Source organism: Pinus tabuliformis, chromosome 6, assembly GCF_031772625.1.
Source record: "Pinus tabuliformis cultivar Carrire ecotype Pingquan chromosome 6, CPIR1, whole genome shotgun sequence".
Classification (NCBI taxonomy): Eukaryota; Viridiplantae; Streptophyta; class Pinopsida; order Pinales; family Pinaceae; genus Pinus; species Pinus tabuliformis.
The window spans coordinates 791,036,731-791,108,819 of record NC_142292.1 but is presented as its reverse complement, the minus strand read 5'-3'; the positions used below and the strand labels follow the sequence as shown (position 1 = coordinate 791,108,819).

General features: G+C 39.7%; 1 pseudogene across 1 annotated transcript; it reads right to left on the bottom strand.

Moving 5' to 3' along the window:
* Positions 1 to 42,427: 42,427 nt before the first annotated feature.
* Positions 42,428 to 66,199, bottom strand: LOC149261144 (putative nucleoredoxin 1; annotated as a pseudogene). The gene is made up of 4 exons (XR_016258371.1): positions 65,940 to 66,199; positions 65,375 to 65,854; positions 64,691 to 65,169; positions 42,428 to 43,513 (listed from the first exon to the last, which is right to left on the bottom strand). The product of XR_016258371.1 is annotated as a putative nucleoredoxin 1 (transcript).
* Between the last annotated feature and the right edge of the window lie 5,890 nt (positions 66,200 to 72,089).

Sequence of the window (72,089 nt, the reverse complement as noted above, 5' to 3'; positions counted from 1 at the left end):
CCCTCGAGTCATACATTTCCTTCATTGGGTCTACATGTTTGACTAAGGCATAGTTCTCCAGTGTACATGTAACATCAAAACCATTCTCCTTTCTTACATCAATTGAATCTTGCTTGGGTTCCTGAGGCTCTCCCTTACTCTCCAAATCCCTGTGATTTTCTTCATTCTCCAGCACTAGATCTTTCTTTATGTCACCTTCTGCCCCTTGTGGTTCCATTTCTTCTGCCTTCTCATCCATTTTATTAATTTCTTCAGTTTTGGACCCATGCATTTTTTCTTTGATTTCTATTTCCCTTTTGTCATCACTCTCTTCTTTTGCTTCCTTATTCTTATCAAGATCATCTTTTCCCTTTCCTTCTTCTTCCTTTTTGTGATCAACATCTTCCCCTGTTTCAGCCATATCTTCCCCATGATGGGTATCATGCATTTCCTCTTCCTTACTATCTTCTACTTATGATTCTTGTTTCTCTGCATCTTCTAAATCTCCTTTTGATTTTCTAGATCTCTTTGGTTTTTCTCTTCGATTCACTTTCTAGTGTTTTCACTGGTAATTAATTTACTTTTTCACTTATCCTTGAAGATCTCCTTGTTGGTGTTACCTCACCTATGGTAGAAATAAAATGTCAAATTATATTTTCTAAAAGATACATGCCAGCATCCTCACAAAAAGGGTATGGATTTCAAAAGACAAAAAAAACAAAGACATGTAAGAACACAAGTTCAGATGAGGAAAAACCAATAAAATAACAAGCTTTACCTGTGCTCCGAACATAGTTTAGATCAAGAAAAACCAATTAAATAACAAAATTTACCTGTGCTCCAATCAAATTCAGAGATAGAAGGCCCTCCTGGATTTGCCTTCAAGTACTGCTCTATTGCCTTTTTTGTCTTTAATTGTTCACCTGTTGGGGCATTAAAAAAAGCTTTATATTTTTTTGGGTGTCCCACCCTTCTTTGGAATAAGTTGGAAAAAGTGTTTCCATAATTTTAGCATAGTACAAGATATACCGTTTAATCTCTACAATCAATTTAGAAATTCAGAAGAGCATCCCATATATGAATCCAAAACCTGTACTGTGCATGCTGCATCTACATTATAAAAATTCTTAAGCAACTAAGCAATAAATAATCTTTAGGACACGGATTTATTTGACAACTAGTTAGGGCTTAATCTTTTAAATTTTCCACTCAAAATTTTGATTTGCATTGTGACAGGAAGGCAATAGCTTCCTTTGGGAATGACACAAAAGAAAATTTAAGTATTTGAGTTGGCAAAGCTTAGGGCTGAAAGCTTAACACCATGTTCAAGCACCTGCGTTCTCATTGTAAATTGAGAGGCCCACACTAACACCTTATCTATTCACTGTTTGCTCTGGAACTCCTAAAGTCTGAAATTGATTTGGTGAAACATGGGGCTCAAAATCTCACTTCATGCTTATTAAGCACCTAGTCCCTATTTATTAGGCACCCACATTCTCCTCTATGTTTGCACCTACATTTCCAACTTATCCCATTTATGTGAACACTCTTGACAATGCCACCAATCATTGTACAAGAGAAATGTGTAGGGTTAGCATGAATATTCATCATGGATGGATATGACTGACACGTAAGGAAAGGAGATAGGTGGAAGAATATACACCACTGAGAAAAAAAATCAATTTATATGGTGGAATAAACTATTAACAATTGCATTCTATAGTTTTCTTAGGAGAAAGAGCCACAGGTATGTGGCTCCATGCGTGGAGGATAGGAGGTCTGTCTGGGCAGCTTATCACTTAATTTTGGGTACAAATTTCCTGTTGAATATAGCTACTATCAGAGAAATACATGTTGGATGTTTTTTTGTGCTATTTGGTGAGGTTTATCTTTGTTACAAGCTGCAGGAATAGAGCTGCTACAATAGATTGTTGCTAAGACTATTCGGTGGGTATGAAGGCATGTATAAGTCCTCTCTAGGATGCATATGCCCAGGCTTGAGTGCAGACAGGTCAGAATTCTTCCATGTAGTTTGGGATTGTTTCAAGATTCATTGAGGAGGAGCTACCAAGCTCTAAATTAGTGGTTGGGTGTCTTCTATGGATAATCATAGTAATTAAGGGAGAGGAGAATGAGGACTGAAGTTGACAGCCCTAACCAATGACCAGGATTACCATCAACACTTGAAGCTAACTGTTTTTGTGCCCTAACCAGTATTCAGAATTGTAGTATAGAAATCTCCAACATATAGGAGGATATACTTAAAGATCGAAATGTTCTATGATCCTTGGAGATAGGGCCGAACCTCTGTAGATGCTTGATTGAAGTATTAGAACCCTCATATTAAAGGACTGTATCATTCTTAAAAGAATAATTTCTCTTTGAGATTCTCATATCCCTGGAACGTTTCTGATGACATCTATGGTTTCACATCCATCTCATCCCTTTTTTGTTCATTGCATATCACTGAGCATTTAAAGTCGAGTTGTTAAAGGGTTTATTGAAGACAACCCAATTTGAGCACGAGTAATGGATCTTTGCTGAGAGTTTTTTGACAATTCTAAATATAAGGATCAACCTTGATTATTGTATGCGGCATACTTTCTGGGAAATTTTTCAGATCAAGGAGCAATATTAGATAAGCAATGATTGTATTTCTCTAACTTTTGCAGCAATTTTTTTGGGGATATATGTATATATATGTTATCGACATAATCCCTCAGGTCTGTCAAGTCATTATGGGAGATGTATTGATCACTTGATATCTCAAGGAAATACGTCCTTTCTTCTTAATACCAACTCTAAGGTTCTGATTGACCTTTCTCTGAACTTGATTTAAGAATCTTGATGTCTAATGATGATGTAATCCTAGCAACGTTTGATTGATGCTCTTCATGAAGGTATCTCGGCTCATTGAAATCAACAATTAACTTCCCCACAAGAATTATGGGCTATGCTTAAAAGAATGACCTATTAAGTTTTCTTGTTGGTAAGTAAGGAAACCATATTTTGTGCTAAGAGGTTCAGATTTGAAGATTGAAGTCGAAGCAAACAGAAACATAAGGAATTCTATTACATATCATATTCGATGCCTTGACAACCTTATCCTATCTCTCACCTTGATATCAAATTATAGTATCATTTTCTTCAAATTCAAATGCCTTATCATATTTTGAAATGTGGCTCTTGGTTGTCAAATCTACTTGACCTTCTCTCTATTGAATTATTGAAATCATTCAAAGCTAAGAATGGAACATCTCCAAGAGCAAAGGTATTATCTTGGTGGAAAGTCATTTTGAAATCATATACGTGACAATTGAATTAGGACATTTTTGTGAAGATATTCTAAGATTTAGGTTGAAAATTGACTGCGTGTAGAAGTTGTCATGGAAAAATTAATAAGTAGAAAAGGGTTCTGCTCTTGTTGTTAAGTTGTATCACTAATACACATCATCAATTGAATGTTGCGGTGAACCTATCAGAGGCTGAAACATTCAGATCAAGGACATATCTTGTTTTCGTTGATGAATATGTATAAGGAAATGTTGAGATTAGTATCTATTGGACATGTGTTACTATTATATCAGGAATAAAACTAAGAAGACTTGTTAGCAAAATAATGCATGTATAGACCATATTGGTATATTGAGTAATGATGGGGTCATCCTGGAAGTATGAAGATCTATAGCTATCAAGGATAGTATGTTGTGCAGTAAAGATACAATATCAGTGGCACTGTCTATGAATGACATCCCTGTACATGTAGCACAACATCATTTATGCTCTATTTTTATCCCACCATTTTGTATGATATCGCTACAAGTCTAGTAGCGGTGTGATATGTTGTAGGCCCTATATGTTGATGCCTGTGTTACAGGATTGTTCACAATCAAGCCCTAAACCACTAAAATGCATCTTTTGAAGCTTTTATTCTTGAATATCGGCTAGGAAAAGAATAGCATTTGTTGAAATTATCTCAAGAAAGATGTCCTCTCCTGATTAAAGAAGCACCTTGTCGATTTCATAAAGTTCCTCTTTGTTCTGGAGCTTCCTTGAATCCCATACGAGAAGCTCAAGAAATTAAACATAGCAAGGCTCTACTATAAAATATTTGGATTAATAGGAGGTTGAAGACAGACCTATGAATACAATTTGAGTATGAGGGAGCTATGATTCAGCTATTGATGAAATTTTTCCTACAAATGATAATCCTCTCATTTATCAAAGTAAGAGGGAGATTTTTCTTGAGGGGTGAAGATGAAGGGCTCTAAGATTAAAAGGTTTTATAAGATGGAGATGTTGTTAATTTGGAAATAGTCATCTTATGAGGTTTGATTACATTTTTTAAATGAAGTGTATTATTCCAAGTGAAAATTTTCCGTGGTGAAAGTGAAAACTGGGACAAAACAGTGAAAAACTAGACAATTTGTCAATGCACAGTGACCTTGGCCAAATGCACAACCTCCTCTTCAAGCTGACTTTTGACTGCCTTCCCAATGTCCAAATCTAGCCCAAGATAGCTCATTGGAAAGCTTATCCTGTCTATTTTCCATAAATCCCCTTGGTTTTAAAAATGGGCTTTATATACCCCTCCAAAATTGCAATCTCACAAGACTGCTCAAATGCACATAGACCAGGCCAGGAAAGAGGTAGAAAGGTGATTTTTAGTAGTTTGTGACCATTTTGGCTGACCAGTTTTGCTCCAGACACTTAGAAAAAGTACAGAGTGCATGTCCTCATCATTCTGAATCCAAAAATTCTGACCATTTTCTCATTGGATGCCCCAAAAAAAGCACAACGTCCTAGGTGCTGCGTGTTTGACCATGTTGGTTGTGCCAAAATTTCTTCAAAAAAACACATCAAAATCTTGCTAAAATTGTTCAAAAATGGCCAAAATTGGTGCGTTGATAGATGGCTATATGTTTGAGGCATGAAGTGATGCCTCGGCAAGGATATATGTTGGGCATATGACCAAAGTCCCACATTGACGAGAAGTGGGGAGGATCGTGGGTATATAAGGATGGAAAAATATCTCCATTGGTATGAGGCCTTTTGGGGTAAAGCCCAAAACCAAATCCATGAGGGCTTAGGCCCAAAGTGGACAATATAATACCATTGTGGAGATATGTGGTGTCCAGAGAATCCTTACAAGTGGTATTAGAGCCAAGTTCTAAGTTAGCCAAGTGGATGAATCCTTGGAATGCCGAACGAAGGTGGTGAGCCCCGGTAATACAGGCGGTGTGCTCCGGATTCTTCATGGACGTGTCCTGGTCCCAACACGGTGAAGAGGAGTTGACCTGGGATAAAGCAAGCTCTCGAGGCAGGTGGTGCTTACATGTAAGGCGTGTGCTTCCAACTCATTGGAGCGGAGAATCCTAGTTGGTAGAGAGTGGACAGATGGATAATCGTTCGAAGGGAGGCTCAATGGTCCTTTGTTCGAGGGGAGGATTGTTGGGCATACGACCAAAGTCCCACATTGACGAGAAGTGGGGAGGATCATGGGTATATAAGGATGGACAAATATCTCCATTGGTATGAGGCCTTTTGGGGTAAGTCCAAAAACAAATCCATGACGGCTTAGGCCCAAAGTGGACAATATCATACCATTGTGGAGATATGTGGTGTCCAAAGTCCTTACAATATCCAACTTCTTTTTCTCCTCTTGTTTGGTCAATGCCTCAATCTTTGCATGAGCTCTTTTGAGCTTGGCTCTTGCAATTTTGTCTCTCAGATCATAGTGCTTTGCCATCCTTCTTTGAATATCATTGTCCTTCTTGACCTTGCCTAGGAGGTTCTCCAGATGATCATTTACCTTCTCAAGCTAATATTCTCGGTTTTCATTTACCATCTTGGCAAATTGCTCATTCAAGGTGAGCTGATTGGCCATTTCTTCCTCTCTTTTCCTTTCCTGCTCCAAGGCTCTTTTTAGGCCTTTAGTCCTTGGCCTTCTTTTTGGCACTTGTTCATCAAGTGGCTCACCATATTTTCCATATGCCTCATCAAGTAAGGCCTTTGCCTTTTCAGCCTATTTCTTTGCCTTTCTAAGCTGAATCTCCATGAGCTCATTTTTGACCTCAAATTGCCTATTTTCTTGCTCATAGTAGGAAATGATCTATTTGGCCCTTTGCAAGTTGACCTCGAGCTCTCCTATGAGTGCATTCTTCTCCTTGATGACAATAGCTATGCTTTTACTATCATCATGTTCATCGGATTCAATTAATTGAAAATCGTGCTCTATCTCATGGAGGTATTCTTCCTACTGTTGGACCTTTGCCTCTAAAACTTTTTCCTTACCCTTCTGTACCTACTTTGTCGATGAAGAAGGCAAGGCCCCTCCCACAATCAGTGGGGAAAACACTTGCCTATGCCCTCTTTGATAGGTATGTGCCAAGGTAACTAAAACAACCCTTTTGGGCTTGTTACTCTCACCATGCTCAATATGCTCCTGCTTAGTTCCTTTATCTCTGCCATGTGAATGAATAGGCTAATGAAAAGGTGATGATGGAGGTGATGGTGTGGATGACTCATGAGATGAATATGAATGATGTATAGGCTGAGGTGGAGGAATGGAGGTGTGTGGATGAGAGGATGAAAGGGCTTCTTGTCCATGCTGAATAGGTGGGACTGTGAAAATCTCATTGGATATGAAAGTGTCCCATGCAATGTTAAGATGATCAAGGTAGTGTAGGACTATCATCTTGATGAGAGAATGGTGAAATATGCTATGCATTTGATGATCACGATCTTTCCTTCGGGCAATGTATGAAATCTTATCAATATCCCGGTAAAGATAGTAGGGAAGATTGATCATTTTGACTCTTTTGAAATGCATGAGTAACCGAATATGATAGGAATAGAGCCTAGAAAACCTGCCCTCACATTTGAAGTACTTCATGATGATTTTCATCATAGGAACATATCTGTCTAGGAGGTAAGAGAAAAGAAAAATCCTCCTCCTTTCATTCTTGTGGCTAGGTTTAAGATATGGCTCATAGTAGCAGTAATCCAAATCTACATGTTTAAACCATTTTCCCCCAACATCTGGGATCCCAGTAGCAGCTGATATGATAGGAGAAGATATGGTAAAGGTGACACCAGAAAGGGTTTCTTGGTTGTCATGTAGGTTGATGATGAACTATCTGGTCAATTCAGAATGATGTTGTGTCCTTTCCACCTTCTTAAAAAACCCAAAACAACCCATATTTTTGAAGCTTGTGACAGTGATAGGAGATGCCATGAGTTCTCTGGTGTTTGTTGGCTCATATATAATAATTTTTCCTCCTTTGTTATATTTCCTCCTCTGTTGTGTTTCTTCCTCACTCTGACCTTGGTGTTCTTCTTCTGCGATGATTTGTTGCTATCAAAACCCTAAGGAAATGGTAGAATGGACTATGGGTATGGAAAATGTGGAATGGTGTGAGGAGAGATGATGAGAAGGAGATGGGGATGTGTGGAATAAGGGAGGTGATATGGGATAGTTGCTAAGTGAAGGGGGAATAGTGATGAAACCTAGGAGATGTGTTTTGAGATGGTGGGAATGTATGACTAGGGTTTGATCTTAGGAATAACAACAAACAACTTAAACCCTATGTAGGTGAATAATGGAGGGAAGGAGTGAGTAAATTTTCCACCAACCTGATTTGCTGAAGTATATGATGACCAACTTGGAAACTTGGTGGCGATGGGGGGTTTCTAGCACGTTTTAGCTCCTTCTAGGTGAATGCGTAACAACCTGGTCAAACACGTAGCGCCCTCTACAGGAGCACAACGCCGTTGTAAAATGTGCAACGACCTTTACAGGAGCACAACGACTAGGCTAAACGTGCAGCGACCCTGCTGAACGCGTCCTCTCATTCTGTTTTGCCCAACTTCCCCTTAAAATCACCAATTTTCTTTTGCTAATGAGTTGTGAGAGTGCTATAGTTCAAATGAGGCTTTCATGAGTGTCTTGAGAGGATTTATACTTGAATTGCCTTTAATTCATGAGTTTCCATACCCACTTTCTAAAGTTCTTCGTCATTTTTCAAATTCTCATTTTAATGCCCTTTTGACTTTCTGACCCTTTTTTGCTCTTGACAAGTGGATGATGCTTTGATTGAACTGATTTCTTCAATGGTTTCATTTCTTGCAGCAAGGAGACATGCTTGGGCAGCATTGGGAACATTTATTACATATAATGACTTAAATTACATCGAAAAATATAAGCAATCTAACATACTCTGTTTTGATCTCAAAAACATTTTTTTGAGATGAAAATTACATCAGTGACAAAAGGTCTTTATTTAATCATTATTAATTATTGACAATTACTCTTTGTTTATTGGCCATCCTCATACCTTTGCTGCACTTTATTTACATTTGAAATCATGCTTTTGACCTTGGAAATGAACCCTAAAACCTAATGGAAAGACAACTACCTCAGTTGAACAGAAAATGATGTAGGAGGTCAATTAAACAACAATTGAACATCAAATGAACAACAATTGAACAATTGAACAAAAAATGACGTAGGAGGTCAATTGAACAACAATTGAACAAAAAATGATGCAGGAGGTCAATTAAACAAAAATTGAACAACAAATGACGCAAGAGGTCAATGGATAACCATCATTGGACCATTTTAACATGACCTAATGGAATGATTAAAAATTCAGTATGAGACACCTAAAATGAAAATGCAAAGAGAAGATTTGATCCCTGATGGAAGTATGCATATATTGACACTAACAGGGACTAAGGAGAGTTGAGACTGTGTGCTTTGGTTTATTTCTGTTAAAGACCATGCCTCTGATTTGTGGTCCTTAGACCATTTTATCCTCTCCAAATGATGGTTTATTTTTCAAGAATAATGATGCAATAAGAGAAGGAAGATCTAGCTAACATTACTTTCTTTTATCTCAACACATTGCAGATCATAGGGACCCTGTGGATGCATATGTAAGTACAAAGAAGGTTGTGAGAACCACGATGGGTAAGGGCTATCCTTTCCTGGCTTCCTTTCATTGTACATGGCTCTATTATGCTATAGAGAATCCTGAACCTAAAATGTCACATTGATTGTATGCCTCTCTTTTGAGCTGTCACATAGCTTTCTATATTCCTTCTCTCACACGCATTTCCTCACCACTTCTACACTAATTTGGCCTCAAAACTGGATATTGAAAGTGAATTTACTTAAAAATACTCCCTAAATACCAACATGATACCTAGGTTCTCCAAAAATGGAGGGAAAGATTCCAACAAAAAATATTTTGGGCATCTGATAGTTATGCTACGCCATGGAATAATTGATGAATGCACAACCAAGCTCTTGGGGTGAAGTCTAGATATAAAATTTATTGTAGATCTCTCACTGGGCATGATGGAAAAGGGTCGAACCACGTGGCACAAGGAAATCCTTAGAAAATACCTTTTTTAGGCTACATAAATCTGGTTTTCGAATGCGAGTAGTTAATTCGAGAGTGAAATATCAAGAAAAGGGATGTCAATTTCTATCAAAGCCACACCCTGCTGCACTACATCTCATCCAACAATCCATTTTGACTGAAAGAATACCCTAAACCATGTAGTCCTCAACAACACGTGGAATTTCTAAGGACACACAAACTACTATAAACTAGTGTTGATGCTTCTTTGCCAGTCTATCATCTAGGCACTAATCTATGTTCATGTTTGTGACTAGTCATTATTTTCATATTTTTAAAGTCTCCTTTTCTTAAAGGATTTTAGATGGGTCCCCAACATTTCCATGAAATTTTCTAAAATTTCTGGTTGGGGCAAGTCTCGACACATACCCTGGACATGGTTCCCTATTTCTGCATCCCCACTGTCTAGAAACTTGGTGGAACATTGTGTGTTGTTAGTGAAAAAAATGGTCAAAATTAATCATCCACAAGTCTATGTCCAAATTTCGATCTTCTTTTCCCGAGTTTAAGTTTTCATATTCAACACACATGCATAATTCTTTCATAAAAGTTGATTAAGGAATAGGGTGATGATTTTTAATAGTGGCACAATTCCTTGCCATTCATATTTTCCAACATAAGAATTTAGGGAGGTATTCCAAATACCATTTAAATCTAGACTTACCTATGAATGATCCACTATAAAATTTAGGTCAGGAGGAGAGGAGCACATGGAGATCAGAGGGCTAGCGAATTCTATTGTACAATGAGGAGAAGGCGTTTTTCCATACCAACTTGGTGAATGGGTAGAATAAAAAGAGGTGGAAAATAATTTGTTTGTGTTGCTTGCATAGGAGCATCTTGAAGGCCCTTGTATTCCTCTTTTCCATAGGTTCTCAATAGTAAGGGGTTTTTATGGGAAAGCATCCAACTAAAAGCATTGTTTTTTGGATTTAAATTATTGCACACATATTTTTCCATAGAGAGGATTTTGGGGGCAAGCGACCAACATATAACAATGCTTCATAGCCTCCCTTAACATAGTAAGAATATTTCTAGGGAGCGCAACCAAACAAGAATTCTTGCAGAATAGCCACACGTGGAATTAGACGACTAAGGATCCCACTAAAGTCCCATCTAACCCAATGTCCACTTACATCCTACAAGGAGATGTCTACCAATAGGGATCTCCCTTGTGCATGAAGGGCTTCCTTAATAGGAAGTAGATCTTGAGATTCCTCCAGAGGTGGTTTTCCCATGATTGAGGCCTACCATATACTGATATGAGCAACAATCATTGGAACCCAATAGAGGTTTTTATGTATTATTGATACCACTGAAGAGATGAGTTTCCATATTGTTAATCCAATTCAGGTGGTTTTAATTGTATGAGGCTCTGATTGCTTCTAGGTTGCATGTATTTGGCTTGCAACACTCTTGACCACCAATTTGCAGGTTGTGTAATTAAGTGCTAGGTCAAACTTGCTCACATCGCTTGATTCGTGAGGATGGGATCATGAATTCCTAGACCCCATGAGTTTTAGGATTATGAACCATGGCCAAATTTATTAAGTGGAACTTTTTTGTGCTTCTCTTTCCCCCTTCCCAGAGGAACTTCTGAATTTCTTTAGCTAGTTGATGTAGAACAGTCCAGAGCACCAGGAGAATAGAGTATTGGTAGAAGGGAAGGGCATATAAAATTTCTTTTATTAGCACAATATGGCCAGCCAAATTGAGCCATAGTGCTCCCTAAGACTCAAATTTCCATTTGAATTTGGAAAGAAATAACGCCCAAGCCTATGACATGTGTGATTTAAAGCATATATGGATTCCAAAATATTTAAATCCTTTCCAATTCTCCATAGATTGAAAGTCAAATATTTCTCCAACTTGATGTTTTTGAACCACAGAGATGTTCCAAGAGTAGACTTGAGATTTTTTTGAATTGATTTTTCCACTATAGGCTAGGAGAAAGTGGTCCAAAACCTACTTGAATCTTTTGGAAACAATTACATATGCACCTCCTAGGAGGAGAGCATCGTCTGCAAATTGTGAGTGATTGAGACTTCTTATTCCTCTTACATATCTAATTCTCAGAAGGTATTTCGTCCTTTGCACATGATTCAACCTGAAGCTAAGAGTATCAACCATAATTATATATACAAATGGAGATAGGGGGAAACCTTGCCAGAGTCCTTTAGTTGCTTTGGAAAAACTTGCTAGTCTTCTATTCACAAGTGAAGTGGTCCAAGGAGAACTAATGCAAAGCCTAATACACTATAAAATTGCTCATCAAAGCAGTATATAATTTCCAAGTCCTTATCATGAATGGAGGGACCATGAAATGTGAAGAACACTATGCAAATGTTAAGCTTCAAATGGGGGATTATCACCTAAAAACCCACATGTTTTCCATTGAAATGGGTGGTTGTGACATTGTCTTTAGTGCTGAATGGATCTGCACACTAGCCCTATCACAATGGACTTCTAGGAGTTTTATATGAGCTTTAAGCAGAATGGCCACACTCATACATTGAGGGGACTCCAGGAAAGTGCTCCTACTATCATCATCTCACATCGAATGGAGAAGCCTTTAAAAAGGGTCATCATGGGATAATATCACAATTTAATGCCATCCATGTCGTTGAATTCACTCCTCCTCACATTCATCCCAATATGCAATAGGTCTTAGATCACCACCAACGACTCTTCAACAAACCTAAGAAGCTTCCACCCTCTAGGGGTGAACATGATCATAGCATCCCTCTACTCCTGGGTGCACAGCCGCCAAATGTTCGCCCCTATCGATAGAAATTGAAAATTATCAAGGAATTCCTCATAGCCGGTGTTATTCGTCCTAGCACCATCCCTTATTCATCCCTAGTGGTCATAGTTCTAAAGAAATACAGTGAATGTCTCATGTGTCCAGACTTTATGGCCCTTAAAAAGCTAACTATCAAGGGAAAATTTCTTATCCCAGTAGTTGATGATTTGCTTGATGAACTGCATGGTGCCAATTTTTTTACCAAGCTCCACCTCCGCTTGGGTTATCACCAAATACAGATGAAGGAAGTGGACATTCCCAAGACAACCTTCTAAACTCATGAAGTCCATTAAGAATTCATGGTCATGCCATTTGGTCTCTGTAATGCCCCATCCAATTTTCAGAGCCTCATGAACCACCTTCTAAAACCATATCTTAGAAAATTTGTCTCGATATTTTTTGATGGCGTTCTCATCTACAACATAACATGGGACACTCGCCTTCAACATGTTGACCAGGTATTGCAACTGCTCCAAGATCATAAACTATTTGTCAAATTATCCAAGTGTTCATTTGGCATGGAGGAAGTAGAGTGTTAGGGACACATTGTGGGTCGTGAAGGAGTGAGGGTTGATCCAAAAAAGACTCAAGCAATGCAAGATTGGCCCCAACCAAAAACTTTGAAGAGGTTGAGGGGATTCTTGGGTCTCACAGGCTATTATCACAATTTTTTCTACAATTATGGACACATTTCTTTGCCCCTCACTAATCTTCTCAATAAAAAATCATTTCTATGGAATGACACAACTCAACAGGCCTTCTTGGCTCTCGAACAAGCCATGTGCTCCACTCCAATATTGGCCCTACCAGACTTTACAAAACCTTTTGTGATTGAATGTGATGATTTAGGTATAGGAATTGGTGCAATATTAATGAAGGAAGGCCAACAATTGGATTTCACGAGTCAACAACTCAGTGGCAAGCATTTGGGTCAATCTACATATGAGAAAGAAATTATGGCCATCTTACATGCAATAGACACATGGCCACCATACTTATTGGGGCATCATTTCCAAATCCGCATTGACCATCATAGCTTAAAATATTTCTTTGAGCAACGTCTATTGTCGCCACAACAAAATAAATGGCTTGCAAAAATGCTAGGATATGATTATGAGATAATTGGCAAGAAGGGGTGTGACAGTGGTCAATGACTTATCGCGCCAATTCGAGGATGAGGGCACCCTTTTATCCCTCTCTCTACCCATACCAGATTGGATTGAAGAAGCCTGTCATGAATGGTTCTCCCACCCCTCTTTGTCCCAGCTCATTAATATATTATGAGAAAATCCTAATTCTTCAGAGGACTACTCTTGGAAGTATGAAGTTCTTCGCTATAATAATTGGGTAGTACTATCCCCAACCTCCACCCTCAAAACCCACATATTGGAAGAGTTGCACTCCTCTCCACTTGTAGTACATCCAGGCTTTCAAAAGACTTATGCACAAGCACACCGCTCTTTCTTTTGGACCGGCATGAAGAACAAAATTATTACGTTTGTAGTTGAATTCGATGTATTCCAGAATAAAAAAAGGGGAAATGATCAAGATACCAGGGAACTTACAACCCATGCTACTCCCTACGCCTATCTAGACAAATGTTTCCATGGATTTAATTACAGGTCTCCCAAAGTCAAGCAAAAAATTAGTCATCATGGTGGTTGTCGACAAACTTTCCAAATATGCTCCTTTTTTTGCTCTACCACACCCATTTACTAGGCCAACATTGGTGGCTCAAGTTTTCATGGACCAAATCTTCAAACTGCATGTCACAGTGACTTCCATTATGTCTGATCGAGACCCCACTTTCACCAATAAATTTTGGTAGGAAATTTTCAAGCTACAGGGCATGTAACTCCAACTGAGTACGACTTATCATCCCCAAACTGACGGTCAAACAGGATCAGTCAACAAATGTTTGGAGACCTATCTATTGTGCTTCACTTCAGACATGAAAAATCAATGGATACAATGGTTTCCTTCAGTTGAATGGTGGTATAATACCAACTATCATGAAACCAAAAATATGAAACCTTATGAGGAAGTGTATGGCCAACTCCTACCTTAAATAGCTTCTTATATTCTTCGATCTTTCAAAGCGCAGGTAGTTGTTCAACTCCTGTAGAATCGTCCCGCCATGATTGCTCATCTCAAAGATAATATACATCAAGCTCAGAATAAAATGAAGCATCAAGACGATCAACATTTTTCAGAGAGGTCATTTCAAGTAGGTGACTAGGTATTCATGTGACTCCAACCTTATAAGAAGACCTCTCTCAAAGTAAAGGGCTTGCAAAAACTAGCACCAAAATTCTATGGGCCTTATTAGTTACTTCAACGTATTGGAGAAGTCACTTACAAACTGGCTTTTTCGACTATTTCAAAAATCCACCCAGTCTTCCATGTATCCTGCCTCAAAAAGGTTACGGGGAACAATTGTAGGGTTCAAACAAGTTTGCTGGAATTGGATGAGGAAGGTTCACATTGACTCTCCCTGAACAAGTCCTCACTACTCGCGAAAGACATATTTGCAGCCGCACAATCAAGGAAGTGATCATCAAGTGGAAAGACACCTTCCAGAAGATGTGACATGGGAACCAACCACTATTCTTCAGCAATTTCTACAACTTCAGCCTTGAGAACAAGGTACTTTTGATGGGGGAGAACATGTTAGGGTCCAACTCTAACTTCTTTATTTATGTATTAGCCCGAGGGGCTTAGTCAAAGTCATAGTTAGTTAGTTGACTCAATAAATCCCATAAGTGGTTATCCACATTACTAATAATTATAAGTGGTTGACCCATATTATAGAAAAGGGACCATAATTAGTTATAAATGGGTCATAGTTAATAAATAAAGTGGTTAACACGTAGTATGCAAGGGACCACTAGTAGTTAGGGTTTTGGATGTCATAAAGCTATAAATAGTCTTAGATAGCAAGGGAAGAATCATCCAATTTATTTGTAATCGAGCTCTACTCTATTAGAGGTTTCCCCCTCGAAGAGGCAAGTGAACATTATATTCAGCTTCTAAATAATAAATTATCTTTCTAGCTTGTCTCAATTCATGTGATATTTTTATGTTCGACTATATTATTTCGTATTCCTGGAATTTTGGTTTTCTCGTAGGTCAAGTGCATAACAACATACAAGTCCTCATAGGTGGAAACATGAAATGTAGCCTTCATTATTATATCCTCACATCATTCCAGATAAATAGAACTAAACCATAGATCCCTTTTAGTAGTAACAAGTGAAGGCCTAGCCAATATTATACTCCAATTTGAATTGAGATACCAAAATGCCAACAAACTAAGGTGCCTTTAATTAAGAACCTGTTGGTGCCTCGAAAATCGCTGCAACAACATAGGGGAAACCACCCGGTCCGTACCTTAGTACAGCTCCTTTTCCGTTTGGAATAGTGGCTCCGACTGGGGATAATGGGACCAGTTTCCCAAAAATGGATAAAAATGGGATGGATGAGCGACTTATAGATTATGCTAGTGATAAGCGAATAACTACAACTATCGGCAGGAATATAATAACAATAATCTACCCCGGGGTTTTATCGATCTCTAAAGTGTAGCGTTTGATGATCTAGGCTTTTAGACAGGCATATAGATGACTCTGTCTTCAAACATGGATATTAAATTGCTCAAGATTGCTGTGCATAAATAGTTACACAAAGCGATAACAGCGAAATTACTACACTATCATTTATATCATTGTTACATACATGATTAAAAGAAATGCAAATCACAAAACATCCAATAGTGGGCTGAGATAGAGATTTGCTATTATAGCGCATGCATGTATTCAATAATAGCAAGAAGTAATAACACAACAATTTATATAAGAGGAATGAATACAGATGCAGATAAAAGTACCATGTAAGCTGCTTAACACTCCCAAATATTAATCGCTACGTCGCAGTACTTCCTTCAATTCAGAAAGCATTCCAAACAACAGACGATAGTGCACAATTGCATAAAACAGCTTTCCCATTAAATTAAGGACCATTGGTCGAGTTTCACAAAAGAATATAGGCTGAAGCACAGTAGTGCAAACTTCAGCCTTTAAGTCTGATACAAAATTTTACGACCCTTTCCAAAACAATGAAAGGGTCTATAAATACATAATCTAATTTAAATATCTACTTAAACAGAAATCCTACTAAGCTGGTATCAATAACTTTTGATCCTGTTTTGGCTGGCGATCTGGCAAGCGGGAGGGTGACTCATTAAGTCGGCTGCTTTCCTTTGAATCTGAGTTGATTAATCGCAAGCATTGGTTCAACTTCCGGAGGTTTGTTGAGGCGCAAACTGAGCTGTGCAGCGTAGGTGGCATCTTGGATATCGGGAATTATACACCCGATTGCGTCTGTAAGGCACTTTAGGGCAGATCTCTGTGTATGCGGCTTGATCAAAAAGAGCCAATATGCATCTAAGGATAAGGTTTTAACTCCAGCGATTAATCTCCCTTTTTCTTCTAACTCGGGGTAGCATGTTAGCTCTAATGCATTTGGAGTTGTCATCTTTCCCGGTGTACATTGAGAAATCATATTGGCCAGGTAAAGAGTGTTATTGACTAGATCCACTAGATTGCTGGCGGTTGTTTTACATCTTGAAGCCGCCCTTTCTGCCTTCATCACTTGAGTATGCCATTCTGTGAAAAGAATATCTTTCTGTGTTTCATTAATCCTGGGCAATTTTGCTGCTTTTCCCAAATCAGTATCTTGCCAGTCAAGATGTGCAGTAATGGCTTCGTCCGCTTGATCTAGTTCAGTCCTGGCCTTTTCTACCTGTTGATTTATCGTTGTAGTAAGCTCACATAGGGACTCAGCTTGATCCATCTGTTGACATAAGAGTCTGACCTGAGCTATCAACGCATTGTTTATCAATAATGCCTCTGTCTTAAACTCTTTTACCTGCGATGCACCTTTCATCTTTTCCAACTGCGATGACATTTGAGCAATCTGCTCTTCTTTGGTCTTCATCATTTGGTCATTCGCTACTCTCAAATTATCCAATGCCTCCGACAATTCTTTCTGTTTCTGGATCGCACCCTGATCGATCCTTTGCCTTTCCGCTTGCAATTGTTGAGTCAACTGGTTGTTTTCTTGCTGTTGCGCCAGCAACTGTTCTTCAGCTTGGGCTGCCTTTTGCCTTGTTTCATCCAATTCTGCCTGTAATGCAAGGATTTATTGGTCCTTATTCTTCAAGAGAAGGCTCACCTCCGATGCTTTGTCAATTGTTGCCGCCGAGTAAGCGCCTGCATACTGTGATAGCTTTGTTAAGTCATCGGAGGGATCCAATTCCTCCTTCCATACTACATTACCCGTGACCGTTTGTTCGGGGAAGATAGAAGGTTGATCAATCCTTCGTCTCTTCCTTGACCGCCTTACAACTGCCCTGTGTTTTGGGCTGTAGAAAACATCCAATGGCGGAATGTCTTCTATCTGTAGAATAACCTGGTCGGAGGGGTCTTTTGGAATAACTTCAACTTCTTTTGAACTTGGTGGGCCGCTGGTTCCGCTTAGAACCTGAGGAGAGGTAACATCCTGAGTATTACTTGTCTTAGAGGTATCCCCATTTTTTGAACATTCCAATCCACTGATAATGGAGTGAAATTTCTGCCATTCTTGTAATAAATTGGGGTCTATAGTAGTGTCTACATTGGTGGTTTGCTTCTGCTGCTCCTTCTCCTGCTCTTTGCTCTGCTGTTCCTCTTTTTCTCTCCTCTATTTTTCTTCATGTTCCTTCTTTTGTTGTTCTTCTTGCTCCCTTTTCTGCTTATCTGCCAGTTCTTTCTTCCTTCTTTCTTCTTTTGTATTCTATGTTGTTTCTCGGCTTGTTCTTTCTCTAACCTTTCTGCTTGTTCTTTTCTCTGCTGCTCCTCTTGTTGCTTCTTCTGCTGCTCCTCCTGTTCTTGAACAGGTCAGCTTGATGATGTTGCTGGGGATGTTGCCAGTAAATGCAGAGGCAGAGTTTGCAACCTCTGTTCTCTGAGTTTATTGAACTCAGTTAATCCCACATCGTTATATCACATCCTAGCGAGTTCCTTAACATGACCAATTGTCTCAGCGGCAATGAACAAGTCATCAAACATATCCTTCTGATGCTCAAACCTTGTTAACTTGGCCTGCTCTAATTCATTGTAAGCAGTCTTTTTTTGGTCGTATGGTCTGTTTGGGATCGTGGCCAGTGTTAAAGACTGGAGCTTCGTGGCTTCCTTTTCTGCATGTTTAAGATCATGCAGAGTATAAATGCCACATCTGAAGGGAAAAGATGGCCATCCTCTCTTCTTTTCTATTTTGAGAGTCTGTGTAGTACTCTCAGCCATGATCTGATATGCAATCTCGCTTGCTAGCAGCTTATCTGGAACATAAAGAGGAAGAACATGTGGGTCGGCTTTGCTGCCGAAAACTCTGATGTAGGTGAAATTTTCTTCTCCGAACCAACTTGCTACTGCTGGTAAATCGAAGGAAGCTAGATAGGAAATTTTTGAAATGGGCTTATCAAAAATGGAATAGTAAATGGGCACCATGAAACCATTACAGATTTGATACAGGTGATCTATATAAGAAGACTTCCACAATTTTTGATGATATATATGAATGGGTGAAGGGTCCTGTGCAGTCCACCTCCACCCGAGAACAGGAAATTCGGAATTGAAACAAAGAGTGTCTAGGATATATGAACTATAGTAGAACGGGGGCATTTTCCTTTCTGAAACAACAGACTGAGACCTAAAATCACGAACAGCTACTGCTAATTTATCGGAAAGAATAGTAGCCCAATCCATAATCCAACTATTTACTGCTGCCTCCATTAAAGGAACCATTTCAATGGTAAAATTGGCAGAATCATGCAATCCCCATAGCCTACACATCATAATCCCCGCATAACAATAAGGAGAAGCTAAAGAATCGACAGAGTACCTACCAGAGGATTCGTGCTTGTGTTTGTTGGGATTTTGCCTCCAATCCTTGATAGGTTCAGATTCGATCTCATTCTCACTTGCGAACTTCTCCAAGAAGTCTTTGTTATATATTTTCTCAGGTTCAGGCAAATGATACATTTGCCTTAGGTCTTCTGGCTTGAATGACCCGAAAATCCTCCCATCTCTTGTATTAAAAGTTCTGTCCAAAATGGGGATTTCTTCAATCGCCCATCACACAACGTCAGTATAAGGAAGAATTTGATCTCTGGCCGCTATCCTGTGAAGGAAAGAGTCGGCCAAATCTTTGAGAGTTGCATCAGACTTCTTGAGTAAGTCCACACTAGCTTGCGACACTATCTTTTCTGGTTGCTCAGCTTCAATTAGGTTATAAGTGCCCTGCCAAGTTACTCTGGTGAGCCCCGTGCATGTGGTATCGGAAATCAGTCCCTTCTTCTTGTTTGCGGCCGCTTGTCCCGCAGATGGTGTTGCGGAAGCACCTGCAGTCTTCTTGGACTTCTTTCCCATCTTTTCTGGTCTAGCTTCTGTGAATGAATTCTGCACAAGAAGGCAATTGGGCGTAATACACAGAGATAGCAATGAAAAACTCTTTAAGTGATACAGCACATATGAATGGATGTGTAACTAAAAGACTTAGCTTTTAAAATGGGCGCGTATACAATCTGTGAAAATATTTTAAGACATGATCTTATTAATTAGCCGTTTTCGCTCCGTCGTTCCTTAAATGCCCATTATATCGTTATTCGGGTGAACGATTCACTTAAGCATGCAATGGACGTTTTGGCGGTTGAGCGTGGATGAAGGATTGCGTGAGAAATCAAGCCTTTATTACAATTGAATTGTGCCATCCCATCACTTAACGACTCTTCTCTTGAAAACCGCGCTTTATCGGATCGCAATCGGGGATATAATTAGTGTGCTTTAATGGCGTGTATTGAATATCACCGATCACCGAATGCGATATCGCATCGGTGAAAAGCTTTGAGCGCGATAAGACTTGGGTAAGATTGCCGCGATACCCGACTCCCGATTGCGCATCGCATCGGGACAAGTCTTTGGGGATATTACAACTGTGATAGCGTGTCGCCGATCGCCGAATGCGCCGAATGCACATCGGGACTATTGGCATGGAGCATTATAACATGTACTTGGAGTATCGCCGATCGCCGATCGCCGAATGCGCCGAATGCGCATCGGCGGAAAACTTTGGGGTGCTTAATTATAATTTATGTGTCATTGCGAAATGCGATCTTGCGATCGCTTTATCGCAATGACAAATCATTACATGATTTCTTTTAAGGGTTTGTCCAGAAAGTTTTATAGAGCGCATTTATTCATTTTTTTTTAGGACTTGTTTGGATTATAATAGCATTGATACCAAATCAAATTTTAAAGGGACCCATTTCATACGTTAATGTTTATAAGTAAAAATGATATGAAATGGGGGGTTGTTGTAGAGCACAACAATTGGCGATTCGCTGGAAGAACCAGTTATCTCTTTCAAAATAGAAACACTTAAGCTTTTTCAAAGAATAGAGTTTCAATCAATGGGGAAATTTCTAATATAATTAGATTTCAATATATTCTGAGAAAAATGAAACTATTTTGTTGACTCCCTCTTTTCTATGAAAGTAAAAACATTCTAAGCTTTGAAATCGGTCTTTATTGGTTTGTAATGATAAAATAGAATACCTTTCCAAATCAGCCTTTTATAGTAAACTCATCTGTCACAGGTAGAGCCTCTGCTGCCAGCAAACATCTATAGTTTCGACAGGGATACCTTTTAACCATGTGATTGCCCACTGTCCCATCCAATTAAGAGTGTGATTAACAGAATGAATTCAAAATATTTTTTACATATTTTGTATTTCATTTCCTTTTTCTTTTCTATCAATGATAAGATAAAAAGCCATTGTCCTGGTTTGGTGGCCAGTTGTTTGACAATGCCACTCACTAATAGTAGCTTAGCTGAACAAGCTGGCTCGTGATGAGACCCCTTGTCTTGAAATTTCAAGCCATTACCCTGTTTTGGTTTGCAGTATTGGTAATGTCAGATAAACTGTTTCTCTATGAACGTGGTAAGCAGGCTTGTAATAAGACCTCCTATCTTAAATATCTTATATTTTAGAATTACACTCTGAAAAATCATAAACTTTAGTGAATGGGGTGAACAATCTTCTTCTTAAGAGTAATGGATGACAGAGTAAGAGTTGAAGATGCTGAGATTGGATTGATTCCTATCTTAGTATAGATAACCTTTAGAGACAAAATTAAAAAACATAAAATGGTTTACAATATTTTTATGATTTGAGAGGAGTTGACAAAAATTTGAATTGTGATTTCAGAATACAAAGACATCTAATTTCTTAGAAATTATCCTTTTTGATTAAAAATTCTATCATTTTAAAAGCAAATGTTCATATTCATTCTATGGGACAACTTTTTAAATGCAGCAAAAGGTCAATGGAAGACATCTCGCAACCTTATTTCTTAAAATCCTACAAACTATTAAAAATCCTACTGAAATGAAAGGAGAAGGGGTTACCTCCTCAGTGAAAGAATTTCTTCAAGACAAGGCCATTAACAGGGAGAGAATCTCTCAAACCTGCTAAATCTTGCAATATAAAGGTTGAATGGCCTATCTTCTCACAGATCTGAAATGGTCCAAGCCACAACTTCTGGAACTTAGAGTGCTTACCCTTGTCCTCATGGGCTTTGTCCCATTTCAGAACTAAATCACCGACTTGGAACTGCTTTGAACCGGACGAGGCTGAATCAAAAGCTGCTTTGATGACTTGCTGGTGTTTGGCATGAGTAACCTTGGCGTTTTCTCTTTCCTCTTCTAATTTTAGTATCTAGTCATGTCTGAACTGAATAGAAGAGGAAGGAGTTTCCTCAATGAACTGCACTAGGGCTAAAGAAGGAAGAATAAGATTTGTAGGTAAGATTGCTTCTTTTCCATAAACAAGATTAAATGGAGAAGTTCCAATAGAAGCTTTGTGTGTTATCCTATCAGCCCATAATGCGAACACTAAGGATTTGTGCCAATTCCTCTAGTTTTGTTCGATAGTTCGCTTAATAATTTTAATCAGATTCTTATTAGTAGACTCTGCTAAACCATTTCCTTGGGGATAATAATTAGCAGAATATTTTAACTTAAATCCTCTTTTAATAGCGAAATCAAACATAGCATTGCCTGAAAAGTAAGATGCATTATCAAAAACAAGAGCATTTGGGACACCAAACCTGGTAATGATGAATTGATCTATGAATTCAATGATTGCTTCAGAGTTTGCTGTCTTTAAAGGGATTGCCTCAACCCACTTTGTGAAGTAGTCGGTAGCAGTAAGGATATACTTATGCTGTTTGGAAGATGCTGGAGTAATCTCCCCAATAATATCCAATCCCCATTGCTCAAATGGCTGTTCAATGTTGATTGGTTGCAAGGGGAAAGCTGATTTTCGTTGTCTTCCGCTAGCAGTTTGACAATTTAGACATTTCCTTACGTACTCGTGAGCATCTTTAAACAAAGTAGGCCAATAGTAACCAGCACGAATAATTTTGTGAGCTGTTGTGTCAGCTCCGAAATGTCCTCCTGCTGGTCCGTCATGTAGCTCCTGCAAAACCTTTTGGGCTTCAGGTTTTTCAAGGCATCTTAACAAGATAGAATCGTAATTCTGTCTAAAAAGCACATCATCAATGATTGTAAAATTCTTTGCTTTTAATCTAATGGCCCTTTTGTTTTTGTAAGACAAATTCGGAGGTGCATAACCATTCTTTAGATAAAAGATTAAATCGACATATTGAGATCCAGAATCAATAACACTTATCTGATTAATTTCTTGAGTTTGATCTGCATCGCTTGATTCTGGAATGTTGGATGCTCCCGCCAATATCCTGCAAAAACCTTGTCCCCTAACAATCTTTGCTGGCTTAATATCTAGGTCATATTCTTGAAGCGCTGTGACCCAATTTGCCCTTTTTTCACCCAGCTCTTTCTGGATTAATAGTTGCCTAACTGCCGGGAAAGGAACTATTATTTTTGTATGGGTTTTTAAAAGAAAGGGTCGATAATGTTTTACCGCTTTAAATACAGCAAAGGCTTGTTTTTCTACATCGGAATAATTTCATTCGGCACCCTGAAGATTTGAACTGAAGAATGATATTGGTGCCTCTAAATTGTGAGCATTTGGCTGCGTGAGAACTGCAGAATAAGAGACATCGGACGCAACAGTATACAATGTAAAATGATTAGAAAAATTTGGAGTATTCAAGGCTGGGGCATTGATTATTGATTGCTTGATAACATCAAAAGCTTGCTTTTCTTCTGATCCCCACTTGAAGACTGAATTCTTCTTGATCATTGTCTGAAGTGGTAATACAATTTGAGAAAAATCTGGAACAAATCGTTTGACAAAATTAATCTGACCCAAAAATGACTGCATCGATTTTTTATTGTGTGGGAAAGGGATTTCAGAAATTTCCTTGATCCGATCAGGATCAATATAAATGCCATCTTTGGATACTATAAAGCCTAAGAGTTTTCCTTGATCAAGAGCAAAGAAAGACTTCTTTGGGTTCAGAGAAATACCATATCTTTTGCATCGCTGAAAGATTTGATTTAAGTCATGCAAATGATTATATCTCTTCTTAGAATACACGGTAATATCGTCTAGATAGACGACTACTGATCGATTAATCAACCCTTTAAAGGCTATATCCATGGCTCTCTGGAATGTCGCTCCCGCATTTATGAGTCCGAAAGGCATTTTCTGATATGCATATGTTCCCCATTTTGTTCTGAATGTGGTTTAAGTTGGTCATCAGGATGAACCAAAACTTGGTTATATCCTGAAAATCCATCAAGAAAGGACATCAATTCAGAGCCTGCGACTGATTGGAGGATTTGCTCCATAGTAGGTAATGGGAAATTATCTTTCAAGCTCGCTTTATTCAAGTTCCTGAAATCAATACAGATTCGAATGTCGCCATTTTTCTTTCTGACTGGCACCATATTAGAGACCCAGTTTGAATGTCGGACCGGAAAAATAATCTTGGCTTTCAAGAGCTTGTTAAGCTCCGACTTTATCTGGCTCTCCAAATTTGGATGTATTTTTCTTAACTTTTGCTGAATCGGTTTCTGATCAGGAAGCATAGGAATGGTATGCTGGATAATAGATGTATCATATGTCTTCAAGTCATCATATTTCCAAGCAAAGACCTGTTTGTTTTTTCTTAACAGTTTAATAAATGCTTCCTTTTCTTCCTAGGAAAGTCCTATTCCTAAGTTGATGTTTTGAGGAGCATCGTTAGTGCCTAGATTTATCAATTCAAACCTAAGGGTAGAACTTTGAAGTTTTGCATTAATTACAGGTTTAAACCTGTCTTTGATATCATAAAGGTCTTCAAGCTTCAACACTGATTTAGGGATCGAATTTTCTTGAGGCGTTTGTTTCATCTGTAGATCATGATCATCTTCCTCAATAACTTGATTGTTATAGGATTTTTCCGAAGTTAGAAACTGCAAGATATCATCGTCATGGTTAAATACTCTCCAATTAGTGACATTGTCAGGAATTGAAGGCCTAAAAAGTAATTCTACAGAAAATCTATCAAGGTTGTAGTCTTCAGAAGGTAGAAGCTTAGAAGCTACATTGGCTAGTAGGTCGGCTGCCGAATTTTGTGACCTAGGAATGGAAGAAATGTTGAATGCTGAAAAGTGTGAGGTAAGATCCTGTACTAGCGATTGATAATGCTTGAGGTGACTTGAAAGACAATGAATTGCATTCCTCACCTGTTTGACAATGATTTCCGAATCGCCGAATACTTTTAGATATCGCACTTCAAGGCCGATTGCTTTATATAATCCCTGGACTAAATCTTCATATTCGGTTGTGTTATTAGTGCACTCAAATTCTAACCTACAAGACAGCATTGTCTTTTCTCCTTGCGGACTAACCAAAATGCAACCTGCTCCTGAGCGTTCACTGGACTTAGAGCCATCAAAATATAAAGACCAAAATAAAGGAGTATTAACAAAAATATTTACATCTTTCTTAGCATCATTAAAACATCTGGACTTATCAGTTTGTGAAAATTTTTCAATCTGAGATGTAAAATGATTAACTGAAAAAGGAGATGGTTGGGCAACAAAGTTGCCAAAGAATGATTCTGACGAATAGTTCCCCAAAATGTTGTTGTTGAATGCCACAGGTTGGTTTTCTTGCTCAAATTCAGTAACTGTGTGGGTCATATGCTTCTCGCGATCGATCCTTATTTGATTTGGCTTTCCCTTGTAGGGAAGCCACATATGTGACCAATCTGTGGAAATGTACCCATGCAGTTTTTTGGACCAATCTCTGCTCAAAATTAAACCATAGAATTCAGGTATGTCGGCAATTAAGATATCAATCCGTTGTACAATCCTTGGATCGCAGATAACCTGATGGTTACGGAATTAATTTCTCCCACAACCTGCACTTTGGTCCTGTCCAACTGTACAATATGAATAGAAGATTTCTGGGGTTCAATGTTCAGTTTAGAGAAAACTGAAGCTGGCATTATATTAGATGATGCCCCTGAATCAATTAAACAGTTGTGCAGGTTTTTGTTATAAATCTCGTAAGTCAACAGGAAGGGTGGAGTGTGAGAATTCGATTTATCTCCAATTAGAACTGAATCGGTAGCTTCAACCATACCTGCAGGAGGTTGGCCTGAATCGTTGGCAGCTCTTGCACTGGGAAGGGGAGTAGAGGGAACAGCGTTCAATTCCTTAAGAAGTAATTTTTGTTGATGCTTTAATTTACTAAGCTCAAACATAGTTATATTTGCCTTAGTTTTCTTCATATCATCAACAATATTATATTCCATTGAATCTGATACCACTAATGTCTTGGATGTTGAAGGAGAATAGGAGTTAAAGGCTGGTTTTGGGGAACTACTACAGGCGACTTCTTTGGGAGAACTTTTTCCTTTGTTGTAGCAGCGCCTGCGCTCCTCTTCTTTGAAGTTGCCTGAGCAGGTTCAGAAGTACTTTTACTTCTTGTAGTAACCGGAAAGGCTTCTTCTTCATTCTCGGTATCAGAGTTTGGGAGTATAAAATACCACATTCCGTGGCATTCAGCTATTTCTTCTTCATCATCGGTTTGTGAGGTTGTTTCCTCTTCCTCTTCTTCTTGCTCTGAATCTGCGTTAGATATAACATTGGGCGGCTTTGATTCAGTTTTCTTATAAGTTCTAAATGGTCTTTTGTTTGAGGTTTCGGCCACCTGCTTCTTTATCTCGACCATTTCGTTAGACAACGTTTTAAGGACCTTTTGTAAACCTTCCATGTCATACGGGTCCTTTGGGGTTTTCTTCTTGGAATCTTCTTTAAATGAGACTTTATTAGCTTTTCTATCTTCCAAAGCAGCTTTCTTTTCTAGAGCATTGATGCGCTTTTCAACAGCAAGTGCTTCTCTCATGTTTTCAGCTAAGGTAGGTTTCCCAACGCTGTCCACAAAAATAGCTATGTTGGCAGGTAGGGCAGTAATATACCATTCGCTTCGGATTTGTTCACTTGGTTTAGAAGCGGTAGGGATTTTATTCAGGAGTTTATTAAATCTGGCATTAAACTCCTTTATTGGTTCCCTGTGCTCTATTCTCAGATTGGAGAGGTCGTTTATTAAAGTAGCTAAGGACCTATCATCTCCATATTTGGTAAGAAACTGCTCTTGGCATGTGTTCCAACTGGTAATTGAACCAGAAGGTAAGGAAAAATACCAGGATCCTGCTGATCCTTGTAAGGTGTAGGGGAAGAGTCTTACAACAACATCTTGCTCTGTCACTCCTTTTAAGTTAACTGCTAACATAAAATTGTTAATGTGTTCTTCAGCCTGGGTCCCGTCATCTGGATTAAATTTAGGCAGCAATTTTTCGGGAGCATCTGGTAGATCATGCAATGGTGCAGGCATGTTGACTGCACCTGGCCTAGTCCATGGGTCTGCCATTATGATATCGATAGTGGTTGACACTACTGTTGGGATTCCAGATGTATAGGAAGGGATCAAATATGAGGAGTGAATAGGTTGGGATATTGAGGCTTCTGATCCCTGATGAACGACAATTTGTAATGGGGGAGTGGATGGTTGACCTCGCAGAGGGGAAAATGCAATGGAGGACGTAGATGAGAGCTCTTCACTATCAGATCCTTCAGTAATTTTCTTCGCCCTTTTCCTTTTAGGTAAAGGAAACTCAGTGGGTTCAATACCGAGTTTTTCGCTCTGAAGTCTGGTGAGAGGATGAGTGAGATTGAAATGCGAAGTCGCACTGCTTTCTGATACCTCAGACTTCTGTGGTGAAATCGAGAAGCTCTGAAGTTTATGGATTAGAGACTGGACTTCAGGTGATTCAAGACTTAATTGTTCTGTGGTATGATGGGTCTGAGCAGTGGTAGTTGATTCCCCTTCTCCTTGTTTGGATACCGGCGAACCAGTATGCAAATGGGAAGGTCGAGGGGATTCGGAGGGGGAAATACTCTTGGAATGGCTTATAGGTTTGGACTTATGTGCCATTCACAGTTGATGCCCTCCTTCTAGCGCCAATTATGTTGGTGCCTCGAAAATCGCTGCAATAACATAGGGGAAACCACCCGTTCCGGACCTTAGTACAACTCCTTTTCCGTTTGGAATAGTGGCTCCGACTGGGGATAATGGGACCAGTTTCCCAAAAATGGATAAAAATGGGATGGATGAGCGACTTATAGATTATGCTAGTGATAAGCGAATAACTACAACTATCGGCAGGAATATAATAACAATAATCTACCCCGGGGTTTTATCGATCTCTAAAGTGTAGCGTTTGATGATCTAGGCTTTTAGACAGGCATATAGATGACTCTGTCTTCAAACATGGATATTAAATTGCTCAAGATTGTTGTGCATAAATAGTTACACAAAGCGATAACATCGAAATTACTACACTATCATTTATATCATTGTTACATACATGATTAAAAGAAATGCAAATCACAAAACATCCAATAGTGGGCTGAGATAGAGATTTGCTATTATAGCGCATGCATGTATTCAATAATAGCAAGAAGTAATAACACAACAATTTATATAAGAGGAATGAATACAGATGCAGATAAAAGTACCATGTAAGCTGCTTAACACTCCCAAATATTAATCGCTACGTCGCAGTCCTTCCTTCAATTCAGAAAGCATTCCAAACAACAGACAATAGTGCGCAATTGCATAAAACAACTTTCTCATTAAATTAAGGACCATTGGTCGAGTTTCACAAAAGAATATAGGCTGAAGCACAATAGTGCAAACTTCAGCCTTTAAGTCTGATACAAAATTTTACGACCCTTTCCAAAACAATGAAAGGGTCTATAAATACATAATCTAATTTAAATATCTACTTAAACAGAAATCCTACTAAGCTGGTATCAATAACTTTTGATCCTGTTTTGGCTGGCAATCTGGCAAGCGGGAGGGTGACTCATTAAGTCGGCTGCTTTCCTTTGAATCTGAGTTGATTAATCGCAAGCATTGGCTCAACTTCCGGAGGTTTGTTGAGGCGCAAACTGAGCTGTGCAGCGTAGGTGGCATCTTGGATATCGGGAATTATACACCCGATTGCGTCTGTAAGGCACTTTAGGGCAGATCTTTGTGTATGCGACTTGATCAAAAAGAGCCAATATGCATCTAAGGATAAGGTTTTAACTCCAGCGATTAATCTCCCTTTTTCTTCTAACTCAGGGTAGCATGTTAGCTCTAATGCATTTGGAGTTGTCATCTTTCCCGGTGTACATTGAGAAATCATATTGGCCAGGTAAAGAGTGTTATTGACTAGATCCACTAGATTGCTGGCGGTTGTTTTACATCTTGAAGCCGCCCTTTCTGCCTTCATCACTTGAGTATGCCATTCTGTGAAAAGAATATCTTTCTGTGTTTCATTAATCCTGGGCAATTTTGCTGCTTTTCCCAAATCAGTATCTTGCCAGTCAAGATGTGCAGTAATGGCTTCGTCCGCTTGATCTAGTTCAGTCCTGGCCTTTTCTACCTGTTGATTTATCGTTGTAGTCAGCTCACATAGGGACTCAGCTTGATCCATCTGTTGACATAAGAGTCTGACCTGAGCTATCAACGCATTGTTTATCAATAATGCCTCTGTCTTAAACTCTTTTACCTGCGATGCACCTTTCATCTTTTCCAGCTGTGACGACATTTGAGCAATCTGCTCGTCTTTGGTCTTCATCATTTGGTCATTCGCTACTCTCAAATTATCCAATGCCTCCGACAATTCTTTCTGTTTCTGGATCGCACCCTGATCGATCCTTTGCCTTTCCGCTTGCAATTGTTGAGTCAACTGGTTGTTTTCTTGCTGTTGCGCCAGCAACTGTTCTTCAGCTTGGGCTGCCTTTTGCCTTGTTTCATCCAATTTTGCCTGTAATGCAAGGATTTCTTGGTCCTTATTCTTCAAGAGAAGGCTCACCTCCGATGCTTTGTCAATTGTTGCCGCCCAGTAAGCGCCTGCATACTGTGATAGATTTGTTAAGTCATCGGAGGGATCCAATTCCTCCTTCCATACTACATTACCTGTGACCATTTGTTCGGGGAAGATAGAAGGTTGATCAATCCTTCGTCTCTTCCTTGACCGCCTTACAATTGCCCTGTGTTTTGGGTTGTAGAAAACATCCAATGGCGGAATGTCTTCTATTTGTAGAATAACCTAGTCGGAGGGGTCTTTTGGAATAACTTCAACTTCTTTTGAACTTGGTGGGCCGCTGGTTCCGCTTAGAACCTGAGGAGAGGTAACATCCTGAGTATCACTTGTCTTAGAGGTATCCCCATTTTTTGAACATTCCAATCCACTGATAATGGAGTGAAATTTCTGCCATTCTTGTAATAAATTGGGGTCTATAGTAGTGTCTACATTGGTGGTTTGCTTCTGCTGCTCCTTCTGCTGCTCTTTGCTCTGCTGTTCCTCTTTTTCTCTCCTCTGTTTTTCTTCCTGTTCCTTCTTTTGTTGTTCTTCTTGCTCCCTTTTCTGCTTATCTGCCAGTTCTTTCTTCCTTCTTTCTTCTTGTTCCATTTGTATTCTATGTTTTTTCTCGGCTTGTTCTTTCTCTAGCCTTTCTGCTTGTTCTTTTCTCTGCTGCTCCTCTTGTTGCTTCTTCTGCTGCTCCTCCTGTTCTTGAACAGGTCAGCTTGATGATGTTGCTGGGGATGTTGCCAGTAAATGCAGAGGCAGAGTTTGCAACCTCTGTTCTCTGAGTTTATTGAACTCAGTTAATCCCACATCGTTATATCACATCCTAGCGAGTTCCTTAACATGACCAATTGTCTCAGCGGCAATGAACAAGTCATCAAACATATCCTTCTGATGCTCAAACCTTGTTAACTTGTCCTGCTCTAATGCATTGTAAGCAGTCTTTTTTGGGTCGCATGGTCTGTTTGGGATCGTGGCCAGTGTTAAAGACTGGAGCTTCGCGGCTTCCTTTTCTGCATGTTTAAGATCATGCAGAGTATAAACGCCACATCTGAAGGGAAAAGATGGCCATCCTCTCTTCTTTTCTATTTTGAGAGTCTGTGTAGTACTCTCAGCCATGATCTGATATGCAATCTCCCTTGCTAGCAGCTTATCTGGAACATAAAGAGGAAGAACATGTGGGTCGGCTTTGCTGCCGAAAACTCTGATGTAGGTGAAATTTTCTTCTCCGAACCAACTTGCTACTGCTGGTAAATCGAAGGAAGCTAGATAGGAAATTTTTGAAATGGGCTTATAAAAAATGGAATAGTAAATGGGCACCATGAAACCATTACAGATTTGATACAGGTGGTCTATATAAGAAGACTTCCACAATTTTTGATGATATATATGAATGGGTGAAGGGTCCTGTGCAGTCCACCTCCACCCGAGAACAAGAAATTCGGAATTGAAACAAAGAGTGTCTAGGATATATGCACTATAGTAGAACGGGGGCATTTTCCTTTCTGAAACAACAGACTGAGACCTAAAATCACGAACAACTACTGCTAATTTATCGGAAAGAATAGTAGCCCAATCCATAATCCAACTATTTACTGCTGCCTCCATTAAAGGAACCATTTCAATGGTAAAATTGGCAGAATCATGCAATCCCCATAGCCTACACATCATAATCCCTGCATAACAATAAGGAGGAGCTAAAGAATCAACAGAGTACCTACCGGAGGATTCGTGCTTGTGTTTGTTGGGATTTTGCCTCCAATCCTTGATAGGTTCAGATTCAATCTCATTCTCGCTTGCGAACTTCTCCAAGAAGTCTTTGTTATATATTTTCTCAGGTTCAGGCAAATGATACATTTGCCTTAGGTCTTCTGGCTTGAATGACCCGAAAATCCTCCCATCTCTTGTATTAAAAGTTCTGTCCAAAATGGGGATTTCTTCAATCGCCCATCGCACAACGTCAGTATAAGGAAGAATTTGATCTCTGGCCGCTATCCTGTGAAGGAAAGAGTCGGCCAAATCTTTGAGAGTTGCATCAGACTTCTTGAGTAAGTCCACACTAGCTTGCGACACTATCTTTTCTGGTTGCTCAGCTTCAATTAGGTTATAAGTGCCCTGCCAAGTTACTCTGGTGAGCCCCGTGCATGTGGTATCGGAAATCAGTCCCTTCTTCTTGTTTGCGGCCGCTTGTCCCGCAGATGGTGTTGCGGAAGCACCTGCAGTCTTCTTGGACTTCTTTCCCATCTTTTCTGGTCTAGCTTCTGTGAATGAATTCTGCACAAAGAGGCAATTGGGCGTAATACACAGAGATAGCAGTGAAAAACTCTTTAAGTGATACAGCACATATGAATGGATGCATAACTAAAAGACTTAGCTTTTAAAATGGGCGCGTATACAATCTGTGAAAAGATTTTAAGACATGATCTTATTAATTAGTCGTTTTCGCTCCGTCATTCCTTAAATGCCCATTATATCGTTATTCGGGTGAACGATTCACTTAATCATGCAATGGACGTTTTGGCGGTTGAGCGTGGATGAAGGATTGCGTGAGAAATCAAGCCTTTATTATAATTGAATTGTGCCATTCCATCACTTAACGGCTCTTCTCTTGAAAACCGCGCTTTATCGGATCGCAATCGGGGATATAATTAGTGTGCTTTAATGGTGTGTATTGAATATCACCGATCACCGAATGCGATATCGCATCGGCGAAAAGCTTTGAGCGCGATAAGACTTGGGTAAGATTGCCGCGATACCCGACTCCCGATTGCGCATCGCATCGGGACAAGTCTTTGGGGATATTACAACTGTGGTAGCGTGTCGCCGATCGCCGAATGCGCATCGGGACTATTGGCATGGAGCATTATAACATGTACTTGGAGTATCGCCGATCGCCGATCGCCGAATGTGCATCGGCGGAAAACTTTGGGGTGCTTAATTATAATTTCTGTCATTGCGATATGCGATCTTGCGATCGCTTTATCGCAATGACAAATCATTACATGATTTCTTTTAAGGGTTTGCCCAGAAAGTTTTATAGAGCGCATTTATTCATTTTTTTTTTAGGACTTGTTTGGATTATAATAGCATTGATACCAAATCAAATTTTAAAGGGACCCATTTCATACGTTAATGTTTATAAGTAAAAATGATATGAAATGGGGGGTTGTTGTAGAGCACAACAGAACCTTCCAATGTGTGATCATAGGAGGAAACATTAACATACCTATTTGTTATCTAAAGGGAAATTGGCCTATTTTGCAGATGTGCATATTACTCTCTAATCAACTTTTTATGTGGTCGTTTCTGGTTTAGCAGTATGCTCTGATGGCCACTCCAAGAAAGCTCCTCTCTAAGAGGAATTAAGTAGCCTTTGAGGAGTTCCATTGCAAGGTTCTTTTCCACCCATCTCTTATTTCTACCGTCATCTTGGAAATATTTCATTTTCATAATTCATTAGTATAGTGGATTTTTACAGTTCTTTCAAAGGTCTAGATTTCAAGTACCAGACGGATAATTACTAAAGAGATGGTTATATTATTTGGTATCCATTATAGAGAGTTAATGCTCAGTGTTAGATATCTATGTGTGAGGCCACACATAGAAAATTTCCTTACATTCCATTGTGATATAGAATTGTATATATTGTTCATGATATTGATGGTTGTAACACTGTGAAGAAAATTTTTTATAAAAATTATTACCCCTTTCTTGTAACCATGTAACGAGAGTTAGATAACCTAATAACCACCTTTGGTTAGACAAGGGGGTGTGTAACCAAGGAGATGTGTTACATATATGAAATAGGATTTAGATTATTTATATTTTTAAATATTTTTTTGTTATAAAAACTTAATACTTTTTTATTAAATTGTGATATATATATATATATCCCAAAGGAACCCAACGGGCCACCCGACACGTAATTGTTAGTAAACTTTTGGGGGTCTACGACTTGTCCTCCTCTCCGTAAATCGTGTTGCAAACAGGGGATTTGAACTTGAGCCTCTCAAGTTTCAACGATTTCACATATCTCATATTACCAATTGATCTGCACCCCGAGACAAAAATATAATTATTTTAATATAATTATAATAATTATTTAATAAATAATAATATGATTATGAATTAAATCGAATTCTCTCCTTATTTTTACACACTTGATATTTTGTTTAAAAAAGGGTAAAGTTTAGAGATGGATAACATGAATTATTATATTAATGGGAATTAATGGTTTTTATAAATAAATTATTTTAACTTAAAATTTAGTTATATTATATTTCTAATATATATATTTAAATTTATTAAATGTATGGTTATTAATAATGAATTTAATTTAATTTTAATTTTATAAATTAATTAAAATAAATCAATTTTATTTTAATAATATTTTAATTTATTTTATCTATTTTAATGTTTTTTCATTATTATGTTGAACAATTAATTAATATGAACTAGAATTGATTCCTTCCTATGGTGATAAAAACTCTCAAGTTTTTGCAGGTTAGTGTGTGAGTTTCTTTTCATTCATATTTCACATACTCCTTGTGAACTTGGTGCGGTTTTGGGTGGATCCAAAATTGTACATTTTTGTTTTGAGGCTCATTTTAGACCTCAAAATTTCTCTAATGGGCATAAACATCTCTTATGGGGAGGGTCCAATGTTGACGATTTTCTATTCAAACCCTAAAGGCATGGGCACAGCATGGGTCATGCAAGATATTACTTATTTGGTTTCGTCTCTCTCAATGACATGACTACTTTCAAAGGGTTGGATACATTTAAAATTTGCAGCGGTAGGGGATGCAAAAGCTATGGCATATTGATTTGTCCCATGTCATATTTAAGTTTTGGTCACCATTGTTTAATGCTCACAAGGATTGGTTGGATTTGGTCCCCGTATGGGTTTTTTTACCAAGATTACATTTAGATTATTGGGCGAACCAGATATTTCAGGATATTGGCAATACAATCAGCTCCTATTTGGCCCACGACTCCTCGTACCTCTCTTTTGACATTTTGATTGTGGCTCACATTCTGGTCACGGTGGACCTTCAAGATGGCCTCCCCAAAGAAATTGATCTTCGGGGCAGGGAAGTATTTATACATAAGCTCGATTATGAAGGTGTGCCCTTTTGATACCGCATATGCCACTGGTATGGACATCTCGTTAAACATTTCCCTATGGCTCAATCGACTTCGGTGGATGACGATTATAATTTTTTGGAAGATGTTGGCCTCCCTAATCGTATGCCTTCTTCTAGTGGGGAGACGGGTGTTCCTCCTTATCGTTTTGAGGAAATGGTGTCCACAAATACAAGTCCTCAAATGGACCCTATGAACATGGAAGGTGTTTTGATGGACCCCTTGGAGCATCCTGTTCCTAGTACCATTGTTTCTTTCTCCTCTATTTTTTTTCTCAAGATTGTAATATTATTGTGTCTATGGGAAATTTTAATGGGTCATCCACATCTTCCTTTTTGGTTTCTCACCTATCTTTTCCTACTCCCTTCGTCATGCCCTCACAAGCCTTTTGTTCCCTCTATTTGTCACACTGTGATTTTTCCTCCCCTATTACCTCCTCCTCTCACTGTCTATCATTTTTGCCAGGAGATGATTCCTATTCATATAACCTCCTTCCCTTTTCAAATGGACATTATAAAAAACCCTCTAATTGGGGTTATAGGTCAATTTCATCTCTCATGTATGAATTCTAGGGATCAAGGTAGGAAGTCTAGCATCACCAAAGCTAAATATTAATCCAAGGTTGATATGGCCGCTAGTCCTCAAGCTTCAATTCATGGGGTTCTTAGAGCAATTGTAGCCCCCTCAAATGTGCCCTTATGAAAATCATCTCTTACAACTATAGGGGTCTTGCAATTCTTCCCAAAATACTTGCATTAAAACATCTTATTGACTCTGAGTCCCCTAGCATAATTTTCCTTGTAGAGACCTCGAGGCATGGTTCCTCGATTGTTCAATGTCTTGATAAACTCTTGTGTGAGTGGATATTTTAAAGCATTGATGTTAAGGGTCACTCAGGGGGTTTAGTGGTGGGTTGGTTAAGGTGCAATTTCAAATTTCTCAATGTTTGGAGCATGGTGAGTGTGTCTCAGTATCGAAATATTTTCAGAAGAATTGTCTAACTCCTCTTTGCTCAACATCCATGGCTCCTCCCAAAATCACAAACAATTTTGGGAGTTTTTTTTAAGTAAATATTTTGTCAATCAACCCAATCTTATTATTGGGGGAGATTTCAATGTTTCTTTTGGAGAATCAGAATCTTAGGGGGATCAGGCTAATGTCGATCCACTACCGATTTCTTCCTCAATTGCCTAGCCAATCAGTTTCTTATTGATGTGGAACCTCTTAAGATTTGACCAACTTGGTGTAATAAGAGGGAAGATATGTACCATATAGCCAAGAGATTGGACAAATTTCTCATAGAAAAATCCATCATGGATCATTTTCTCTTTATCAAGCAATGGGTTGACTCGGGTAGAATTTATTACCATTCCCTGATTTTTCTTGAAATTAAAGGTGTTATTTGAAAGTTGGCTAGACCCTTCAAGATGAATTATTCATGGTTGAAGGAGGAATCGTTTATTGAGATGGTTAGATAGAAGTGGAATCCATTCGCACCTTATTCTGGCATCTCAGATGGTAAACAATTTTTGGGGAAACCTCAAGAAAGTAAAGAAAAAAAACAAAAGGAGTGGGTGGTGGAAAATAAATAGGTTGATTGTATTGAACTTAAGTCAATAGAAGATAATATTAATATCAGAGCTTCCAAAGAGGAAGAGGGTTATGAATCCATAGAATCACAAGACCTCCTCTTTCGAAAGGAAAAAAGGAGGAATAATATCTTGAAAAATCATTAGTCAGAATGGTGGTTGAAGAGTAGAGTTGTTTGGTTGGAATGTGGTGATAACAACACCAAATTTTTCCAATCCTTTGGCAAAGGTCGTAAGATGGACAACACGATTTGGTCATTAATGGACCGCTTGGTTCGGGAAGTTTCTTCTTTCTCGAATTTGGCATCCCTAGGTGTCAAAAATTTTGATGATCTCTTCAAAGCCCAGGAAGAGGCCTATATTTTCGAAATCATTTGAACGACTCTCCCTTTCCCTATATTCCTCAATGAGGAGGAAAATCATGACCTTATCGCTAAATTCACTGAAGATGAATTAAAGATTGTCCTCCACATTTTCCAAAATGATAAGATCCCTTATTTGGATGGTTGGGGAATTTATTTTTTTGTAGGCTTTTATGATATTTTGGGGAATGATTTATTGGTTTTGATCGAAGAATCCCATAGGAATCTTCATATGCTCCCTGCTTTAAATTCAAATTTCATTGCTATGATTCCTTTAAAAGTGGTCTCCCCTGTCTCCTTTGATGACTTTAGATCTATCTCTCTATGTAATGTTGGATACAAAGTCATCACGAAGGTGATTTGTCTTCACATCAAAACGATTCTCATGGCCTTCATTTCTAAGGAGCAATTTTGTTTCCTTAAAGGAAGAAAAAATCATGGAGCATTTGGGGTGGCTCAGGAAGGTCTCCATAGTTCGAAGACAATGGATATTAAAGGGGTATTTTCAAACTAAACTTGTCGAAGACCTATGATCGGGTTAGATGGATTTATCCTCGATTACTTATAACACATGTGGGCTTCAGTCTTCATTTCATCACATGGATTATGAGTTGCATATAAATGGTCTCCTTTATTGTGTTTCTAAAAAATGTTAATTCTCCTTTATTTCATGCTCAGAGAGGCCTTCATTAGGGGTGCCCTCTCTCTTCTTTATTATTTCTTTTGGTGGTTGAGGGCCTCAGTAGGCCCTTACAGGAGGAAAAAACAATGGGGTATTTCAGGGTTGCATGGTAGCTCGAGCCTTAACTATCTCTCACCTTCTTTTTGTGGATGATATTCTCATTTGATGTAACATAGATATTTGGGAGGTGATGGTATTAAAGAACATTCTAACAATTTTTAAAAAAGCCATGGGTATGCTTATTAATTTTCAAAAATCCTCTCTTCTAGTTTCAAATTTGGAAGAGGATGTTATGCATCAAATTATCGAACTGCTTCCAATTGAATTCTCTCTCCTAGATGATGGTCTCAATTATTTTGGTTTCCTCCTGAAACCAAATACTTACAGAATGATGGAATGGTGTTGGTTGATCTCTAATATCAAGAAACGTATTAAAATTTGGTTTCACAGATGTCTTTCCCATGATGGTTGGTTGGTTCTTATCAAATATGTTCTTGAGAAATTCTTGTATAATGGTCATCCCTTGCATGGATCCCAAAAGGAATATTGGAGCATATCTGGTGGGTATGCTTCAATTTTTTATGGTCTAGATCCAACACAAATGTTACTCTTCCTTGGGTGGGGTGGGACAAAATAGCTAAGCCTAAGGCCTTAGGTTGTGGCATAAATAACATTTTCCTTTTATCACACGCTCTTGCAACTAAATGTGGATGGTGTCTTCTTACTACCTAGAGCCGGTAGACTATAGCAATTATAAACAAAAATATTTCTCCACTCCAAGTGGAGGACTACGTTTGTCGAGTGGATGAACCTCGTATAAACATATTTGTTATTTGGTGATCCATCTTAAATACCTACGAAAATATCCATAGTGGTTTGGTTTGGAAAGTGCGCTCAGGTCTTCAGGTTTATTTAGGTGTAGATCCATGGCTTGGCTCCCACCATGATCACCTTCTTCCTTCTCCATTAATAGATTATCTTCGTGATAATGGGATATCAAAGCTAGCTCACATCATTGATCTGGCATGATTCCACTACCATTTGGAGTCAAGGGTGGAAATCAACGATATAATTGGAAATCCTAGACACTTTCATTAAACACTAGAATAATTTCATTAGTGCTCTACAATGGGGTCATGTTCGTATATGAGATAGGGATGATAAAATCGTTTGGTTTGGTGCTAGAGTGGGATTTATACTCCAAAAGTGGGCTATATTTTCATCTCATTTGTGCATCCTTCTAATGTTACACATTAGTGGTGTATCACTGTTTGGAAATCAAAATTCCCACCAAAGGGATTTTTTTTATGTGGTGTAGTATGAATGGAAAGGTCCCCACATGGGATGTACTTCAAAGGCGTTATTCTATTGGCCCTAGATGGTGTGCTCTTTGTCAAGATGAGGGGGAGTCTATCACTCACCTCTTCATGAATTGCCCTTTCGGTCAACAAATTTGGGAACATTGTAGATCTGCATAAGCACAAATTGGACCCTGGCTTGGACCTTGAATTAAACCTTCTTAGCAACATTGGCTCTCTCGTCCTCCCACACTTTCAAGGCCCTTCCATTAATCATATGTTGGGGCATTTAAATAGCTCGTAATCGAGTTATCTTCCAGGCTCATATCTCTTCTCCAAGGATATTGTTGTTGAAGCACTGGCGATCCTGAATGATTATCCTCAAGAGAAAGATGCTCGTAGGGTGCGTGAAATCGCTGCACAACATCCTGACAGGTCTAAACCATGGGCTTATTTCGATGGTCCCTCGATTGATTTGGGTGGGAACAACGGGGGCAATTTTATCCTTATCTTTCATATGACACCTATTTTCATGTCTTTGTGGGTTTGGGTTTTGGATCAAATAATTTTGTTGAACTTCTTGCTTGCCAGAACCTACTTACTTTTTCCATAGAACAAGGTGCTACACAATTACAAATTTATGGAGACTCTAAGCTTGTGTTCAACTAACTGGTTGAATGACACTCAATCTTGCAGGATTTTTCTTTATTGCCTATTTTAGATGATGTCTTATGTTTAAAAATTTCATTCTCATATTTATATTGTCAACACACACACACACACACACACAACCAAATAATCTCTCCAAAGAGGCTTTTAACTTGGCTCAAGATTGTTGGTGGATCACAGTTTCGTTGGGGCATTGTAGCTACATCTATTCTCAGCCCTTTCACTGCTTAAATCAACAGTCATAATTTTTTATGGACCATCTGATATTTTGTATATATTTTATGCTTTTTATATTTCCAGGATAACAGATTCTTCATGGACTCTCTAAAGAATAGTGTATTTAAATTTTTTGGACTTTATTATGTGCTCACATTAGGTCAACTACTAGGTTTTTTGTATTTTGGGGATTTCAATTCATGGACTCTCTAAAGAATAGTGTATTTAAATTTTTTGGACTTTATTATGTGCTCACATTAGGTCAACTACTAGGTTTTTTGTATTTTGGGGATTTCAATTTGTTTATGATCCCTGAGTGTCATATTTTTGCAATTGTATGCTTGATGGACCAAACAATATGTATACACACTTCAATGTGTTTACACAATGTGATTTTTATTATATATTAATAAAAATTACAGTTTTTTTCTCTAAAATAAAAAATAAAAAAAATATCTTATATATATATATATATATATGAATTAGAATTAATATTAAATATAATTAATCATTTTTATAACCAAAATTATGTTGTAATTTATTTTTTTAATATGTAATTTGAACTATTTTTTGTTATATATTAATAATAGTCATAATATTAATAGCATAATTAATTGATAATATGGTCTATCATGCATAGACTAAATAAGTAATTGAAACTAAGAATATCAATGTCACTCATCTCTATTTAAATTTTATCTACAAGATCTGGCTTGCATAAAGCTTTATATTAAATAATTGATCTTCTACTTTATTATGAATTCTCCTATATAATTTATATCTATAAATTAATTTAAAAATAAAAAATAAAATTTAAGGAAAGATTTATTGGAATTACAAGTTTAAATTGTGTAGTCTATAATGAATTTATTCATGCCTTCAAAAATGTAATTTAGAGACAGAAAAAGTGTGAGCCCCCATCATTAGAAGTGCATTCTCTTTCACATTTTTCAGTGTAAAAAAGTTTTTACCTCAAAACATTTGGCCCCTCTGGACGCTTAATAATTCCGTGATTAAGATGAATCAATATTGGTAAACTATCAAAATAATTGAAATTGAGCAATACATTAGCGATTTCTTAGACATCTTATTGCATAAACTTATCAATTCCAATGTTACTATTGTTTATATTTATCAAATCCAATCTTGGGCCCATATAAATATATTCAACCTAATATTTATATTTATCATCCTTCCCATTTACTTTTCATAAAAATGTATTCAGCTTATTATTTATATTTATCCATCCTTTCTATCAAATACGCGCACGGGCACACACACACATATATATATAAAATCCACACTAATCGCCCACACACATATATATATAAAATCCACACTAATCGCCCACACACACATATATATATATAAAATCCACACTAATACAACAACAAAAAAGATACCGTTATACCAAAAAAGAAAATAAAATAAAAATGTAGTAAATAAAAAGCATGCAATAGAATGAATGTGCATGATGTTTGTATGTCTGCAGTGTTATACCAAAAAAGAAAAGAAAAAAGAATGTAGTATTTATAATAAAAAAAAGCATCCAATAGATATATTTCATATGAATGTGCACGGTGTTTGTATGTCTACAGTGGTAGAGATGATACATCTATTCAGTTTTTCCTGCATATTAATAAACAATAACTATTATTATTATTATTCCATTTATTTGAGGATTGCAATATATGTGTTATTTTATTATTATTTTATTGGGGGCAAAATGCAAATCTTAGTTTGACAATTATAGACATTACATATGTTATCATATGGAAAAAAGAATGTAGTATTTATAATAAAAAAAAGCATCCAATAGATATATTTCATATGAATGTGCACGGTGTTTGTATGTCTACAGTGGTAGAGATGATACATCTATTCAGTTTTTCCTGAATATTAATAAACAATAACTATTATTATTATTATTCCATTTATTTGAGGATTGTAATATATGTGTTATTTTATTATTATTTTTTTGGGGGCAAAATGCAAATCTTAGTTTGACAATTATAGACATTACATATGTTATCATATGGAAATAGTTAAAAAACATTAAAAAAAAAAACTACCACTTATTTTGTGATATCTTCACTAAAACCTCTATTCTAGATGGTAAAGGGCACGCTACTATGTCAAGCAAAATCTTACTACAAACATGTAAAATACTTGGTAATGTCTAAAAAGACAAAATGAATGAGTTGGTGATCATTCCACTTAATTTATATAGAATGCCTAAGAATACCTAACCTCGTAGTATGAACATGTAGACTTAAGGAAACTTGTTCTTGTGCTTATTACTAGTTAAGGATGACATTGCATATTATTAACTCACTTAACCATATGGATAAGGCCAATCTGCAAACCAAATGTTTAAGAAATGAACAACCTAAGTAGCCAGGAAAGCCATGGCTCTTCCCACCCTACATGGAATGAACAAGTCAACTTGATCACATCTACCAAGTGAATAAACAAACACATATAAGTATCAAATATTAAGCACCATTCAATGAATTAACAATTAGATTACTGTGTTTCAATCTTGCCTATTGGATATCACCCCATTCTCATCCAACCAGACACATAAATAAACAACTAAAAACATAAATCATAAATATTCTATAATTTTCTTTTATGGTTATGACACGATAGCTTGCAATATTGACTAAATGATTAGAATTCCACATCGGATAGTTAGCCACCAAGAGACATAACTTAGTTACAGCATAACATGACCGTGGCAAGAAGTAAACCGTAGAAGGCACCAGCAGGAACAGGTACAAAGCCAAACACAGTTCCAGGATTTAATAATATCCACATGTAAAAGCAAGCTCAACAACTATATATTCTCGAAAGTCAACTCAACTGAGTAACTATATATTCTTGAAGTCTTAGTTACAAACTAAGACTACCATTGAAGAGAAGGGAACAGTTGAAACTTCACAACTCTATACTATACTACGTGCAGGCAAACTTCACAGCTATATACTAATGGAAGTCAACTCGACAACATAATGAACTGCCATGGTAGAATCCAAAACATAGACTGCAATACTCAATTTGTTTACTGACACTATAGGGCGACATTCACTCAACAAAGTTCAGTTATCTATCGATTTATCCAAAGATAACCAGGCGTTCTCAGACACAAAATCGAAGACCTTGAAGCATATCAAATTTAATGAGGCTTCAGCCTTTATCATCATCAGGCTTCAGACATGCAACAAACATCTCCATCGCAGATAACTCCTTCGGGTTTGCAGTTTTAATCAATCACAACATCTGTGTCTTGAGCCTTGTCCTCCTGCTTCAGATCCCCTTCATCCTTCAAAGCGCAAGTCAGAAGAACATCGTAGTCACAATCTTCACAATAATAGGGCCATGTAGTGCCATCTTCGTCGCAACCATCACAGATAAATGAATGCCTCTCTGTCAATACAAGGGGGTGTTCATGCTGGCTCTACCTTATCTTTTTGGGTGTTTTCTCAGCCACCTCTTTCATTTCCTTCTCCTTTCGCTTCTGCAGCGTTTCCAGATGAGCGTCAGTGAAGGGATAAGCATTGACTCCAAATGTGGCCACTGCCCTTACGCCATCATCTGTCACAATTTTTCCATCTGGTCCCACCACAATCAACGATGGGATGCCTATAACACGGAGAAGCCGCATGAGAGCCTCCTTAGTTTTATCTCCAAATGGAAGAGCTAACCATGGCATGCTTTTGTAGCAATCTTCAAAAGCCTGTTCATCCCTGTCACTAGAGATGAAAACAATCTCAAAGTCTTTTCCTCTTTCCTTGAGTTCGTTGTATACCTTTACAAGCTTTGGTGTGAAGGCTTGGCAAGGTGGGCACCAATGGGCAGAGAAATACAAAGCAATTGTCTTCTCCACAAGCTCAGCTACCGGGACCTGTTTCAAGAATCAAAACATGAAAAAATGATTAGCATCACCCACAAGAGTTTTACTAGATTCCATGTCTACTTGTGGTTTAATAGTTAATAACAAGAATCCACCATGAAAACAACCCAAATTCATACCCTGAGAGATGTAGACCCTCCCTGTATTAATAGTTTATACTTTTATGAACAAATTCACACACTTAACTGTTTAAGACTGCCCCCTGTTCACTATCGTTCCGCCACACACAAGAGCAAAATGCTAACTTATGCGAATATCTATGGCCTAGATGTTAGACCATTAATCACAACTGCTAAAACGGCGCGACCACTGTTCAGACGTCAACAAGTTTAATGTGTCTGTGCATGAATCAGTGGAACATCATTATTACAGCGGCTGGATTGATCTAGAATTCAACAGAAGCTTTAAATACAGTTTCTAGAGATCGTTGACAAAATGGGCAAGCTTCCTGAAGAAGCCACCGTCCCATCAAATTCCAGAACTTTCTCTGTTAATGTATAAAAATCTGTTCAGCGATTAAATGAAAAAAAGTTACAAGTTCTAAGTTTCAAGTTCCAAGTTCTGTGTTCAGTATCTGAGTCTCTGCTCCCTAATTTGGTATCAGAGCTCAAGGGTGTGGGCTGTTTTGAGTTGTGAGAGGTCGCCCTGTGGCGCTGTGTGCGCGGTCCAGCGTTGTCCAGAAGATAGAGCTCAGGTGAGCTGCTTGGAGGAGGCCGAGTGGTGAATCACTGCGTGAGGCCAATTGTAGTGTCTATGTGTTGAGAACCGTCTAGAAGCGTTGATGTCTTTCTGTGCGCAAAGCAGGTGTGAGGTTGAGTCGTGAAGAGCTGTGAGACAGCTCAGTGTGGGCGACTGAGCCATGAGCGTGATGACTGAGGTCTGTGATAGAGCATTTGAAAGAAGCCTTCAGTGTTCAGTTGCTGGAGTTGTGAGGTAGCGCTGTTGTGGAGAGGAGTGTTTTCAAAAGCACTGAAGGATAATCGATGTTTTGTGCGTTTTTTGTGCAAGAAATCCGTGGTGGGGTGAGAGTCGTGCGTGTGACAGTGACTGCTCACCCGTAGAAGAGCTGTGTGCTCTGGAGAAGAACGAGCTGTGGTGCGATAAGCTTGGAGAACGGCGTGCTGGTGGTGAGCGTGCCAAACAAGTTTGAGTCGCAGAGCTTCAAAGGTTTGTTATAGAATGCTTCTTGGCATGGCAGTGGTCTGAAGGAACCCTAAATTGATGATCATGGAGAAATCTTGGCCCTAGAGATTCTGCGTTCTATTGGCTTGAAATCGGTGGTTTTTAATTGGTTATTTTTGGTCTGCATCAGCGGATTCTACTGTAAGTTATTGGCGATAAAGAAGAAAGACTTCGAATTGAATGTGTGTTTTGGGATTTCGCTGCGGTTTTCGCAGATTTGGCGTTCTTGTGCAATAAGTGTAGCAAGATTTGCGGACAGGGCGTGCTGGTCTGAGGGTTTAGGCTTAGTTTCAGAGCTCATCAGAGTTGCGCAGCGAAAGTGTGGTGCGCATTTGGGAAGTGAGAGGCAGAGCCAAGCCTAGTGCACTTTGAAGTCAAAGCTGGCCAAGAGTTTAAGGAAAATTTAAGCCTAGCTGATATGTCTATCTTTTTAGACTTTTTTGACAATGATCCTTTCGATGATCATTTTCTTAGGAACCCATTTGGGTTTGGCAGTATTTTTGAGTTCGAAGAAATCTTTGACAAACAATGTCATGTTGTTGAGGATCATGTTGTTCAAGAAATCACTCATGTTGTTGAGGATCATGTCGTTGAAGAAATCACTCAAAGTAAAACTCGCTTCTCTCATAACCCAATTGTTAGAAGCTCTATTGGATCTGCTTTCAAGATCACTGTTACTATGGAGGATACTACCATGGATGTTCTTCGGAGGCTGCTCATGTTCAAAGATGACTGCATTTTGGTGGCTCCTTCGCTGGTTCCTCATGGAAAGTGGGGAGAACATGAATTAGATTACCTTGTTCGGGATCTTGCATTGCATCCCAATCCAGAAGAGGTTGTTGACGTTAAGTACGTAAGCGGAGCAAAGGAATTTCATAAGGAAACCCAAGAAGGTGAAGATGAAACTGTACCAGCTAATGCATAAGCATGGACCCTTTAATAAGAAGGCAAAAATGAAATGTTTTGTTGTAAGTGTTAAACACACACATGGCAGAAGGAGTATGAAAGATAAAACATGAGAGTGCAATTTTTATTAACAAGAGATATACATTTATAGTACATTATGTGACCGTTGGGTTCCACATCCCAAGGTCTCTTAGACTCCTTTTGTCTATTCGGCTTCCACACTAACCCATTGAGGATTAGGTGTCCAACATTCCCCCCTTAATCCGAAAAGTTATGTATGAGTCCAAGAAGAGAGCTGTAATACAAAATGTGCAAAAATGCATGGCAGCACTAGGCTGAATGTGCTCTCTGAAATGTTGGTATAAAGGGTGGTGGTTAAAGGATGACCACCAACACTGGAACGCTTAGTGCAGTTCCCGGAACTATTCCAAAACTAGCAAGACGCTGAAGTCTTCTGCTAGAGGAAGTGCTCCTATTGTTTTGAAGAGGGAAACCTTCAACCAATAAAGGGAGGTCTCACCCCGCATAAAAGGGAGAACTTCAACCTGAAAAGGGAAGTCTCAATCTGTGATGGTTTAAGGATGACCAACAACTCTGGAATGCTTAATGCAATTCCTAGAACTCTTCCAAAACTGGCAAGAAGCTGGAGTCTTCTGCTAGAGGAAGTGTTCTCAATTTTGTTCCTAGAATTCTTCCGAAACTGGCAAGACGCTGAAGTATTTTTCTAGAGGAAGTGTCCAAGATTACCAACTGAAGGCATGCTCAGGGGCATCTTTGTCTCTGGCTACAACTCTGAAACTGGTGTGGTAGGTTGTGGCTCAGGCTCGGTTGATGTGGCTTTGAAGCTTGTAGATGACCATCATTTCCCCCCCTGTCAGATACAAGGTGAGATGATGGAGGAAACTCAACTGCAAGACTATTCAATACTCTGGAACAAGTTCTGACATGTGTTTGGAATATCCTCTTGGTTGTTGATGCCCATTGCCAAGAAGCGATCCATCCAAGATGAATCTTTGTTCTTGCAGGACGTTTGTTTCTGAAGCATCTGTGTGAAGAATGGGTGGTTTTATGACAGTGCTTACATGGATGAAGATCAAAAAAGTGATCTTTCAAATGGCCAACTCGGCCACAGTGTTGGCATTTCACAATCTGTTGTTGCTGCTGTGGAAGAGGGGCAGAATCTGGAACAGCTGGCGGTGAACTGTCATGAGGAGCAGGTGAACTGTCATGAATAAATCCAGCACTCTGAAACTGAATGGGCTTTGAGTAGTCTGGAATATGAAAGGACAAGTCCTTCTCATATCCGAGACCAGTTCTGTGCTTGTTGTGGACAAGCTGTTCCCAAGGTCTGATGATAGGCTTGGGAGGTGCAGACTGAGTTTCTGCATCTGCATGTACAACTGCTGCTTTATTGGGTACTAAATCTGAACCAACTGTAACATTATTGACTTGCTTCTGATGGGTTGCAGTCTCAATGTTCTGAACAGAAACATGTTCAGAATGATGATTCCTCTGTTTTAATTCTTCTCGTTGAAGCTGAGATTCAAGCTGTAAAAATTCAATCTTTTCATGTACATCTTGTAAACAACTATGAATATCGATGAGAAAATCCTTGCTGATTTTGACTGTATTATCCATAGTAGAAAGTATTAGATTGTCCAGTAACTCTAATATTGCACCAATTGGAGCCATTTTTAACCTCAAAAAAAGAGTAAAACAATGAGGAAAAGATGGACACCAATTGCTCTTTTATATAAACTTATGGAAACAACTTCAAATCAATCTTGGCAGCTTGCAATAGATTCAACACACAAAGAATGGTGATATCCGGAAAACAGACTCCTCATTCAAAAATGAATTTTCTCCAATTCACCTGAGAATTTAACTTCCAACAAGGAAACAAGCAATTCAGGCCTCAAAAAGATATGTTCCTGTACCAGCCTTGAATCCAAGAGAACTTGTCCTGGCAACAACTTCAATCTAGTTCAATAACAATCTCTAATATGAACAACCTTTAAGAAAATACACCAATTTGATCTACAAAGAGTAGTCTTGGCCTGGAACAATTTCCACTGAACTCCTAAATAATGCCAAATTGCTGCAACTTTAAAGAATATAAACAGTCCCCAATTCTTATGAACATTGAACTCTGTCATTCCCAAAAATCCCCCAGCATATTCACTTTCAAAGAAGAAATGATGGCTATCAAAAGGCAATACCCTTGTGGATTATCTTCCTTCCAAATTATAGAAATGCAAGTATCGAAATTAATAAAATAATTATTTGAAGTACGTGGGAATAATTATCTAAAGAATGGAATTTTGAATGCCAAATTCACAATATCACTGGGCGCTCAAAGTAATACAATAACAGGTATTCCGATCGACATAGACTAATTTTCTGTGGATTGTTCTTAAGCCTTAATTCGACAAGAAGATTGCAATGATGAATAAAGAAGACGATCAGAGGCAACAACTTCTTCAATCTGATTACACAGGCAAAGTCGGAACAGCTGCCGGAGAAACGTAGCCGAATAGATTCCCGCTTCACCACAGTCCTTGTATCATCATCAAACCACACTCATTCAACCTCTGAGATAGCATGCAGTCCCTCAATGCAACTACAACAATAACAGAAGGTGGAATGATGATTTTAGGTCCCTCAGAAAGAACTCCAGAATTCTTGGTTATGCCCATAAATGGAGTACGACCTCTTGATAGTTGGTTTCACAACCCAAACACATGACACGGTCAAACACATTTAACACAAATGTAGTCAAAATATTCTGGATGGAGGGACGAATTCAGTGAAATGTTGAGAAGCACATGTGATGCAAAGACTTGATGAGGATTATAGTTCAGTTGCAGCGAAGAAATGCTCTTACAACATTAGCATTGGCATCGACATCCAAGTAGCAAGATGTGCCCTGGAGAATTCAAAATGTTCTGCTTCCCCTAATGTGATTCCCCAAGCTTCACTCTCAGTAAGAGGAGAACGGAGTTATATGACCGAGGTTCAATATTCGTGTCCCACATCATTCAACGCGGGTGGAAGAGTCGTAATAGTCACCATGGCTAAGATGTATTATGGCATTCAACATAACATAATGATAACAATGTATGAATGGAGTCGGGTGATACCACGGTGTGAGGAGGGTCAATGTATGACTGAGATTATGAACCAGTGGAGTGGTGGTGCGATGTAATAGCACAACAGTCATGGAGCCTCGGAGCCACGAACACACAAATCCACAACAGCACGTGAGTAGGTGAACGAGTCAGTTCGTTGAGTAAGCATTGAGTTTCCTTGACGATTCCAAACTCGTTCTTTATTTTCCTCCTCTAGTGGAATGAATGGAAGAACGAACCGACTGTATTGCTTGGAAAACACAACTAATACTCATACAGCTTGTCCAGAACAACGTAGGGCTTCTTAGAGCTTCAATACATGTGCACGGGCTTCATATACTCAGTTCAGCACATATACATGGTTCGAATCGTGAGCACTACGATCAATCAAAGAACAAAAACACCAGCACAATACTCGTTGCTTCAACGCTCAAAATACTGTACCATAGTTTAATTCTCGCCCTGCAAACTTGTAACAGAGGCTTTGTATACGTTATAAAACAGAGGAGGTGGTTTGGACCGGTGGTATGCGGAGGAGTATGTGTGGCGGAAGTTGCTCCTGCTCCTGCTGTCAATGCTAAGGCAAAGGCACCCAAGGACAAGAAGCCCCGAGCTGCCAAGGGCTCGAATCAGGCTCCTTCTCACCCTATGTATTTACTGATTATCATAAAAGCAATTTCAACTTTGAAGGAGAGGACGGGTTCCAGCCAGTTCAAGATTTCTAAATTTATTGGTGTAAAATATAAAGTTGTTCTCCCTGCCAATTATGAGAAATTACTGTTGGTTCAGCTCTGCAAGTTATCTAAAAGCGACAAGATTACCAAGGTTAAGGGTTCATACAAGCTCTCAGATGAGTTGAAGGCATCCTCTAAAGCTGCAGCCAAGCCTAAGAAAACAAATTTGTCGGTCAACAAACAAATCCGCAACTGCCCAATGAAGCAGAAAAATGTTATGTCTATAACTGATAGGTTCAACAGAGAAATTAATGGCAGGCAGGTTCAACAGAGAAATTAATGGCAGGCCATTAATTGAACGAAGCAAATAGATCCTTCGAATTCGACCTCTGACAGAGCATTCACAGATCTAGAAATGTCAGCGCATCATTCATGGAGGAGAACGTTCCTATCATCAAAAGATCATAAAGAGGAGGCGTACAACGTAACTATTATGACAACAAACAGTGGACAGCATAATTGTTACGACAACGAACAGTGGACAGCGTAACTGTTATGTTGTGCCTAATGCAACAACATATTTTCATGCAGTATTATGGAAGACGTTATATATATTAGAATATTTCTATAAATAGGGAGATGGAAGACAAATTCTAGAAAATCTGAAAATGCCCAGGCCTAAACTTGGCTCACAGTAATTATGCAGGGCAGGAATACGCTTGCTGCTCTGATACCATGTTAAACACACACATGGCAGAAAGAGTATGAAAGATAAAACATGAGAGTGCAATTTTTATTAACAAGAGATATACATTTATAGTACATTATGTGACCGTTGGGTTCCACATCCCAAGGTTTCTTAGACTCCTTTTGTCTATTCGGCTTCCACACTAACCCATTGAGGATTAGGTGTCCAACAGTAAGCCTAGCTGAGACTTAGACCAGCAGGCAAGTTAAATTTTAGGTAGTTGTGATTAAGGGGAGGTGTTAGACCATTAATCACAACTGCTCAAACGGCGCGACCACTGTTCAGACGACAGCAAGTTTAATGTGTCTGTGCATGAATTAGTTGAACATCATTATTACAGCGGCTGGATTGATCTAGAATTCAACAGAAGCTTTAAATACAGTTTCTAGAGATCGTTGACAAAATGGGCAAGCTTCCTGAAGAAGTCACCGCCCCATCAAACTCCAGAAACAAACAAATTCTGCTTTGAAGAACATACTATTGAAATTTCACCGGGAGCAGAAAGGCCCTCACCATCGGAATAGTGAGGACTCCGCCCCTAAAAGGCGCAGTGGCCCTCTGACCTTTGTTTCTATGGAATAACCTAATGGAATAACCTAATGGACCTCTTTCCTTTCTCCGGTATGCAATAAAGCCATATGCCCGGTATACGGGGCAGAGTATGCCCAGGGCTGGGGTGAAACTAATGTAGTCATCTTTCAGGGTTAGTCACTCAAGCAGGCATAAGGAGCTCTTCGAGTATTTATGAATATGGCTCTGTCTCTTCGAGCCAGAGAATGGGTCCTTGCTTTCCTAACGTCAAGCAAGCCCTGCCAGACCTTGCCCCGGAGGGAAAGCTGCTTCGCACCTTACCTTAGCGTAATGACATATATAATGAGATATCTCTTTGTATATGATATTCTTCTCCAGTTCCTCTCCTCTCGATGGCGGCCTTAACAGTCGAGCATGTTTACGCATCCTTTTGGTCGAGCACCTCTCCTCTCGATGGCGGCCCTCTCCCTTATGGTCGAGCGATAAATCGATGGCGGCCTTAACAATCGAGCATGCTTACGCATCCTACTAATTTGGCCATTTTAGCTTGGCGGAGGTTTTGCAAGATTTCCCTCCTCTCCCTCTCCTTATCAGTCGAGCACCTAAAGGTCCTATTATAGCCACTATTTACCCACCCACCCCAACCCCCGGAGGTTTGCAATATTGAGCAACGAAGCTCGTTCTAACCTTGCTCGTTCTAGACTTGCTCGTTCTTAGCTGATCCTTACGAGCGCTTCCTTTGCTCTGTCTCTTCGGAAAGAAATCCGGCCTCATCCAGCTGGTTGGCCGAAGGCAAAGGTTGGCCGAATATTTGAGCCTGCCTTGCTTTCCAATGAGATTAGGATCCAAATGCTCAAGGGTAAAGGATGGGTGTGTTAGGCCACGAACAACTTGGCGGAGGTTTTGAAAAGATTCCCCTCCTATTCTTGCCATTTTAGGAGGCGGAGGTTTGAGTGCTCTTCCCTCACCATCGGAATGAGTGAGTCGATGAGTTATCAAGTTTCAATTTACTTATTGGTTGGCCCCTATCAAATAAGTAACTAAAAAAGTCACTAACGTACCTCTCCTTATCATTCGAGCCCTGTCAGACCTCTCCTGTTGGTCGAGTCACTAACGTACCTCTCCTTATTAGTCGAGCACCTAAAGGTCCTCTCCTTAACAGTCGAGCCTGCTTTCGCATCCTTATCAGTCGAGCCCCCTAAAGGGTCCTTAACAGTCGAGCCTGCTTACGCATCCTCTCCTCTCCCTTTTGGTCGAGCACCTAAAGGTCCTCTCCTTAACAGTCGAGCCTGCTTACGCATCCTTATCAGTCGAGCACCTAAAGGTCCTCTCCTCTCCCTTTTGGTCGAGCACCTAAAGGTCCTCTCCTTAACAGTCGAGCCTGCTTAAGCATCCTTATGGTCGAGCAACTAAAGTTTCAATTTACTTCTTGGGTGGGTGGGCTTATGGTCGAGCCCCTCCGGTCCTGTTAGTCACTTAACGTACCTCTTGATATAGGCAATAACTACCATATGCTCATATATAACTAACTACAACCATGCCCCTCCTATTTCTTCTCTGGCAGCTTCATAAAATAGAGATGTGCACCTCGGCGAGATGGCCTAATGACATATATAAAACACTCTGCTTTGACTCATTTGACTCATTCCCTCCTCTCCTCTCCTCTCCTCTCCTTATCAGTCGAGCCCCCTAAAGGGTCCTTATCAGTTGAGCCCCCTAAAGGGTCCTTATCAATCGAGTCACTAACGTACCTTGATGCTTATTGGGTGGTGGGCATCGGAATGAGTGAGTGACTTCGTCCCTCTTCAATTTACTTATTGGGTGGGGGGGCTTTTGGTCGAGCACCTAAAGGTCCTTATAGTCGAGCATTCGTTCCTCTCCTGTTAGTCGAGTCACTAACGTACCTCTCCTGTTAGTCGAGTCACTGACATACCTCTCCCTTACGGTCGAGTCACTAACGTACCTCTCTTGTTAGTCGAGTCACTAATGTACCTCTCCCTTACGGTCGAGTCACTAACGTACCTCTCCTGTTAGTCGAGTCACTTAACGTACCTCACCCTACTAGGCCTTAGCCTACCCTCCTACTAAAGTGTGCCCTCCTACCAATATATATATATATATATATATATATATATCCACCTGCCAAGAGAGTTCTTATATAGAGAGTTGACAAGCCATCACTTGATGGGAAAGAGAGTTATTATCTGTGGGCCAAAATAGAGTTAATAGAGTTTACAAGCACTGGAAAGAGAGTTGACAAGCCATCACTAACTAGGAGATCTAGATCGCCAATCAACCTAAGGGCGAGGGGCGAGGATAGGAGCCGCTCGACCAACGGGCCGCCATCGTTTGCCTAAGTAAAACCCGTATTTTAGAAGTATTAGGAATTCGCGGACCAACAAGGCTTTTGAGCTATATCTCTGGGTGCCTGCCTTTATTGGTTGGAATCTTCTTGATACACCACCTAGCCTGCTGGAGATCACCCGCTACCCAAACAGTCAGGGAGGTGATTTAGGCTTGGATAGATCTTGATTGATTTTTCACATCTTTCGATATGGGTGGTCCAACGGACTACATACTTTGAGATGGGCGGGCCAACAGACTAGGTTTTCGAGATGGGTTCCACTGACCAGGTATTTGAGTGGGGTTCCAACGGACAGACTACAGCCCACATATACTGAAGAGAGAGAGAAGGCCTATCCACACTTAGCGCTACAGAACATTGCAATGGTTCCTACCTGGGCTGGACTGAACGGTTCGGAACAATCCATGTTACTCACTGCACGGTGCGGTTCAATGTAAGGAATGAAGATGCGTTACATACGTTAATTCACCAGAGGTTAATACGACATTCAGACATAGAAGACTCACATAGCTGACAGAAGCACCTCACATAACGGACAGACATAGCCACCTCACATAGCAGCCATCACATAGAGCATCTCACTTAGCCAATCATTTACAGCCGGTCATAGCCCAGTAGTAGTGTCCGATAAATCGTAGTAGGAGATAGCCCATCATTGCCAATAATTGCCAGAAAGGCATTGCCATAGGGTTCGATAGCCTTTCATATCAGTCACGCCATACATATCCACGGAACATAGCAGCACGTATACATCCAGACAAGAGAGAGGTAAGCATCATTGGCCGATAGGATAAGGACCACACATCACAGGAGGTACCCAAGAGAAGGAGTTAGTTCACCCATCGAGTCAATGAACAGATTGATTATGTTCCCACGTTCCCAACAGACAAGAGAGAGGGAGGGAAGGTAGTTTCATTCATGCTGGTCTGGTAGTGGCATTCACGCTAGTCGGGCGGGTAGTTACATTAAGGGAGGTGATTTAGTGCCCAGCGTTAGGAGGCGGTAGCACCTATTCCCCTAACTCCTTCCTACACCCATTTGAAGTTCCCCACCACAAGGCACGGACCCCTATGCAAGCAGCGATAATAGCACAAGCAGACACCGAAAAAAGCAGGCACCCAGGGATGGAAAAAAGTATGACAGGAACAAGGGAATGCAGACAGGAGAAGGCAGGACCGGGCCCAGAAAGCGAGTGGACAGAACCCAAGAAGCAATTGGACGGAAGGGAAAGGAATAAGGTGGGCACGATATTCAGGAAGAAGGAGGGAAGCAAACAAGAGACCAAGGAGAGAGGAGGCAGATATAGAGCGGACAAGGGATGGACGCCAGACTATAGGAAGCAGCAGAGAGAGGTAGATAGGATAGATAGAGAGGGGAATAGAGCGGAGATGTAGATAGAGTGAACGGGGATGGGAATAGAAACCATAAGGAGAATGACGTAGAATAGGGGATAAGGGAAAGGGATCGAAGGAACACAGCTCAACCCATAATGAAATAATGAATGAGGAAGGATACAAGGCAAGTCATGTATATAGAATGTCGGATTGAAGACGGCACTCTAGCATTGTTTACTTACGAGCATATCGATTGAAACATTTTACCGTCAGACGAAATAGATTAAGTTAACCCACCAAGTCGGCACGAATAGAGAAAAGCATCTAATGGCTTATGCTGCTGGCTGGATGGAGCCCAGAGGGAGGTGATACTTAGCACCCATTCCCCAAACTACATCGGTTATTTATTGCTGGTTCGCTGCTAGCTTACATCCCAAAATACGCATACCCAGTTTAGCCATCACACAATAGATGAGAGATTGAGTTCACCTTCACATGAGCCACATTGACGAGCCAACACGGTAATGATTGACACTTTGAGTACCTACCCGCTGATTGATCGAACTGCTTGCCGAAGTTCTTCTTACTTTCACGATCTTGCTCTACCTAGAGATGCAAAACTTGCCCACAGTTGCTTGCTTTATCATCGGCCCCATAGTTCCCACCAGACCAGAGGGAAGTCCCCTTACCGCAGATAAGTTATTACCGCAAAGAAGTCCTTACCAACAGATGGCAGAAGAGAAAGAACCCTTCACCCCATACCCAAGAGAAAGAAGAAAAGTCCGCACCGACAGAACAGAGAGAGGAGAAATCCCCTTTCAATACACCTTACCCGAGTGAGGAGAAGTACCCCTTCACAACATGTCTGAGAGAGGTTATTTATCCCATACCCCGGGAAGCAACTATGTGCAGTTAGTAATGGCTATGTGTAGTTAACGACGGATATGTTCAAACCCGGTACGGTACAGGGCCGACACTCTGAGGCACACTGCCTGCTAATCGATACAACTTTATGCTTGCCGAAGGTCCGTGAGGTCTTGCGCTTCCGAGGGCAAGGCCCGACAGGGTGAGGGTCAGGGTCAGGGTGAGGGACGAACTCTCGACAACAGGCCGCCATCGCTCGACTGTTAAGGCCGCCATCGAAATATGTGAAAACCTCCGGGGATTGGGGTGGGTGGGTAAATAGTGGCTATAATAGGACCTTTAGGTGCTCGACCAAAAGCCCCCTCACCCAATAAGTAAATTGAAGGGAAAGATGTGAAAACCTCCGCCAAAGCATATATTCTCTATGTCATTCTGCATGAGTGAATTATATATGTCATTACGCATCAAAACCTCTGCCCCCTCCTAATTGGGTGAAAATGACAAATCTCGTAGGGAACGTAGTCGAAAGAATGAATGCATAATGACATATGCCCATATATGCATGATCTGCTAAAGCGTAATTACGTATATAATGAATGACTGCATCGATATATGTGTCATACCAGATTCGATGTGATTCATTAGTCATTCTTGAGAGATTGAATGATGCTCGTTATATATGTCATTACGTTCTTTCGAAGAATTGATCAAAGATGCTTATTGGGTGGCCCCTCTCGTCACTAAGGACCTTTAGGTGCTCGACCATAAGCCCCCCCCCCCCCCCAATAAGTAAATTGAAGAGGGAGAGGATGAGTAAGCAGACTCGACCAAAAGGGAGAGGACCCTTTAGGGGGCTCACTATTCATATTGGTGAGGAGAGAGGGTGAGTAAGCGAACTCTCGACTAAAAGGCCGCCATCGCTCCGGGAGAGGAGCATTTTGGAGAGTTGTGACATGCATAGAGGTGCTATGCCATGCTAATGAGTGAGCATCTTGAGTCGCTTGAAGTGAGTGAGCTTGATCGAGAAGTGCATGCAAGAGGTGTTATGCCTTGAGTCGCTTGAAGCTCAAGTGGGCTTGATTGAGTAAGTCGAGTGAGCTTGCTTGAAGTGAGCGAGCTTTAGTTTCATCCTGCTTGAAGCGAGCTTGAGTGGGCATCTTAGCGAGTTAGCTTGCTGAGTGGGCGTAAATCTTACTAAGCTGTTGGAACAAGAGTGCTGATCGGGAATTGGACTAAGATTGGGTTCAAGACTAAGCTGTTGGATGGGAACTAAGATTGGGAATTGGAATCTCTGTTCGCCGCCTACTTTCTATTATTCAAAAGGGCCAATGCCTATATAGAATGCAATAGGTAGTACGGACCATTGCAAGATCGATCGTAAGTCTTAGCTAGTACTACCAAAGAATGAGTAGTAGCCGGCCTATTGAGTGAAGTGACCGGAAGCCAAAGGATGGGATAGAGGGGCCACCAATGCCGCAGGGGGCGATTGGCCGGACACCAATGAACCCTAAAAAAAGGGCCAAAAGGGGGATTAAGGAACACAACTTTGCTTCAATGACTCAACCATATGGTTTAGCAACTTGACAGGGGCTCGACTTATCAGTTGGTCGATGGGGAGAGAGCTCGACCAGATAGAGAGGGCCTTTACCGGCGTTAGAATGAATTGACTACTTGGACGGAGTGAACGATTTCAATTCTTATATAAGGGGCTCCGCCAAATCTTACTTTCTTCTAATCACGGGTAGAGAGCTGAAATGGCCAGAAGAATTAGTCGCTCTACCGCCCCTCCCCATGACCCTATCGATTGAGTGAATCAGTTGCACTCGAATCTCTTTGAATCAGAAGGGCCTGCTGGTAGGGCAATCGAAGGAGGAAAGAAATGTTCCTCCCCTATCCACTCCACGCACCTTTCCTACTATATATCAATCTCGAAGCTGGTTCTGGCGTCTGGCTTCGGGACATTGCTATCTTACTGCAGGTTCGGCTCGGTTCCGCTACTGGCTATCCGCTACTCGTGAATCGGGAACCAGAACATGGACTACGAATTCCCTTTATCTTCAATATCAAAGTGGTTTCCCCTTCTATATATGTCAAATGCGCTATGAATCGGCTCCGCTACAAGCCTTATCTGAATCGGGGAGCAAGAACCGCCCTATTCTTATTTAAGGGTAAGCTACTTCAAAATGTTCGATGAACTACGAATTGCCCTTCTCCGCCTCCCGGAAGGGAGTGCTTGCTCCTCCTAACTAAAAGAAATATTTCTCTGCTTCGATGGACGAGAATAATAGGTATGACAACTTGTTGTCTCAACTGAAGGTGTGGAACCCACTTTTGACCCTTTCTTACTCCTACTCACTTCCTGTCCCTCCGGCAGCCCTGCCCTTTTGTTCTCCTCCAAACCATTCGGGTTGAATAGGAGCTATGATAGAAGTCTTCCTCAGTAGACAAAGGTGGGGCTTATAGATAGATTGAAGGCTAAGCCCCTTAAATCATAATAATAGGGCCATTATAGAGGTGATTTTAGGGCTAAGCTCCGCCACCAAGTTTCGGGCTAAAGGAGACTTATAAACGTAATAACAACCGGGATTCACTATTATTCCTCTATTTCAACCTAACTATTTTTTATATGTTCCCACCCACATACCCTTAAAAGTAGTAAATTGAATGCCGCCTTCAGTATTTTGGGTACCGAGTTAGCGGGTGGTCGCGGAATTTGTCAAGGGCCATTGGATAAGGGAGGGTCCGCCTTCTTTTCGGTAACAGTTAGTTCAGGTGGCATCTCATATTGGTGTCGTCGAGTTTGAAGGTGGACATCTGCGGCGGTCATGAATACAGTCTGAAATGAAGGATCTTCGGATGAATTAGATGATGAAGGTTTCTTTCTTAGGTGGGGGTGCAGGTTGTTGGGCCGCGACAAACCCTTGCGATGGGAAAGAATTTTGCAACACTTGAGGATTGGACCTGGGTTTATAAACAATGGGAGCTTGGCCTCTCAAGGCTTGGGCCGCTTTAAGTTTATTCGCTTCAATGGCTTGGCGCACCTTCGGTAAAAGTGGACAATGATGAGTATAATATCCATATTCACCACAAATGGAACAAGGTTGGTTTGTTCTCAGTTTCCCTTGCTTGGGAGGGTTATTTGGTCCTGAGTTCTGATTAGGATTGCCCCCAGCATTTGCCGATGCATTTTGTTGGTTGCCCCCAGCCCCTTTATCCTGATTATTGGCTTTTTTCTTCCCCTCATTCTTCTTTTTTTTTTTTGCTGCATATTCTGAGGATTGGGCGCATTCTGCTAGGCGTATACTTGCCCTTGTTGGGGAGGATTTTGCTGCACCAGATTCTGTTGTGGTTGAGGTGCTTGCATCGGTGGTGCGGAGGGTGCTTGAGGAGGCCCAGGAAAAGGATAATACGGGTTTGCGATGGCGCTACCACAGGCAGTCCCACTACAAGAAGGACCATGAACATGATGGTGAGTGGTCGAACTGGCACTTGCGTGCGAGGCAGCGCGCGAAGGATCGTGAGTTTGAACAGGCATGGAAGGCTGCCAATAAGAAGGATGGCCAACATTATAACCTCCCCCACCATAGGGATTCCCAATGGAGATGTTGTTTCTTTATATACGCTATTGTCATGGAGCCACTCACTATTTACCCACCCCAATCCCCGTAATCGAGATAATCCAAAACTAAGAGTGTATTCTGCTAAAACCTCCGCCTCCGTCAAATGGCCAAATAGGAGCTAAAAGTTCAAAAACCCTCCGCCAAGAGAAAATGGCCTATCTCGTAGGGAGAATGTTCAAAACCTCTGCCTCCATCAAATGGCCAAATAGGAGCTAAAAGTTCAAAAACCTCCGCCAAGAGAAAATGGCCTATCTCGTAGGGAGAATGTCCAAAACCTCCGCCTCCATCAAATGGCCAAATAGGAGCTAAAAGTTCAAAAACCTCCGCCAAGGTGAAAATGACATAGAGAAGATCTGGAATCTCTCTCATTCAGAAATCGAAATGACATATATAACAGTAGCCTCGGAATCTCTCTCCTTCAGAAACCAAAATGACATAGAAAAGAGATCTCTCTCATTCAGAAACCGAAATGACATATATAAGATCTGCTTTCAATCTCTCTCCTTCAGAAATGACATATATAAGATCTCTCATTGCAGACAACACATATATTCTATTAGATTGGTTCGATGGCTTGGCTCAACTTGGCCGGTGAGATTGCTTGGCAGGTGAGAGGGCTTGTAGGTAGGAGCGTAATGACACATATCGATGCATTCATTCATTATATACGTAATTACGCAATCTAATTTGAGGCCCGGTAGGACCTCTCAACACCAACTAAGCCAATTCACTAGGTATCATCAAAGACCAATAGGGACAGAGTCACTCACTATTCATATGGTGAGGGATCTCTGTAAGTGAGAATCGGTATAGGGAAACTACTCGTTCTATTCTTTTCCGGGCCGGGGCCTATATAATGCTGCCTTCTCTTTACTTTCTTTATAGGGCGGAAAGAAAGAAGTGGGGTGAGCTTCCTGAGCATTCTCAATTTACTTTCTTTATAGAAAGAAACAGAAATAAAAGAACTTACTTACCCATCATCGCTATAGAGGGCTGGCCTGGCTTTCTTTTTATGACTCCTTTGTTCTTGAACGCTTGCTTATCTGATGGCTGGCTTTCTTCCTCTCGTAACCGGCACCTCCATGCCTCCCTCATTCATAGCTTGACCTCATGCCCTTATGAGTGGGCCAACAAATGAACGGACGGATACATAACGAAACGAAGAAAAATGTGCGAGGGAAGCCTCTGTTTGAGCATGGGAGGACTCTTCCTGTGTAGATGCAATGGGCAAAGCTACATCAATAGGGCAAATCGCTGGAACCCCAAGCACACCTGAAACAGGTTGTGTCCAATGGATCTGTGGAGGGCTTAGTTGTAGCTATGTTGAACATACAGAAGGCTCTCATCCCATGTGCATGGATGCTTGGAGTTGTACATGTGCAAGATATGCCCGATCATCCTGTTGACTACCTCTGTTTGCCCGTCGGTTTAGGGGTGGAAGGCGGTCAATTTGGTCAGCTTGGTGTCCATCAAAGACCACAGGCTGGCTCTCCCTATCTGAAATAATGGTCCGTGGCAAAATGAACCCAAACACGCTTGAAGAAGAGCTTAGCAATGGCTTCTGCTGTGATACTCTCTTCTTGCAAGGTACTAGAATGGCCATCTTACAGAATTGGTGAACAACCACAAAGAATCATTACCATGCTTGGTTGAGGGAAGACCTGACATATAATCCATGGAGATGGACTCCCAAGGCTTGTCTAGGGTAGGTAGAGGAGTGTACAATCCCTTCTTCTTGATGGCAGGTTTAGCAACTGCACAGGCGGTGCATGACTTGATGTACCTGCTAACGTCCTATCGGAGTTTTGGCTAATAGAAAGACTTTTTTTGCAGCACTGCTACTGTCTTCTCCACACACCAAAGTGCCCTGCCACCTGACTGTAATGCGCCTCCCAAATCAGCTTCACACGCTCGCTTGAAGGGACACAGAGATGGCCCAGATGGCACAAAAGTGCATGCATCCTGGAGGTGAAATTATACCTGCACCCAGGGCCTGATATGTAGCAGTGAAGTCAGGGTCATTGTCATACAATTGGGGCCACCCTGAGGTGTTGTGGCCACAAGAGTGAAAACTTTGTAGTCAACGCCACAACTGGAGGCTGGCTGAGGCAGTCTGCAACTCGATTCGTTCTGTCCTTCTTATACTTGTCACACTTATACCGCTTATACTGGCTCTATATCCAGACAGCTCTATCCCACTTCCCCTTCTCTCTCTATACAGCTATACCACTGCTCTCTAAACCTATATACAGCTACTAACATCACTACCATCCATCCCATCTTCCCATCATCCAGCCCAGCATACCCATCATCACTACCATCAGACCTATCATCCCATCCCCCATCTTCCCATCTTCCCATCTTCAGAAAAGCTCGAAGAGCATGAGTCTATTTTTGGCTTATCACCTTGGCGGAGGTTTTTGAACTTTTAGCTCCTATTTTGCCATTTTCAGGATGCGCAAGCAGGCTCGACCACTATTTACCCACCCACCCCAATCCCCTGAGGCGGAGGTTTTTCAAGGTTTCCCTCACCATACTTCAGGCTAGGTGGATTTCATATAATTGTAATGCGGGGTTTGTGACCCGGATGGATGGCAGGTGTATGGCTTGCAATCTAACGTGAATCCGCTGCACTCCCCTCGTAGTGAAAAAGGAATAGGGTTTATGGGGTTAGCTGGGGCAGCCAGTGTAAAGGAATAAATAGAAAAAGATCTACCTGGGGCGTTTCCTTTGTGCTGTGTTCCTATAAAGACTGAGTGTATGGCATTTGGGTAATAAGGTGGATGGATTTCCTGGCTGGTGGATTGTATGGAATCGAACTTTAATGCAATCAACTCATTCTTCCGGGTTGGGGGTTATAATCCCCACTACTGTAGTTGTGTAACCATTCCTCTATCCCTCACTTGTAGTATCAATCGTATCATCCTTCCCTGGTAGTATATGTTTATCACTCCCATTCGTTCATTAGTATATGTCCTATCTATCAGTGGTCATCCTTCGTGCCTTCCCTCTGATGGTAGTATATGTCCTCTCATTGCATTCCAATCCATTCCATTGATTGCATTCTAGCCCCTGCTTGTAGGTATAAGTCATTCCATCGGTTGAAAGGATTGCCTCGGAAGGTGGGAAGCATAGATTGCGATGGCTGGCTGGATGGATTGCTTTATTGGCTGGATGGCTTGGCTTGCTATTGACTACTCGCCGGGTGGGGCAGGACATGGATTGCTTTGAGGATGCGTAAGCATGCTCGACTAACAGGAGAGGGCTTGACGGCTTTCCTGCCTGGTTATACAGAGACTAGCCTTCTTTTCAGTGCCGAGAGAATGGATTGGCCTAGCGCTAGCGTCATGCTTCCAAGAAAAAGATCCATAGGCAAGGCTCCTAGTTCGTTAAGCCGCTTAGGTGTGGGAATAGGTATTGGTATAGGTTGGGAATAGGTTGGGAATATTGGAATCAATTTCCGCCTTCCATTACGACTTGCTTGGTCAGGCTCTGCTTTCCAATCAAACTATCCAGCCAGCTATCTTCGCTAACGCTCGGAGTAATACTCGATAGGTCCCTTCGTTGTCGCTCGTAGCCTACAGCCAATAAAAAGAGATAGGCGTTGCACAGGTTCCTCTAATCAGCCAGCTAACAAAGACAAGAGAGATTAGTCAGAAGGTTAGGCTCCTATCACTCATGCTCTTAGGCAAGCTATTCTCTCTAACGCTCGGTACGACTCGATAGGTCTCCTCGCTGGCGTTCGAAAAGACATACTTTTCGCTAGCGCTCGAGAATCACTTCAATATAGGGGCAGTCGAACTTACATAGAGGGGCAGTGAACATAAAGGAGGGGCAGTGAACATCACCAAGGAGGGGCTGTCGAATTCTCAGAGGGGCGTGTATGGAGTGCTATTAAGGTATCCTTGCCATTAGTGAAATTATCGTTAGCAATCGAATCGAAAAATTAGCAATTAGCAATCGAAATCACTGTTCTTTTCAGCGAGGGTTTTCGCTATCATTAGTCCTTTCAATCAATCAACATTAAGCGTTTCCGAAGTGCCTACCATTTATCCAATCAAAATATCCATCCATCCTGGTTGGGTTCATAAAGCGCCTAACTTGATTAATCAATTTATATCCTTCCTTATCTGTTGCCTTTATCTGTCCAATCAATCAATTGGTAGGAAGCCCAAACATAGGATCTCTATAACTCCAAATTCACACTTGGACTCTTTTGCAAAGACTACCTGCTGCAAGATCTGTATCCAAGTGTCTAAAGTGGTCTTCCCGGGTTTGATTATAAATCAAGGTGTCATCAATCAATAAAAAAACAAATCTCCTAAACTGGGCACTAAATACCCGGTTCATGGCTGATTGGAAAGGGGTTAGCGCATTTGTTAGCTTGAATGGCATGACCATGAACTCATAGTGTCCACAATGACACCTAAAAGCTTTCTTGTGCACATCCTCCTCACACACACGGATCTGGGCCGGACCTTAAGTCGATTTTTTCCAAGTAGACGGCTCCATGCAATTCATCGATAAGCTCATCGATCGCCTGTTCTTGATTGTTTTATTGTTAAAAGGTAATCTATGCACATCCTCATTGTACCATCGTTCTTCTTTACGAGCACTACTTATGAAGCAAATGGACTAGAACTAGGCCTGATGTGACCCATCTCCAGAAGTGAGTGAAGATTACATATATCCACTTAGACCTTTATAGCCTTTTCTATTTCCTCTTTCTATATTCGTGGATGGCGGTAGGGGGTGATCACGATGGGCTTAGAGCCCGGCTCCAACTCTATGATGTGTTGGAATATCCTATCCGGCGCTGCGGGCATATCACCGAACACAACACTATGCCGGTCCAAGATAGGCTGAATGTCAACATGATAAGTGCGGTGCTCATCTGAAGGTACATACGGCATGCCTTTGATCATAAAGCAACTGGCTGCCCATAAAGCGTGGGCCAAAGGGGAACTGACATGACTCTCAACCTCACGGCTGTCCGTTAACCTTATGTTAGGGAGCCAAGGAAATATTTAGCCTGCCTCAATAATGGTACCACCCAAGCAGTAGGCCTGAGGGGACTAACATGACTCTCAACCTCACGGCTGTCCATAAGGCTTGGTATGAAAAGAACATCAAACCCTTTTTCGATTCCATACCCTAAAGGCATCACAAAAATCTGTTCAGCGATTAAATGAAAACAAGTTACAAGTTCTAAGTTTCAAGTTCCAAGTTCTGTGTTCAGTGTCTGAGTCTCTGCTCCCTAATACTAGATCCCTAAGAGCTTATCATAGTTTTAACCAGATTCAACCAATTAATTTGTAAACTGCACATCCCAAATTGTGTATGGAGATTTGTTTTATTGATTGTCTCCATCTGAATACTTCTGGATATGTTAATCAACCAGTCTTATTGCCGATACTCTGTGAATGAGAATCTATGTTTCTGTGTCCAGATTGATCAGAACAGAACGAATATTATAAATAAACCGTTACCGGTTTGAAAAATGGGAAACAGAATCCACATTAGTCTGGGATAGAACATGATTAAACAAAGAAGACCAAGTGGCTAAGCTGCTACACCTGAGCAGCTTCAGGCTGTCAAAAATCACTCAGGACTTGCGCCTCGCTCTCTCCGCTTATCAGCGTTATCACGATTCACAAGCCCAAATTAGCATGGCAGCAACCAATAAGTTACTCTGCCTCACCATTTGTATATAGAACCCCCGTATGTTATAAAGGAATAGAACTTAATTCTATGGTGCGATTCATGAATCATGGCATAAGAACAGTGAATGCAGTAAGCAGATCTCAGTATCTCACCTGGGCACCTCCATGCTCAATCAAAAAGTTGCGCTTATCGGAAACCAAGAGTGACTCCAGGGTTTGAGCTTCTCGTTTGGCTTCATCCTCTGCTTCAAGCTCATCCAGCGTTTTGTTGGTAAATGGATAAGCTCTGATTCCATATTCTCGTATAAGGCCCACAGCATTCGTTTGTACTGTTTTCCCATCTGGACCCAAAATAATCAAGGTTGGGAGACTCTGAACGCGGAAGTAGTGGCACAAATTCTTTTCAACGTTGTCTCCAAATGGCAAAGCCAGCCATGGCATGTTTGCATAATATTCTTCAAAGTCTTTCGCCTCGATGTCATTCGAGAGAAACACAATCTCAAAAGCCTCCCCTTTGTTCAAAAGCTCATTATAAATCTCCACAAGCTGTGGAGTGAAATTTCTACAGGGACCAGACCAGTAGCTGAGAAATACAAACACACAGTTTTCCCCACAAGCTCTGCTACTGGAACCTACAGGAAGACACCAAATTGACAATAAGGCCATCATGAAATAAAATCTGTGCATCTATTTTTCCTAAACCCTTATAGGAGCCAATGAAACTCAATTGCCCAATTCAATACATGCTTTCATGAATCATACCTACATTCTCATAAAGAACCCAAATCCAGACTTGCTGGCAGAGAAAAACACAAGCCAAAAAGGGAAAACACCCACCTTTCTTCCTCCATGGGCAAGGACAAAATCTCGTTCATCAGACAGCAGAAGAGACTCTACAGTCTGTGCAGCCCTTAAGGCTTCCTCTTTCGCCCTCAGCTCATCAAATCTCTCTGCGGTGAATGGATATCCCTCAACCCCATATTCTTCAATGATCTCCACACCTTCAGTCGTTATAACTCTGCCCTCTCTGTCCAGAAAAACAAGGCACGGAATGCCATCGACCTGGAAGGCCTGATTAAGCTTCTTCCTTGTATTACCATCTGAGAATGGCAGGGCAAGCCATGGCATGGTGTGGTGGTATTCCTCGAATGACTTCTCATCAAAATCCGCAGAAACGAAGAGAATCTCAAAGTCCCCCTTCTCTGATAACTTTTTATAGATTTCAGACAAAACGGGGGTGAAAGCCTTGCATGGAGGACACCAATGGGCAGAAAAGTACAGACCCACTAGTTTCCCTTTCAGTGCTTCAACTTTCACCTGTAGATTACATTGGATTCAATACAAAAATGCAATTTTGCAGCAAAATAAATGATAACAGAGACTATAAGTATAACAATCGTACCTTGTCTCCATTATTTCTGAACAAGAAATCACGTTCCCCGTTGTGAAGCAAAGAAATCAAACTGTCATGGGTTGTTTCCTTTTGCACAGCCATAGTAAGCTAACACAATCTCTCTTTCGGTTCCGAGCCAACTTTCTTCCACTACAGGAGAACAGACAAGCGAAGATTCGTCATCTCAGATCGATTCTTGCCTAAGGAACTTCATGGGAATTTTCTTCTTCAACTCTTGCTGATGTTGACTGGACCTTTACACACGGACAAATTTTCCAATGACGATTTATTTATAGAGCACTTCTTCACTTTTAAGTAAATTGTAGTTTGAGTCTCTTTTTTTTAAGGGGATTTGATAACAAATTTAGAAATCAAAGAAAATTATAATTTGAATTTAAAAGTTTCCTAGAGTTTTTCAATAAAATCATGAATCCATAGAGTTTTTTTTAATAGGAATCATGAATTCATGTTTACATTCAAAAGTAAACAATAAAATATTATGATTTTACAAAAAATATATTATCTTTAAGAGTCTTTCAATAAGATTATGAATTCAGATTTATATTTAAAAAAGTAATATAAATAATAAAACATTATGATTTTACTAAAAAATAATCAAAAATAAAAAAGTCACTTTATTAAAATTATTCTTTCCTTGTAAAAGTATAATAGGCATATTCTTGGAATAATAGAACAAGATCACGGAGCTTCCTTTCGGTGACTTGATATTGGTAAATAAAAATAATAATTAAAAAAATTAGATTTATAAAGATGTTATGATTTTATTTTTTTTAGCATGAATTTTAAATAATAAAAAAAATTTGATGCCTATTATTGTAATTCATTCTTCATCACTTACACAACTTTACATAACAGATCTATGTTTGTTTGCTTGTTATTTTTTTTTATTTTTTTGACAAGAGTAAATATATTTTGCATTAAATATGTGTTTGGTCACATAATATAGGTTTACATTATGAGCATCATCCTACAAGTCCATAGGGCTAAAGAGTGCTAATTACTTAGGCTTACTAGACTACATACTATGTCACATTTCAAAACATTCTTGAAGCTATATGTACAACAACAAAAAACCTTGCAAAAAGAAAAATGTGCAAGGCAACATACTTCAAATACATTTGTATTCATCCCCATTGGCTAGCCTGTTAATGTCCAGGCACTGCTCTTGTTGAGTCCAGGTTGCATCGTAAATCTTGCTAACCTACGTTTTCAATAGACTAATTTGGTGCCAGAGATCCACTCATTTTCCTCGAGCAATTGTACTATGGATAGGCTGTGGTCCTTTAATTTCAAATTTAGTTCAAGTAAATCTACTTGTAGCACATCAATTTTCTACTTCAATTAAGTGATTGCGTCGAGAAAACCACTATTCATTCTCCCAACACCATTGATACTTACTACCATTCCCGTGGGACCTCCCCACATTCTAACTCTAGCTCGTCTCCTAACTTACAACGCCTGCAATCTTACCTCAGATTCGTTATTTCTACCAACGTGGGAAAATGAAGTATGCCCATCCAATTTAGATTCAAACCTATGGAGAGGAGAAAGAATGGAATCCATCCGACCTAATAGAGTTCTGCTTCTTTGAGCCAGAGTGGAGGATGTTGAAAATGCAACAAGAAAATCCTGATTTAATTTTCCCTTGAATTAAATTAGGAGAAAAATTGTAATTCCACATCACAAGACAACTTGTATGAGTTAACTAAGTTAATTTCACTTAGTTGACTCAGTTAATTCGAGTTGAGGGTTTAACTTGAGTCATGTAGAGTGGCTCCACTTTATAGGAGCCCTAGTTGAGTTTATTTTCAGTTGTAATCAATTAATTCAGTTTAACCGAGTTAAAGTCAGTTAAACTAGTTCCAACTGCTGGAGGAACTGGTAGGAGGTCTAGCAGTGGGGTGCAACTTCATGTGTTCAACCAGTGAATAGATAAATCAACCATAATTAACTCATGCATGCATGAAATTCAAGTTACCTAGTTGATATTGGAGTTCAAGGGAAGTGTACTATCAATTGTATAATTTTCCGAGGTATACAAGTGGTGCATGCAGTTAGAGAAGGACCAATAGGGATTGCACAATTCAAGATGGGGATTTCCCTAATTAATAGGGGGTTGATTCCTTGAAAAATAACACAAGGAAATCGGGACTTGGGCAAGTAGAAAATTGGTTGAGTATTGGCCAAGGCTTGTATAGGAAGCAATGAGACAGATAGAGATAATGCAGAATTGATTTTTTAATTTTGTAACTTATTCGAAAAGTCTATTGAAAGCTCTTGAAAACGAAAGGGCAACATTGATTTTTTAATTTTGTAACTTATTCGAAAGGTCTATTGAACGCTCTTGAAAAAAAATCACCGCCATCTTGTCACTTCAGGGATTCTTATAAAAGATTGGGATTATAATATATCGCAACACCATCTTGTCACTTGACGGATTCCTATGAAATTAGATTGACATTATAATGTATCCATTGCATTAAAAGATTGACATGTGGGCATCCATGCAAACCATCGTTGAGACAAGTGGACATCTACGCAGATCATTGTTGGCTCGAATAAGGAGTCAAATTTTTTTGTGCTATAGCCATTGTTGCATCATCAGCCATAGCCTCTACATGATCAACTAGTTGCTCTGTTCATGCCTCCTTTAGATTACAGTAAGGACAGGTTGGTCAAGCCTCTGTTGTCGAGGCAAAGTAGTGCACCACGACCTAAGGAGGATGAAACAAATTTATTTGGGCCAGACATATAGGACCCTGTGAAATTGTATCGAAGCCTAATATGGGAATCGCTCTTGCTCTTGTATAGTTTCTAGCCCATTATTATATTCAGCCTTTGTAAAAGAAGCAACAACCCATTTCAGTTTACCCATCAGCAAAGGCATAGTCATAGGTGGGAGCATAAAAGGCAGAGGCAAAGGCCTATATATCCCACTCGTTATAGTCCGGGCATTTTACCTTATTTCCGACTTCTTGACCGCTACTTATTATTTACCTAAAGACGCCAGAGGATTTGCAATTATTATATTCACTATTTGCAAAAGCATTAGTAGTGATGGATCAAGATGGAGATCAAGTTCAAACAGAAATCCCATCAATTGGAAATTCAGTTAATCGAGATCAATACCCATATCCAATTGACATTGTTCCAATGCCATTCATGGAAGAACCAGTCCCCGGTAAACTGCTACTACTGAAATTGGTGCTTCTTCTGCATATAAAGGTGAAATTATGCTAAAATTGGTGTTTCTTATGCATATAAAGGTGAAATTATTGCATATAACATATACAGAATTTATAATGCTTCATTATTTTGGAAAATTGAAGAACCAGAAAATAAACAGATATGGAAAATGCTAAATGATTTGTACATTCATAAATGCTAAATGCTTTGTACATACATACCAAAATTTGTAATATTTTGTGTAAAATATCTTATTTTTGAGGTTAGCCATGTGAAGAAGTTGTTGTTTCTTATTCAATGTAATACTATGTTAAATGTAATACTAAGTTAGGATGCTTCAATGTAAATGGATTACATGATGAAAATTATAAATGCATAGGATGAAAGAGAAAGCTTCAATGTACAGGGTGAAAGGGCGCAAGGGATATTGTGCTGGCAATGTTGCTTTACTGTATCAATGTTGCTTGCTTCACCGTATCAGACGATGCTCCTTCCATGTATCAGACGATGCTGCTTCACTGTATCTATCTGGTGATGAGGATATGGTACCTAGAAATGTTGTATTTGACAATGCCTCCTACGATGTTTCTTCACTGTATCTCGCAATGGGGATATGGTACCTGGTTTCCTTCTTGTGAAAAAAGCCTCTACCTCTATGACCAACAAAGAAAGAGAGTGCACTTGCAACAAAGAATGTTTCTTCACTGTATCTCACAATGGGGATATGGTACCTGGTTTCCTTCTTGTGGAAAAAGCCTTTACCTCTATGACCAACAAAGAAAGAGAGTGCACTTGCAACAAAGAAAGAAATGTAAATCAAGTATCAAGAAAGGGAGTGCACTTGCAGATCAAGTACCAGAGTTTGTTGATCCGAGACCAAAAGCGAAGATAGGTGCAAAGAATTGAAGCTTGTTTTAGTAGTTGTGGGAAGCTTGAAAGATGGCCAAAATGCCAATAATAGGTTGTGGGTGAATCTTGACAAATGGCTAAAATGCCAACAGTAGGTTACATGACAGCTGACTTGAATATAAAACTTTAAACTTAAGATATGATACATAAACGCTAGCGTGAGTCCTAAAGTTATTAAACTTAGGATAATGTTGTAAATCTATCCCGAACGTTAGCTAAAACTTAGGATAATGTTGTAATAACAATACATTGCTCATGGTAATTATAGAGAGGCTACGATAAGACATTCATTTGCTTGCCCAATCAAACAGCAAGGAAACTTTGGTTAAGCTTTACAATGCTTCCTGCACTACTCGGTGGCATGGAAAAGTTTGGTTAAATGACTAATATGAAAAGCAAGTCAACCAATTAATATACAGTCAACCGCATAGTGATCGCTATATACGTACAAGGCAGGTATAATAACAACACTCAAAATCACGATTGTTCTTGTGCCCACTAGAATGTCCTAATTCTAGAATATCCATGTATTATCTCTCCTTGATCTTGGTACATAGTTCAGCGCAAATGATTACCACATTGAAATGATAATCAATATATCTTCTTGATGTTGTTAAATATTTATTTATATTAAACTATAAACACATTTTATATCAAATTTTGTTTTCTTTAAATTACATTATTGTCGGTTACTTTCAACTTTCCATTCAAGAACAAACATAGTATATACAGACAGTTGTGAGAAGGCAACATAGAAGTCAAAATCAATAGACAACAAACTCTAATAAATTATTTAATCCCAACCAAATAGATTGTGGGAACTGTCAGGTAAGGACTATATTACTCTCACCGAGGAATAAGGAACATCAGGTTGAATGAAAAGTGATTATTAACTTATTACAACCATCTTTCTACTATGTCACTCTTAACCAGGAATAGGGAACATTAGGTTGAATGAAAAATTATTATTAACTTATTACAACCAACTCTCTTTTATCAACTGACTTCATTGTTGGCCCTAGGGTCCAACATTTTCCTAATTCACCCACGAAGAATCTAGGTCAACAAATTTTCTTCCAAAAATTTCCACGATGTAGTGGAGACCTTTGCAAGTGAAGGCGTGATTTGAATCCAAAGTATGTTTAGTGAGGTGAATTCCAAACCCATGCTTCCATGGTCACATGATGTATCCCATTGAGTTTATTCGCATTATCATTATTGGACTAAAATCTATGGTACTTTCTTATGCTTGTGTTATTGCAGAATTCCAAAGCATTACCTATGTTTCTTTTCTTGAAATAAAATAACTGAAAAATACATTTAAACTAACACATTTTGAGTCTAGCCCAAATTCTCATTAGAAAATCATATTTGTGAAAACCTAAACATGGTTGCTACGAAAATAAAAGTAACTGAAAAAAACATTGAAACTAATAAATTTTGAGTCTATCCCGAATCATACTTAGAAATTTTGTCTCTTAATGTTTGTATGTTGTGATTATTAAAAACTTCTTATAATTGAAAATTGTGTTTCAACTTGAGTAAATAAAGAGTTGTCATTATGCCTAGGGAAAATGTGATGAGTGGTAGGTACAACTCAATTAGAGGCTACAAACCATGGATACAAATGAGATCAATAGTCAATCATGCATAAGAGGATAATCACATCAACAATCTCCCATCAATAGTAACATTTTAATTTCGATCATTCTCGTTTCCCTAGGTATATATGTTCCATATCCTAGCCATGAATCTCATTGCAAAAAGAATACACATTACTTCCATTGCCCTTTTCGATGTGATTATTAATTAGATTAGTCTTTTGTTCTTTTCCCCTTTTTCTTCCCGTAATTGAAGCTACTCAAAAGCATAGAAATTCCAACACTCCTTGGTTAGATCAATGTTTGTTCTTTTCCTTTTCTCTTCTCTTAACCAAAGTCAATCTAAAACCTATCAATTCCATTACTCTTCTAAAGTGACACTTTTCATAAGAATATTAATGATCACGCCCCTTACTGAGTGATGCCATTAGCTAAGACCCTC